The following is a 52,114-nucleotide window of genomic DNA, read 5'->3' as shown; positions in this document are numbered from 1 at the left end:
GCCCAGCAGGCCCTGTAGCACCTCGGAGGGCACTTAAATACCCCACTCGCTCGTGGCCCCTCCGTTAAACATACTATACCAAAAATAATCACATTATTTTTATATTTAAGCGCTCCTCTACACGCTTCTTAAAGCCGTCGCCAGTGTAGCTAGAAGAGATTTTAATCTCTTGGCATCAACCAAGCCTGACACCAGTATCCCCACCTCTGCAACCTCAACACATCAAGAGTTGAGTCCGGTCATGCTTATCTGAAAACTTTGGTGACAAATGTGACCGGCAACTTGCTCTTGGTGTTCCGGGTATTAACCCTTGCGGTCAACACTCAAATCCTTAATGTACATGCATCTGTTGGAAAGGATACTCTTAAATCTGATTATCATCCCTACCTACAATGGAGGACTTCCCGTTGATCTGGAAATCCAGATCTAAGCCAGCAGATTTCAGATTTTGCAGGGAAATCTCGGTCCCCAAAGCTCCCCGAAGGGATCCAGATTCCCCTGCAAAATCTGGAATTCCAGATTTATTCAAAGTCAACGGGAAATCCTCCACTGGTACCCCCACTGCGAACTTAACACAAGTCACTCCCTCACGCCTACGCTTGGGGGGGCTCAAAGGGCCCGCCTCCCAAAGGGAGGGACTTGCACCCAAAGTCGGCTTACAAGGGGGAGAGATACCAGCCAAAGGGTGTGGAGTTGATCTCACCCCCCTCTTTTCCCCAGTAGCTCTTGTGTAAACCTCTGGCCCTTGGCACCATTAGAAGCGCAAGGTGTCCGGCATACTGATTCCAGCTTGAAAAGCCCAAATATCTCTATCCCCTCCCAATAATCCATGTTTAAATAAAATAACATTGTAACCAATCCGGCCTCTTCAAGCCTGGATACCCCAATAGATATATCTGGTGCTAAATGCATGAACAAGTATTGCACAGGAGCCACAATTGTACATACATGTTATCAATCTAGCCTTTTCCCTATGTACATATGTATATATCTCCTCTCAAGACACAAATACACCAATTGTACAACAAACATTTTGTCTAGATTTGATTTTAAAGAATTGGACATGTTGATGTGGATGATACGAATTTTGGTCCGAGTTAACTTGCCTTGAATCACATTGATTAGCTTGGTTGTCAATTTCAAGCTTCTCAAAATTGAATCCACAGCAATTGGTCGGCATGTTGCAGAAAGTAAAAGGATTGGAGCTTTGTTTCAACACTGGACATGCAAGCCTATTTTACCATAATATGGGCGGAATATTGAAAAGTCTTGAAGTCGTACGATTATGGAGAATTCCATGTGAGCTCTTGACAAGTCCCCATATGTATATCTTGAGCTTCATCCACAACAACAAGGCCAAGGCGCTGTTGAAATTCCGAGCTGAAGTAAATTTCATCCCACATTTTGTTGTTCATGAAAATCTCAGGACTGAGATATCCAAAATTATAGACTCCGCACTTGATCTCCTCGGCAACCTGCCTGTTGAAAGTAAGCTTTGTCAAATTGATTGCTGTAAAATTGGATCTTTTCTTCTCCTTGGCCTGATTGTTGCCCAACGCATCCAGTGGGTTTAGCACCAACACAACCGGGTTCACAGAGGATGGCAACAGGTTAAAATACATTTCCCAGATCCTGTGCCAGCTAACAGAAAGGTGTTTTGTCCTTGAACAAGGCTGGCCACTGCCTCAATTTGAAGTGGCTTTGCCTCCTGACCGCCGTAAAATTTCTTTGCTTGAGTGGTGATTTCCATCTCCAAGGCTTCACCTTTCTTTTGCAAGACCTTTTGCAGGACATGAATACCAGTAGTGGGGATTTTGGAGCTCTGTGACCGTTTGCGCTTATTTAACAACTTTTTTGAACTAGATGACGACTTGAGATGTGAGTTTGATGACTTGATTGGGCTTGTGGATGACTTTGTCGGAAGCTTGGATGGAGCACTGCGGTTAAGTTTTACTGCCATTCTTGATTGTTTGGTTTCACAGCAAATTTTGTGATGCTTGAAGGACTGGTTACTGCAATCTCAGGGCACTTAACCAAACCATTGTTCACTGGTATCTTGACTAATAATCACGATCATCAGATTGTATGTATTTAACACTGACCGCTGGCTGCATGAAGTCAAAAACCCGTGAGAGGGTCCATGGAGTCTGGACCAATGATCCAAATGGATCCGCACCCGTCAAACTCTACTTTGCAAAAACCAGGCGGATGATGGACTAAAACTTACAAGACACTGGCTATTTTTGGCCAAATGTTTCCAAAAAAAAATGTGAAATTCTGACCAATTTCTTGAAGTGCTCAGGCCCCGCGGGCAACTTTTGAGGTATGTAAGCCTCTCCTACGGAGAGTCCCTTTGGGACCCCCGTTTGAGAGGCTTTGTTAAGCTCGCTCCCACCGTGTAGCACCTTTTGCCCGCGCTTGCGCAGCTAGCCGTCTACACACACACCGCCCGCTGCGCTTCTGGTAAGCAATCACTGCACCAAAGCAAATTGGTGCCAACAACTGTTTGCCCCAAAACTCAATGGAGGAAAAATGCTACGCAGCTCTCCCAATGGCTGCACCGTTTGTCCAGAGCTTCCCAGGATGGACGGTGCCGGCCGTCACCAAATGGCCATTGACACATTGGCAATTGGCACCGGTCAACAAGAGCTCAGGAGTTACGTAGGATAACGCTTGATGGCTGTAGTAGTACCTGCCCTTGTTGTCAATTTCTACATAGTCTAGTGTGTGTGACCTTCCAAGACATCCTGCCCTTGATGTTTAACAGTCATCAAAAACAACCGTGTGTGACCATGGGTCATCCGTCAATGTACAGTACGTGTCTTTCTGCCAGTATTATCATTGCGGCGGTGTCTGGACTCAGGCTGCTGGCAGTCCGGCCCCCTTCTGTGCCTCCGCCACCAGGACCAATTTGATATTGGTATTTATCAAGGGAGCCATCATCAGACTGTGCATTGACCCCAGAACAGCCAACCTTCCGCACAACGCGCCCTGTGCCTTATCCATCAAACCACCATTCACTTCAATCAATCCGCCACGCAAGATGAAGATGTTCATCAACAGTGGGCCGCTACGCTAAACTAAGCTATTTTAGCCCTAAAGTTTAGCGTAGCGGCAAAAAGCGCCAACCTTTTTTGAATAGCGTTAGCGCGCTGTTAGCGCCGCTACGCTTCACTAATTTTCAGCGGCGCTAACAGCATACCAATTTTTGTTTAGCGTTAGCGCTCCGCTACAGCCGCTACGCTACGCTACGTTGCGCTAAGGCGCTTTTAGCGGAAAAAAAGCACTTTTTTGCCGCAAAAAACGCTTTAACGCAGCATAGCGCGTGCTCTTTTGCGCCTTGCGTGCTTAGCATTAGCGCAATTGAGCGCATCTGCGCTAACGCTACGCTAAAAGCTAAAATAGCTTTGCATCCTTTGCGCGTAGTGTTAGCGCAGATGCGCGCAATTGCGCCAACGCTACACTAAAAAATAGCGCATTTGAGCTGCGCTACGCTACGCTAACAGCTATTTTAGCATAGCTGACCCACTGTTGCGTTCATGTTTGTGATTACCGTCTTGCTTCTCCTTGGGGCAATTATCGCGCCGCGTGGAACACCCCCAATTGGCTCTGGTAGACTCTGCAATGATCCTCACGCGGGCTGTTAGGTCAGGATCACTGTCAGCTCGCCATCTATTGTGGGACCAAAAGTGTCATTATGCATCACTAAAATCTGCCTGAGCACCTCAAGTTCTTTTGTGCTCCTCAGGTTCCGCGTGAATGAAACTGAAGGAAGCTTCCTATGTGTCAACGAGTTCACCATCTTTACTCTTACCAAACTAGCCCCCTTGCCCGGTCAGGAGACACCCATCCAACTCAATGGAAACCTTGACTGAAGTATCCACTTCCTTTCCTTCCTCCCCTTTCCCTGTCACGCTCCAACTGCTTCAACTTCTGAGCTTCCTCATGAATACATCATCAATCAGCAGCATGCTAATTACTGACATCGCATGATGATAGGGGGGTTCACGATTGAATTTTATAAAACTTTGGAGGCCAATTTAAGGCCTTTATGAACATAATTTTCAAATTTTGGCAATATGTCCAGGTAAAGGTGTGACTGATCAATCAGTGCAATTTATCAACTTTTTAAAAATATGTTCATAAACAGGTTAAAATGGGTCCTAAAGATTTACAAATTTCAATTGTGAACCCCCCTAATTGTCCCTGCATGAGTTTGCAAATTTGTAACCCTTGTCTGTCAGGAATGTTTAAAACACAGTTGATCGTGACATTTCTTTTGAAATTTAAGCCATGCAAGTGCCGCTGTCGGGGGGCGTTTCCTATGAGTTTGCCCCAGTCAAGTGAGAAGAAACCCGTTGTCTGCAGTGTGTAACAGAATGTGTGACCTTCCAAGAGATCCTGTCCTTAGTGTTTTAACACAATCATTAATGACAGCCGCGTGTGACCATGGGCCATCCGCTATCTTCCTGGGAGGATTGCCGCTGGGGTGGTGTCCGGACTTTAGGCTGGTGGCTCTGCTGCCAGGAACAATAGCACTGTTCACGTAAGCTAAACATCAGCAAGATTTAAATAAAGTTTATCCCATTGTGCCAGCCAATTTGGCTGGGAAAGTATGCTGATGTATATCTCTCACCATGGTCATAGATTTCTTACGTGAACAGTGCTAATTTGGTATTGGCACACATTTCTAAAGGGAGCCATCAGCAGCCGTTGAACCACCCCTACGACAAACAACACCTGTGCATTATCCGCCAAACCACTACCCAATTCAATCTAAGGCTGGGACCCAAACCCCGGCTTTTGGGACATGCCCCGGGGTGAGGGCATTGGGATGGGACTTAAGTCATGCCCCAAACCCCAGGTCATGACAGGCTCTGAGGATGGGGGCAAGGGTGCATCTTTTTTTCGAGTTTTTAACTCTTTTGTCTGCTCAAAACTCATTTTATTTACATTCTACTTGTGTATGTGTGACTCAGACTGAATGAAATGGTGAAAACAGTGGGATTAAAATGGGCCATCAAAGGCTTGGTACCATTCCTTGAGGCAAATAAGTTGCTCCACGCTTTCGGCCTTGAGGGAGGATCGCTGCCAGGAAACCACCCGCCTCCCCTTAGAGAAAACTCTCTCTGACAAGGCGCTGGTTGCAGGAATGGAGAGGTATTTGCGTGCCATATTCAATAAGATCGGAAACGTGATTTGACGATTTGACTAGTATTGAAGAGTCTTCCTTTCACGCGGCTTGATGTCTTCCTTGAGGTAGTGGTTGATTTCAGCTGAGACTCCCTCAAGCCAATTGGGTTGTTGGTATAGAGCTTGAGCAAAGAACCCCCCACTAGTCGATGGAACCAAAGAATGTGATTTAGTTTTGGATTCATCATCTGTTTTCTTGAACTCGTTGTTGTGCTTCTCTTCAAAATCACGCGCAATCAAGGTGAAGGTTTCAATAATATTGTCCGTTGATATCACGTAGTTCTCCATTATGAAGTCGCCATTATTCTTCCAAAACAATGTTTTGAAACTCGGATCCAAGATCATTGCACAAATATAGATGGGTTTGTTGAGAGCGTCATTCAAGTATCCACTGATTTTTTCAATCATCCGACTAGCAACCAAGACAAGCTGAGATTCTCTAGAAAGACCACGTTTGAGTTCCTTTAGGCCCCGTTTGGACGCCCCAAATTCAGTTATGAATCACACAATTTATAACGGGGGTTGACCGGGGTATAACACCTCCTTATTTGATGTTTGGGGCAGCCAGTAATATAATAAATTACATTACTCCGCATCACACAAAATTTATCACCCCCGCCATTTCAAAAATAGAGGTCCCGACCTCTATTTCCGGGTGATAAGCGGTGATATCTCGCCTGACAACGTTGCTTCCACAAGTCCGACATATCAAACCACAAGTCCCACATATCAACCTGGTTGCCCCTGCTCAGCGTCTACCATCACAAAAATCAAATGGCCCGACCACGATCTTCTCAACCGACTTATCAGGCCAAGCCTCCCAAGCTTCATGTAACCCCAAAGCGCGCTGGACAGGCTTGCAAAGAGAAGAATTCTCAAGCATCTTCGGCTACTCCGGCTACTCCATCAAATCAGACTCAGCAATCTAGTCAAGCCACTGGTACCAACTCTCAATCTCAAAACGACCAGACCCAAATTGAGGACAGCCCTGAAAAAGACAAGACCAAGAATCTCATCTGGACGGCCGGTATGGAACGCAGCGCACTCGAGATCTATGTGAAAGCGGTTGAATCGGGCAAGCGAGGCGAAGCTGGCTTCAAACCCAAGGTACATCAATCTGTTGCAATTGAGCTGGCAAAAGAGTTCCCAGGTGTTGAGTTCACCGTTGGGAAGGTTAAGTCTAAGTTCAACCAGACCTTCAAGAAGGTCTGGGATGCTTTTTTGGCTTGCAAAGGAGCAAGCGGTTTTGGTTGGAACGAGGCTGAATGCATGGTCACCGCCTCGGAAGATGTTTGGAACTCTTTCTTAGTCGTAAGTTTTCATTTCATGCTCTGTAGGACAAGTTCATGCCTGACTCATTGAACCTTCCTAGTCGTACCCCAATGCGAAGCGATTCAAGAACACTCCCTTCCCAGAGTACAGTGACTACCAAGTAATCTTTGAGGGAAACACGGCGAGTGGAGTATTGCGTCGCACATCCGGGAACGAGACTATCACTGCACGTGCAGAGGCCGTACCTTCTGGTGACAACGTGAATTCAGCTGAAGACTTGGAGAATGGAAACCAACCAACTCAGACTACTCAGACTCAGCGTCCGGGCGTCCGTCCTCCCCGCCGACACCGAGTGACCTCAGGCGACCGGTTTGAAAGCTTGATTGATCGTCTGGCTGAAGCATTCTTGGCTTCCAACCCTCAGCCCAAAACTACATCAACCTCACCAGTAAACCAAGCCCTCAAGAAATTCCAAGATGCTTTTGCCGTGAATTTCAGCCTTGATGAGCTCGTAGCCGGATTCAACGTCTTGCAAAACGAAGCCAACGCAATCACTTTTCTTGCGATCCGCGCCGACAAGCATGCCCAGGCCTGGATAGAAAGGGAAATTGAACTCAAGATTTCCTTGGACAACCAAAGATAAAAAGCTGTCATGTACTTCTTCTGCTGATAAAACTCTCATTATCAATCTATGTGCGCGATTGTTTTTCACGATTCAAACTCCTTGTAATTACAAGAGAATCATCTTTAAAACTACATAACCCGATTGTTTTTCACAATGAAAACTTCTTTTAATTACAAGAGAATCATTGCTAAAACTACATAACCTATTTTTTCTCAGTTTGAATAACTAAATGAATGAAATTACTATATGATCTATCTGTGCGAGTTGTGTTGTAGGTAAGTAACATATTGATTCCACATGTCCATTGCAATTGAATCTTGCCAATGTTTGAGTTCAGCTCGCTCCTGGGCTTGGCTTCTTGAATTTGCTTCATTGTCGCCATCCTCTTCATCAGGGATTTCATCTTCATGTGGTGGATCCTCCGCATATTCTGGGTCGTAAAAATATTCCGACTGGCCATTGTATTCAATGATCATGTTGTGGATCACTGCCAGCGCGAGTACAAGATTGCCTTGAGTTGGCAAGCTGTATTCCAACGGGTGTACCAGGATTGGGAAGCGTTTCTTCCATGTGCCAAACGTTCGCTCGATGACGTTACAAAGCATTGAATGCCTGAGGTTATAAAGTTCTTCTTTGTTTGCTGGCCTGACAACATCATCTTAATAAGCAACTAAGCCAACGAAAACAGAAAGCTAGGAATCATACCGTTTTCCTGCCTGTGCATTTTCACGCAAGTGATAGCGAACCCCTCGGTACGGAACAAGAATACCCTTTGAGAGGGAGTACCTGGCATCGGCGAGGTAGAAAGAGCCGTTCGGGATTCTGAAGTCCTCGGCCATAGCGCTTCCAAGGACTCTTGAGTCGTGAGCAGACCCCTCCCAGCCGACCATCATGTATTTAAATTTCATGTCAAAGTCTACGACACCAAGGACATTTTGTGATAATCCTCCTTTGCAATTACGATAAGGGCCGGCCATGTGTTCAGGTACGCTTGCTGGGACGTGGCACCCGTCCATTGCCCCAATACACCTTTCGAAGAACGGCATAAACTTCGGGTTATCGAGGATAGATTCGTGCCCAACGTCGCGAGGAGGAGAAACGATGTACTTGCTCTGCAGCTGGAGCAAGAGATGGATGATGTGGTGGAAAATGCAAGAGATAGTCTCGCCACTATTCTGGAAACAATCTTGAGCTTGCCGGTTGGTCGCGTTTTGTCCGACAATGTAGAGGAAGATTGCAAACTGTTCATTCATGCTTACTAGCCTTGAGACTGGTTCACTATAAATTGAAAGCAGCTCGTCCGAACAGATTCTGAACACATCGATTGAGATTCGGAACATGGCCTGAGCTCATAGTCGGTTACCGTTCAGGATGTATCTAACATATTCATGACCCGTTAAGATGCTATCGTTGTACGGATGTTTGATTGTCTTTGACCACTGACGGAGGCCGATCAGGATAATGATGAAAAGTGCCATCCTCTTTCGTCAGAGATGGTACTGTTGTTTTTTCTGAAGCATGCTGGGAGGCGACATTGTGGGGGATGGTGATGAGTTATGACACCGAGTGAATTTTGGTTTGCCAAACAGACTTGTAATAAATGAGTACTATATGATTATTGAGTGGAAGCGCCAAACAGACCTGTCATAAATGTGCTGGTTGCATAATGGATTTTATGACAATTGGCTTTTCACTTTTGTGTTATGTATATTATTATGTGATTTATAATATCACACCGGGCGTCCAATAAATCGGCAGTGCGGAATTCAATGACAGATAACTTGCTGCACAAAGCATGTCCGTTGCCTCGCTGAGGGGCTCAAGCAAAGTCATAAATTTCTTTGCTTGGTCCCATTCTTCTGGCAATAAGAGATAGCGAGCTGTTTCACGATTGGCTTGGCAAAATTGGGTACAGGACTCCTGGAGAGCAATCGCGCGTTGGAACATTTTGTAGGTTGAGTTCCAGCGCGTCTTTACATCAATCTCAAGGCATTTGATGCCCTTTGCATAAAGATCAGGTTGAGCAAAACTGACAGCTCTTTTGAATTGTTCTCATTGCTGCGGGGAGAAGCGCACGTAGCTAGATAAACCGTGAATTTGCTTCAGGATGGTGTTTGCAGCTTTGGGTTCTTTGGCAGGAGTGGTAAGCTGATTTTCATTTGAATCGGTTTCCAACTCTGTTGGCAGGATTGATTTTCCGTCTAAGTCATCTTCAATCGTTCTGAGCACCAAAATCCCGGCGGTAGCGGCTAAATTGATGACATGCGCAATACAACCCAGTAAATCTGTCTGGGGTTTGAATCCATTGAGTTGGAGAGCTAGCTCGTGGGCCATCTTGTTGTTTGTTGAGGTGTTGTCGGCAGTGATTGTATGCAACTTTTCAAGGCAGCCGTAACTGTCAAGAACATCATAAAATATATTGGCAAAGTTTTTGCCGGTATGATTTCCTGGTGAGAGTCTCAAAACATGGGTTAATTAGATTGGGAAAGAAGATGTAATGAAAATTTAAGCCAACCACCAACCTTGAACACAAGGAACAGCAAGTGTGATGTCTTTCATCTTGAATTTTTTGTTAATAAAATGGACTGTTACCGCCATGAACGCAGTAACATTTGGAGCAGTCCAGGCATCATGAGTGAACAACAGAAAATCTTCTTTGAGGAGTGATTGGATCTTGATGGTCTCTTGGCATTGAATATGTACCCTGGCAAGATGATTTGCAATCGTTTTTTGGCTAATTTGATCCAATAAAGGCATTGCTCCCTTGTTGAGAAGCCGAGCAAAGTCACGGAAAGATTTTTGCTCAACCATGATGAATGGCAGGTCGCACTCTGCCAGGAAGTAAACAAGGGCATTCTTGATTGATTCACCATTAAGTTCAACCTGAAAGTGAAAGAATTTTCTTGTTTAATAAATCATAATATGTTGATACAAAAAATAAAGTGATTATAAAAGGGGAAGGCTTTATGCACTCCAAATATTTACTACATGCACTCCAAAAAAGGAGTGAACTTGTGTCTACTCCAATAAATATTGGAGTGAACAAAGGTTCACTCCAAAAGTGGGCTAAATTGGAGTGTTCAGAAGTTCACTCCAATAAATATTTGGAGTGAACCTTTGTTCACTCCACAAGTGGACTAAATTGGAGTGTTCAGAAGTTCACTCCAACATTTATTGGTTAGTGGAAACTTGTGCACTCCAATCTTGAAACTTGGTCTGGTTCAAGATTGGAGTGTACTACTGCACACTCCAATAAATACTGGAGTGCACACCTATTTTAAATACATGCATGCACTCCAAGCAACTCCTGCAGATCAACAAAGTCGTGCTTTGACCCTTAGAGACTCTGCCTCCCCCCTACAGACAAACTCCCACTACACTCACGTTCCTCCCCTTAAGACTAGGCCCCAAAGGTTCCAGTGAGTCTGAGCCTATTTATCTTCTCTTTTTCGAAGGGAATCACTGGCCACACTTTCTTGGAGTGCCCAGTGGTCCACACTCCAAAAAAATGAAATGGGTTGAACTCCACTCCACAGTTTGAGTGCCTAATTTTATACTCCATTTTTTTGGAGTACACAAGTTTTCACTCCAATAAATATTGGAGTGAACTTCTGAATACTCCAATTTAGCCAACTTTTGGAGTGAACAAAGGTTCACTCCAAATATTTATTGGAGTGAACTTTTGAACACTCCAATTCAGCCCACTTTTGGAGTGAAACTTTGTTCACTCCAAAATTTATTGGAGTAGACACAAGTTCACTCCTTTTTTGGAGTGCATGTAGTAAATATTTGGAGTGCATAAAGCCTGCCCCATTATAAAATGACTCACCTTTGCTTCAATCTTTCCTTTTTTTGCCCATTTTTCCATGTCAAACTGATTATGCTTTGTCTTATTCTGGATAGTCGGATCGGCCAATCGATGGGCTGACAAGAGGTGTCCATGCAGATTCTTGGACTACCGCTTTTGTCCTTTTTCAATCGAGTTCCGCATAACGCGCCGTTCTTCCGGGCTATCGTGACCTGGCACACTATCTCGTTGGTTTCTTTGGATTCGACGAAGTGGTTCCAAACCCAAGATTTTTTGAGTGATCTGGGTGGCGATTTTGATGGTGCATCTTCTGCTTCATCATCGGATCCAAGGTCAATGACCGTTTGGTTCGAAGGCTGAGGGGTGCTAGAGCGACGGTTGGATTGGATTTTTTTGCGCTTCATTTTTTTAGGTTGGCCGTGGGATCCGGAGTGTTGTCTATATATATGTATGGTCCGAGGCTCCAGCGGCAAGGACTATATTCCCCTCAGGGGTTGATTTTTTTTTGGTTCCATCCCCGGGGTTCAGGGCATGCCCCGATCAGTCCGGGACTCTGGCAACCTCAACTGAGCTCCCCTCTTCTTTTCCCTCTTCCCCGGTCCCCGTCACGCTTCCATTGTTTCAACTTCCAAACTCCCTCATGACTATCATCGCACGACAACTGCCACTGAATGATAAAAGTCCCCGCATGGGACCGCATATCTGTAACCAATGGTCTCTCAGCAATGCTTGGATACAACTAAATCTTTGTTTGGAAGGCAATATTTGCTCGTGTCCTTTGATCTCAGCCGCGCACCATGCAAGCACCGCCGGTAGCAGGTGTTCCCTATGGGACTGGCTAAGTTTGAGCAGAAAACCGTTGTCCGGGCCATATTTGCTGGGAGGAGGCTCGCTTGGGGAACCACTTTTGCCAGCAGATATATATAAATATCTTGCAATAAACGAGAAGATGGCCAGAACCCCACCAGATGTAGACAAGATTTTCTCTTTGACCGGGGGGAATTCCTGCCGGCCGAGACGAGACTGTCTCGTTGCCAGGGAGGCATACATAACTTCGTGGCGGCGCAGGGGCGGAAAATGACTTTTTAGGGCAAGAGGCCAGTATCTCCATATGTTCTCCAGGCTGACTCCCGAGCCGAGACATGCTGTGCGCTTGTCGGCCAACCAAAGCTCACAACCCCGCCAACACTCGACTTGCCCCTCCGCCCTCCTCCCGACACCAACAAAACGAACCAGCGGAGAGCAACCCCTGAGCTTCCTGCCCTCACGTTCATCACACATATCATCATGGACATCAGTTTCGGCGGTAAATATCGAATCGTCGAGAACATTGGATCGGGCTCGTTTGGTGATATCTATCTTGCAGTCGACATCGACTCCGGTGAGGAGGTCGCCGTGAAAGTCGAGAGCGCCCGTACTAAGCATCCCACACTCCAGTACGAAGCCCAGATCTACAAGAAACTGGCCGGCGAGGATGGCGTCCCCCATTTGCGATGGTTTGGCGTCGAGAACGATTACAATGCGATGGTGATCGACTTGCTCGGGCCTGACTTGGAAGAATTGTTCAACCGTTGCGGGCGCAAATTCAGCCTCAAGACTGTCCTACTTCTCGCCGGCCAATTGATCACTCTTCTCGAATCTGTCCACAACAAGTACTACATCCATCGGGACATCAAGCCGGACAACTTTGTGATGGGCGCGGGCAAACGAGTCAACCAGGTGCACATCATCGACTTTGGGCTGGCTAAGAAGTACCGGGACCCCGAGACGCTGTTGCACATCCCATACAGAGAAGAAAAGAAATTTGTCGGAACGGCCCGGTTCGCCTCCACCAACACCCATCTTGGCGTCGAACAGGGCCGGCGGGATGACATGGAGGCACTGGCGCACATGCTCATCTACTTCCTCCGAGGTGACTTGCCCTGGCAAGGATTGCAGGCGCCGAATAAGCAGCGCAAGTACGATCTAATTTTGGGGAAGAAGATGACCGTATACAGCGAAAAGCTCTGCCGGAAGCTCCCACGAGAATTTGCGATCCTCCTCAACTACTCGCGCTCGATACGGTTTCATGATGCGCCCGACTACGCCTGGCTCCGCGAGCTCTTCCGCGACCTGTCTGTCAGCAAGGGCTTTGCGTATGACTACGTCTTTGATTGGTCGGTCCCGACCGGCAAAGCCCAGGCCGAGGGGGCACAGCTTTGCAAGGAAGAAATGGCCGCCAAAGAGCGAATCGACCCGCTGGCTCCTCCTGCCCCTGATCCTGTGGCACCCCTCAACGATGGCCGCGACGAGAACCTCCCCAGTAATGCCGAACCTCCCGAAGGACCGCTTCCAACAAATAAGGATTCCTCCAACAGATAAGGATTCCGTCGTGAACTTGCCGATGATTGCTAGGCTTCTCTCTGGGTGAGCTGCTGCCCTGGGTGCTCGGTTATTCGGGAGAGGGTCTATATGTGGCTGCGGATACTCGATGGGGTGGATTGCTCTTTGCAACCAGAGATCTACGAGATGGATGTGGTGGGGCACGGGCAAGGAGCGTGGAAGGCCTGGGAAGCTTCGTTCAACTGGCATAAACGAGAGTGTCAAGGAAGGATCGGCGGACGGGGAAATGATGTCCGATCAGGCCGGTTGGCCATACCTGTTTTGCTCCCCAGAAGACAGCAAGGCCTCTGATCCTCTAGTTCCTTGCTTACATCCATCTTCCCGCCTCTCAACTCACGCTGACTTATTGATTTATATGTCGCCAATTCATCTATCGTTAAACCTCCTTCAACGAAATAAATGATCAATCTGTCAGAATACAGTGCCAGCTGCGCAACCCGCCAAACGGCGCAGGGGGCAAACAGACTATGTTGCACAGCAACGTAAGTTCCAAGTTTCACCCTCTCAGACAATAGCTCAAACCAAGCCACATAGACAGTCGCTAACTCCGACTTGTACCATCTCCAAACACAGCAGGTGAAACGAGCAACCAGACTCCGAGGGCTGAAGCCGCGACGGAAAGATCTAACAACTCCAAGGCAGCCGCGATTCCAGAACCTTCGGTCTCGTGAGTACTTAAAGAGCAGTCTTGAGATCATGAATGAGGCACAAGACTAATCATCGCTCATACATCACAGCTCACTGTCTCAAAGAATATCCAGCCGCGTAAACAGCTCAGACAACCTATCAGCTCGTATCAGCCCCAAGACAAACAAGTAAGCTATCCACTTACGAAGTGCTCAGGCAACAGCTCGCTAATTTGAGCACCGCTCATCCGCAGTTCCCACAGGAACAATTCCACAGTCTAATAGACTCGACAGTATAGACACGAGTGCGCTGAACTCAAGAGGTAAACAACCTTCACTAGTCGCATTAAGACGATCATAAATCAGCATGCTAACGCTGCGTGTCAATTTGTTATCCAAGAGAAAGACACAGCCTTATTCCTCTCTTCAGTTCCTAGCCGATCCCACTTCCTTCCAATTCTCACTCCTAGGCTTCGTGCCCCAATTTCCACTCTACACATAAAGCTCAGAGACACGGCAAATTCGCCTGCTCTTAGGTAATTGGCATTTCAACTTATACGGAATCAAATTCATTGCAATTGTACATAGTTTTCCACTCAGAATCTGACAAGAAATAAAATTCTTAGTTGTCCATAACTTTATAGATTTACAGTCTCGGACGCTCAAAACGACCTCATCAGAACCTCAGCAACTAGGAGCAGGAACGAAAAATGCCAACTGCCACTCGTCAAGGTTCTCTCCCACCCATCAGCATACCTACCCCCAGCACCGCCGTTGCTGCAGTCAGAACAGCAAAGGAAGAAAAAGACATAATAGTCATCCCAACGTTCAACGGCAGCAACTATGCTAACTGGCAAAACTCCATGAGCGCTTACCTGGAATTCAAGAAGCTCTGGCCAGTTGTGGAAAAGGACACGGAAAACTCTGAAGACGAGAAGATCAAGGAGCAGAAACTGGAAGCATGGTTGATTCTCAACTCAAAAATCATCCCAGAAATTCTAACCAGTCTAACCAGTACGTGCGGTCGAGACCCGCACAAGATTTGGTGTCGATTAAAAACAAACTATGCAACTGCAACGATTTACGGCATCTATCGAGTTTGGTCTCAGTACCTGAGGATTTCATACAACGACAACTTGCTCAAGTACATCATCAAGGTCGAAGCGGCTCTTGCGGAAATCAGTACCATTGGTCTTAACGTAATGAATGAGTTAATCAGCGTCAGTATCATAGAAACCATTACCGAGAAGAGGCCAATAGTCATGGAAAGAATCCTAGGAGACATGGAAACATTATCCAATCCTTTCCTACTCCTCGACAAACTTAGACTGATCGCAAACCACGAGCAAGTAACCAGAATGAAAACCACTGGCAATGCGCCCGGCTCTGATCCGCCCGCTGGCACCGCTCTCTCGACAACAACCAATCCGAGAAAGAGACCGTTTGTGGCCTGCAAGTCTGGGAGACACAATCCGGATGCAGCGCACAACGAAGATCAGTGTTGGACTCTTCATCCTGAGCTCCGACCACTCAAGAAGTGCACCATCAATCTTGCCATAACCGTCAGCAACTCTCGAGACGAAGCCAACACGCAAAGCTATGCATACCACATCACGGCTGACCAAGTGGCGATAAATTCAGTCATCCTCGACTCAGGAGCCAGCCAACACATGTTCAACTCGATGGAGTACTTCATCGACTCTAAGCCAACGAGTGTGTTCATTGTGACCGGCACAGGTGCGGAGAACCCCGAGATGGTGGCAACCAGGCAAGGAACAGTGAGACTCAAATTTGAAGACAAGACAACCATTGTTCTTCACAATGCGCTCTACGTACCGAATCTCTCCACGAACTTAATTTCCTTTGCTCAACTGATCAAGAACAAGGCGGAAATAATAAATGATGACGGACGCATGATGGTGAAGCTGAACGGAAATCACAGTCTGAAAATCAACACAGATCAGAATCTATTCCGAGTTGAAGGCATCAAAACTCCGCGACAATCCGTCTTCACAACGACCGTTATCGCTCCAGCCGACACTTTCATGGCTTGGCACAAGAGACTTGGCCATGCTAGTGCGGCCAGAATCAAGACCGTGTTGGGTAAACACGAGCTTCCCCGAGACAAGTCAGCCTGCTCTGCGTGCATGCAGGGAAAGATGATCAAGCTACCGTTCAAAGGAAGGTTCACTCCAACAGAATTGGCACTTGAAGTGGTTCACGGTGATCTAGTCGGCCCCATTTGCCCCGCCACCAACAGCGGTTGTCGATACTTTCTCACCATCGTTGATCAGCACACCGGTTTCATTCACCTCAGCCTTCTGAAGGAGAAATCTGGCGCCGCCGCAGCCATCCTTGATTTCAAAACCAAGTTCGAAAAACAAACTGGCAACTCCATCAGAAAGCTAGTCACAGACGGTGGTGGTGAATTTTGCAACAATGCCCTCAGCGAAATCCTGCGGAGCGAAGGCATCCAACACAATGTGTCACCTCCTTACACGCCCCAGCATAACGGCATAGCCGAAAGAGCAAACCAAACGGTCATTGAAATGACACGATGTATCCTACTGCAGTCCAACATGGCTGCTGAGTGGTGGGGAGAAGCCGTCCTAACCGCCGCCTCAATCACCAACTGTCTTCCTTCCCTTTCCAAGAGTCGAACGCCTCCGGTAACCTTACTTCTGAAGCTTCGACCATCAATCACATTCTTCAAACCCTTTGGCTGCCGAGCGTGGATCCTGAAGGACAAAGTGAAGAGGGATCAGAAGTTCGATCCTATATCCTGGGAAGGGACATTCATAGGCTACGCCAACGATTACTCAGCCTACCGCATTCTCCGGCATGAAGACAAAAGCATTGTAATCACCAGACAAGCTCAATTTGACGAGAACACATTTCCATCCTGTGCAGCAATCAACAAAAGCGTCGACCTTTTACCCCCTGAGGAAGGAGCGGCACCGCTCTTCAACTCAGACCCAATTCTTCCTTTTGAAGATGAATCAGAACATTCACGAGATGAGCCAGTCGACGAACAAGACGATCAGGACGACTTTGAGCTCCCCATCGTCGACAACCACCCGGTCAGCCCCGAACCCGGCAAGCGATGGGTATATGTCAAAGACTATACACCATCAGAGAACATTGTCAGCTCCATCGATCAATCAAACATTCTTGAAGGGAAGCGCTCCAGGAGACCGGTCTGCTACATCGCCATCACTTCCGATCCAAAATCTCATAATCAAGCAATGAAAAGTCAAGAAAGGCTGCAATGGATTGAAGCTGAGTTAAAAGAGATCAACAATATGAAGAAGTATCAAGTATGGATTGAAAGACAAAGAAGACCAACTGATTCTCCCATTGCCTCCACATGGGCATATCGCAAGAAACTAGGTCCTGAAAACCAAGTAGTAGAATACAAGGCTAGAATCTGCGCGCAGGGCTTTCGACAAACCTTTGGCGTAAATTTTGAGCTCAAGTACGCGCCCACCGGAAAAGCCGCCTCGCTCCGACTACTGTTATCTTTTGCGGTCAATCTAGGCCTTCAGATACATCAACTGGATGTACGAAGCGCGTTTCTAACGTGCCCACTGGAGGACACCGTCACTCTTCTACCTCCTCAAGGTTACGACTGCCCCACCGGCACCATCTTCGAGCTGCGCAAAGCCATCTACGGCCTTAAACAGGCATCCCTTGTCTGGTACAAGCGCCTCAGTGGATATCTTCAGCAAATCGGATTCACCGCCTCCGTCTCCGACCCATGCGTCTTCCATTGCTCCACCTCTCCTGCGACATGGCTCTACTGTCATGTCGATGACATCGTCATCATCAGCAGTGACCCGGCGGTATTCAAAGCCGAAATGGAGAAGGAATTTGAGATAAAATACCTCGGTCAGGCGTCTTTTCTGCTTGGCATGAACATCGATTGATCATAAAACTACCTTCACATTCACCAGACGCAGTACATTGAGAGAAAACTTATTGAATTTGGGCTTGAAACAGCGAGACCAGCCTCCTGTGCCATGAACCCAAAAGTGCATCTGAAAGCCGCAACTGAATCTGAAGCCGCAGAATTTGCAAGCATGAATATCAATTACCGTGCCCTCATTGGTTCACTCAACTACCTCAGCGTTCTAACGCGCCCCGACATCTCTTACGCCGTAAGCGTCCTCTCCCAGCACCTAGAGAGACCAGGCATTCAGCACCTGCATGCAGCTCAGCAAGTGTTTCGATACCTGCTCGGATCAAAACATGTGGGCCTAGTCTTCAGGAAATCACCCAGCCTCAAAATCAGAGCACACGTTGACTCTGACTGGGGCAACTGTCCCGACACCAGAAGATCGGCAACAGGATATGCGGTCATGACTCAATCTCAACTCATCTCTTGGAAAGCCTGTCGTCAAGCAACAGTCTCGTTGTCCTCAACCGAAGCAGAGTACAAGGCACTCTCGGATTTGGGTAGAGAAATCGCTTGGCTAGTCAGTCTTATTTTGGAGATCAACCTCGACTACAAACCCGACCAGCTTTTTGTCGGCGTCGACAATCAAGGAGCCATTGATCTTGCCAAAAGCGAAACTTCGCAGAATGGATTCCGAACCAAACACATGGACATCCGACTGCATTTTGTCCGCGAACTCGTTACTTCAAAACTCATAGTTCTTCACTACATCAGGACGATCAACAATCATGCAGACTTCCTAACCAAACCCACAGGTCGCTGCACCATCAGAAGGTCACTTGCAGCCCTAGGAGTCACTTCTCCTCCTTCCTCTGACTCAAGCCTAGCGGCTCGAGTCAACCCAGCCTGTCAGAATACAGTGCCAGCTGCGCAACCCGCCAAACGGCGCAGGGGGCAAACAGACTATGTTGCACAGCAACGTAAGTTCCAAGTTTCACCCTCTCAGACAATAGCTCAAACCAAGCCACATAGACAGTCGCTAACTCCGACTTGTACCATCTCCAAACACAGCAGGTGAAACGAGCAACCAGACTCCGAGGGCTGAAGCCGCGACGGAAAGATCTAACAACTACAAGGCAGCCGCGATTCAAGAACCTTTGGTCTCGTGAGTACTTAAAGAGCAGTCTTGAGATCATGAATGAGGCACAAGACTAATCATCGCTCATACATCACAGCTCACTGTCTCAAAGAATATCCAGCCGCGTAAACAGCTCAGACAACCTATCAGCTCGTATCAGCCCCAAGACAAACGAGTAAGCTATCCACTTACGAAGTGCTCAGGCAACAGCTTGCTAATTTGAGCACCGCTCATCCGCAGTTCCCACAGGAACAATTCCACAGTCTAATAGACTCGACAGTATAGACACGAGTGCGCTGAACTCAAGAGGTAAACAACCTTCACTAGTCGCATTAAGACGATCATAAATCAGCATGCTAACGCTGCGTGTCAATTTGTTATCCAAGAGAAAGACACAGCCTTATTCCTCTCTTCAGTTCCTAGCCGATCCCACTTCCTTCCAATTCTCACTCCTAGGCTTCGTGCCCCAATTTCCACTCTACACATAAAGCTCAGAGACACGGCAAATTCGCCTGCTCTTAGGTAATTGGCATTTCAACTTATACGGAATCAAATTCATTGCAATTGTACATAGTTTTCCACTCAGAATCTGACAAGAAATAAAATTCTTAGTTGTCCATAACTTTATACAATCAGAACAGTTTTCCTTGATTGAGTGGAGGGAAGAGTACCTGCCACCAGCGGGCTCTTCTTGTTGTGTGTGGTCGTCCTTTTTTATTTCGTAATTGTGGGTTTTTGGATTTGATCATTCCAAAGAGACTTCAACAGCAAATCCTGTCTGATTGATTGCTGCATCTCATGGCAAAATTATCATGCATGACAAGCAGCAACTGAAGAGATTTTTTAAAACCTTATAAACAACAGTCATTGAAACTGAATGGATCTTTCACAAGTTTTGGTGTTCAAAGTTGATTTATGCATACATAAATCATAAATTCCTGAAACAATCTGAATGTAATTACTTGCAAGATCCCCTAAAAAAAGCGTTACAATTTTATGATTTAATCAACTTTGAACACCATAAGTGAATGCAGTTTAATGTGTCAAAAGCACTGGAATTCAAGTGTAATCCTTGACAGTCAGAGGAAATAAGAATACGGACTCACTTCGCGCACTGCGAAAAGCTCTTTGCGCACTGCACAGTGCGCGAAGTTTGCAAACACTTCGCGCACTGCGCGTGAAGGGCGCAACTTTTTCAAATTATTTTTTGACCAATCAATAGACAAGCTTATTATTGTCCTCTGTGAATTTATTTGGAGTTTTTTGAAGCTTCCTTGTATGCTTAAAAATCCCACCAATAAAAAAACGGACTTACTTGCGCACTGCGGAAAACGTTTTGTGCACTGTGGGTGTCGTCGTCTCGACGTCCAGCCCCCAGTGCGCGCTTTTGCCACGGCTCTTTGCGCACTGTGCATTCCCCCAAAAAAACGGCTTGCATTTCTTGAGATATTTTTTGATAAATCAATAGAATGACTTTTTATGATCCCCCTAAAAAATAATCAAGTCATTTAGGGGTCTCCTTGAGCCTAGAGAAAATTGACATGAAAAAATCATATTTTAACGCGGCAGGGACCTGTAATATCGCTTCCTGTGCCCCAGTAGCCCCAAAAATTTCACAGTATCATGGTACATGTGCAAATTCATGACTTGATAATTTTCAGAATTTTCACCAGCTTTCCTGTAGCCCAAATAGGTATTGTGTATATGTATAACTTTTTTGTTACACACACCAAAGGCACAAAATTTTGAGAGCACAGAGAAATATGCTTCAAATTAATTCCCTGAAATTCCTAGCAATAGTGTGTCATTATAAAATGAGATATAAGGGGTGCGCAGCAGGCTTAGTAGGAAAATTGCCGCTAACTGTATAGCTTTTTTGTTACACACCCAAACAGTCCCAAAATTTGAGAAATGTTTTCATTGTGGATATTCTCCGCGCCATACAACACTCCACTAGCTCAATTTATCCACTCAATGACCAACAGTTGGTCATCAAGTGGACTTATATATCCACTCAATGGCCCGGTTGGTAATCAAGTGGATACAACACTTCACTGCTCAATGACCGACCGGGTCATCGACTGGACTCATCCACTCAATAGCCCGGTTGGTCATTGAGTGGATAAATACTCCACTTGATGGCCCGGTTGGTCATCAAGTGGAGTAGGTATCCACTCAGTGACCCGGTTGGTTGTTGAGTGGAACATACTCCACTCAATGACCAACCGCGCCATTGAGTGGATATAAGTCCACTCGATGACCGTCCTGTTCATTGGGTGGACTACAATACATCCACTCGATGGCCGACTGGGTCATCGAGTGGGTGAGGTGGGTCATAGGCTATAGCCACTCGATGACCGGGTGGGTGGTCATTGAGTGGAGGGCGAGTTCACCCATTAGCTTTCTTGGTTGATCAAGAGGTGGGTGGTTGGCTGGCTGGGTTTATTTTGATGTACTGACAAACACCAGCGATATGTTGAATTACATTTTATTTCGGGTGAAATAATCAAAATGTCACGGATTATTTCACTGGTGATTATTTCACCAATTATATCGGCGCCAAACGGGGCCTAAATATGTATTCAAACGTTTTAGAACTTTTTGGCCACTTTGTACAAGGACAAGGCTTTCAAAAACCAGTAACTTTTTCTCAAGATATGCCAAAATGCGCCAGCAAGTGGTGAACTTTCCTAATTTTTGAAAGCCTTATTCTTGCACAAAGTGGCCAAAAAATTCTAAAAAGTTTGAATTCATATGTATCATGATTCACTAAATTATTTGGATTTTTTGACTGGTGGGAATATGGATTCCAGGTCCCCAAGTGACTGTACTTGTTCATTTTATTGGTGGAATTTTTAAGCATACAGAGAAGCTTCAAAAAACTCCAAATAAATTCACAGAGGACAATAATAAGCTTTTCCATTGATTGGTCAAAAAATAATTTGAAAAAGTTGCACTCTTCACGCGCAGTGCGCGAAGTGTTTGCAAAGTTCGCGCACTGCACAGTGCGCGAAGAGCTTTTCACAGTGCGCGAAGTAAGTCCGTAAGAATATTACACAGCCAGAATTCAGTAAAGCAAGCCGATTGATTGAAGATAAGAAAACTTTCAGCTACATGGGAAATGCTCAGGCCTTCCTAGAAATGATAAGTAGAGTGAAATTGCTCCAGATTCACATGCATCACCATGAAAAACCCAAGTGGGTCAGCTGGCAGGTGACTTGAAGCCAACTCCAGCCTCTACTCCAACCATATAATTAGGGAAAAGTGGGCAGAATACCCTATTCAAGGGGAGTTGTGTTGGATTTACCACTGTAACTTCAGCACATGTTACTGAATGTTGCCTGACACCTATTCACACCAATCTTTTCATGGTCCATGTGATTGATTTTGGGAAAGTGCACACCAAGATGTGCAATGGTACTCTCAGCTGGCATGGTCCACATTGTGGGGATTCCTTTTGAATTTCTGATGCTCTCATAGGCCCTGTTTGGAAAATTTGTTATACATTATTAGTATAAGTCATCAAATTTATAGGGTCTTGTTTAATTGACTACCTACAATTTGATTTCCAACTACCAAACACAGTTTACGCTGGCAGGACCAGTCCTAGACAATGACCCCAGTTGCGCGGACCAAAAATTGACCAGGGCAAATTTTGATAGTTGGAACTTGGAAGTCAAAAATGGAAATATGGAAAGGTTACAATTATTGCAAAAGTGGCAAAAAAAAACATAACTCCTACAGTAGCACACCCCATTCCTGAGGTGCACTAATTCCATTAAGCTCATTGTATTGTTTTCAGAGCTTAATCTGTGCACTGTAAAATTTTGGGACCCTTTGTTTCACCGTGGCTATGGTCTTGGTGGTGTTCCTTAGTAGGACACCTGCCAAAATGGGCGCACAGTAGCACACCCCAGGAATGGGGTGTGCTAATGACATGCAGCTCACCATGTGCTCTTGAGAGGGGTTTCTGCCCTCTGTAAAATTTTGGCGGGGCTTAAGTGCCACAGGGAGGAGTTATGATTTTTTTTTTTTTTTGCCACTTTTGCAATCCAAGTTTATTAAAGACACAGTTTTTCCAAAATTAAAAAAAATAAGATCAAGGGTTCCCCCTTACAATTATACAAAATGAGAAAAAAAACATCATGGGTTTCCCCATCAACAAAAGTTCAAAAAAAAAAACAGGTGGGGTTTTCCCACTACAAAAACCAGGATACAAAAAGAGGGGAATTTTACATAAGAAAAATCTAAATCTCTACCAGCCTTCCAACATCGGCAAAGCCGTGTCCCCAGGCTCACCACCCAGCCCGCATCAAGCGCATGAGTCAAAAGTGATGGACATGAAGGCCCCCGGCCCGCAGCTAAGGCTGCAGACCCGTGGGGGGCCCACTCTTCAGCCCCTCAGACTGCGCACGTGCAACAGCGGAGGAGCACGAGGATGTACCGCCAGCTGGAATTACAGCAAAAACAGAAACACCTGGGGGGACAAACAGAGTGGCCAGATGGCCTCTTTATATATCCGTCCAAGATCTGGCCACCACCCGCCATGACCAACAGCTGTCCTGCCTCAAATTCAGTCCACCCAGCCATTGTCTGACACCAAGCCACTCAACTGTTGTTGGAAGCTGGTTCGGACACTCCACAAATTTCAACTGTTGCTCACGACCAGCTCCCCGCCAATCGTTGGTATGGCAATCAGTTTGCCTCCGCCACGCCCTTGGTCTCCAGCCAGCCCTTCAAGCATCTGTTCAGGCCTCACCACGTCTGTCTTTGCTGCTGCATTCACTGGGAATACTACACAGCTGGCCCAGCCTCCCTCGTTACAGCCGATCCGGGGGCAGAGAAATATACGAGCGGTCTTCTGTAGCAGGACGGAGCGAGGCCTTGTGCAGGACGACACTGTTGATGTCCGTCTACCCCTTCCGCCCGCCGTTCCACCGCTCCCGGATCCCCGCGCCGCTGTGAGACCCCAGCCTGGAGAGCCAGCGGGTGCAGAGCAAGGGCTCCATCCTGCTCGCCGACCTTGTCTGGTCCCATTCCCGCACTGGCGCCACAGCCCATCTCCGCCGCCAGTTCTGCTGCTGGAACACATGGCCGCGACCGCGCTGTCGACGCTCAGCTCGGCCTAACTGAGTAACGGACTGCTCAGTCCTACGGAGTCTGATCTAGCGGCGATGCCCAGACGGCCTCCGAAGACACTATCCCTCTCCCGGCGCCCGTCCGACCGCGTCTTGCTCACCCCCGCTCCCGACCACCCTCCTCCTCATCCACAGCCACACTTAGCTGAGCCGGAGGAGCCCAACCCTGCCGACCCGCTCAAGTGACTCATCCACGCCCAATGTCTCGCCTGCCACTCTCGGATTGTCCCCCGCAGACTCGACTCCCCGCTCTCCAGAAGCCGCGAGAGCCCGGCTGGCCGTCGCCGGCGTCGGCGATCAGGCCCGCTACGCCTTCTGGTGCCGCGGCTCCGGTAGCCCCGCCAAGGAGAGGTCGGTCATGTGTAAGCTCGTCGAGGTCAAGCGCCCCGCGGCGGCCTCCCCTTCAAAGCCTTCCCCGCCGGCCGGAGAGCTCATGGTTCTGGTGAGGACGTGCAGCGGGTGGATGGACCTCAACGGCTATTTGCGCGATTTTCTCAACGCTTCCTGGCCCTCTCTCCCGCCCATTCGCGTGTCCCTTTTCTGCTGCACCTCCCCCTCTCTTTTGCTTGCTGTGTCTTCTCCCGCTCCATCTTTTTTTTTCTCTTCTTTGTAAGTTCAGCAAGTAAGATACATTCATACATGGACTAACTTTGTTTCTGTGCATTTCATATCTCCTGAAGCCTGAGATTTAGCTCCAACTGTTCCCTCGAGTGGCTAGAATCTATTTCCAATCGCTCTGCCCTAAAGCTTATCTAAGTTAAGGCAAACAAAGATCACACACTGACATTCCCACAGCTGATTCAAAACTTGATGATTTAGCCGCCAATTCATTAGACTGACTATTGAAGCTTGATCTTTCCCTGCGCTTGTTGTGTGAAAATGTCAGTCACCAGTATTTTCAGTCAGCACCTGTGCAAAATCAACCAGCAGCTCAACTGTGGCAGCAATCCAATCATGTAAAAATCTCTGGTCAAGTGTCAAGTGTTACATCAACAGTAGCAGGAACAGAAACATCAGCAAGAGCAACACTCCATAAATGCTATCCAAGTGCAGCAATACAATGCTGAAATTTAGGTTAATGGAGCCTCTTACAGTAATCATTAAGATTCAGCATGAATATCACTTGACTTGACATACTGCATAGCATGTACCACTTTCTAAAACACCCCATCAAGTCAAGAATTTGATCACTTTCCACTTCAATTGTGACCATGTTTTCCTGACCACTGTAGCCTAAATTGTTCTTCTCTCTGTTCATCATATTTTCTTAAGCATGGTTGAGCTGTCCTATTTCTTGTTGCACTGGATTTTGATCATATTTGCAATAAGTATTTCATGCTTGCTTCAACTGTGCTCATCCAGAAAATTTCTTGAATGAGATGTCAATACATGAAACTTGGCCCAAAAATTTGTTACTGCATTCAACACTGGGTCGCTACGCTAACCATAGCGGTTAGCGTAGCGTAGCGCAGCGCGAATGCGCTATTTTTTAGCGTAGCGTTAGCGCAATTGCACACATATGCGCTAACGCTATGCGCACGCGGTGCGCAGCTATTTTAGCTGATAGCGTAGCGTTAGCGCAGATGCGCTAACGCTACGCATGCAGGGCGCAAAAGAGCGCGCGCTACGCTGCGCTACAGCACTTTAGCGGGAAAAAAGGGCTTTTTTTCCGCTAAAAGCGGTGTAGCGCAGCGCAGCGTAGCGTAGCGACTGTAGCGGCGCGCTAACGCTAACAAAGAATTGGCGCGCTGTTAGCGCCGCTGAAAATTAGCGCAGCGTAGCGGCGCTAACAGCGCGCTAACGCTATGCAAAATAGATGGGCGCTTTTTTCCGCTACGCTAACGCGTAGCGCTGAAATAGCGTAGCGTAGCGTAGCGACCCAGTGTTGCTGCATTTAGCTCTGATCAACAGTCAGGTCCCCCAACCTTATCATCCACAAGATATTCCTATCATTAACAGATTCTTCACCAAATTCCATTGTGATTATCACATGGGGGACTTGCCTTGTCCTATTGTTAATCTCAGAGATGCAATAACTGTTGTTGTATCTACTATCATACATACACTAACTCTCAGTGCATCTATTTTCAGAGATAAGACAAGATGGTCAACCACAATAAAATATGGATTTAGTTATTCTTAACTTGCTATCTTTTATCTACACTCACTGCAAAAGAATAAAACCAAGAAAGTATTGTTATTTGCAAAAATTCAAGGATAAAAGTATTATTGATGTAGTGCAGTGAAAAAATAACAATATGCTACACTAACAACAAATTTAGCATATCAGTCCACTCATAAACAATTATCTCCACCTGGAACAGAAACTAATCCACCTGAAACTTCTGCAAGATCAACCTCTTCTGCTTTCTGCTCAATCAGCTTGGGGGTGTGTCCATAGGCCTGTTGATCCCAAGCTGGATAACTGAGTCTGTAAATATTTCTAAGTTCTTCCACCAATTGTTTTTCATGCTCCCACAGAAATTAATGGGGCCACTTGCATCAGAAAAGCTCATCAGTTTAGCATTTGAATCTTAATCAAGGGATGATGCACACAAGGCCTATGTACTTGAAGATTTATATAAACATGGGATTGAAGAAATTTGAAGCAATTATGTGGGGATTAAGCTTTAGCAAGTAACAAGTACATGTTTCAAGCTGCAGTCATTCAAAATTCTAATTCTTCTATAGAGTGAATTGCGGCACTTCTTAAATTAGCAATACTATTACAATTTTCTTCAAATGAATATGAACTGCAGTGCAATGATTCAGGTCCCAATTGATTGATGAAAATGGGAGTCAGAGGGAACAACTGATTTTCTCATGTTTAGTCACCAAAATTTAATCTAGCTGAAACAACTGGCAACAAGTGAATTTCATCAGCTAGAGAGACCTGCGAGAATTGAGAGCCATGGAGTTGGCTTGTAAGTGTGGCCTCTTAATCTGCCTAGACTCATTGAATTCATTCAGACAAGGCCCCTGAAGATTTAGACCTGGGATTTACAGCGGCGAAGCCGCCTTGGACTCTAGTAATTTTCAATCCAACTACCTTTCCGTATTTCAATTTTTGAATTCTGACTACCAAAATGTGCCTGGGTCAATTTTTGGTCCGCGCAACCCAGGGATAACATCAAGGAGAAGTCCTCCCAACATAAACCACGCTTGGTAGTCGGAAATCAAATTGTAGGTAGTCAATTAATCAAGAACCTAAACAGATGAGAAACATATAAGAAACATAGAAGAAAAATATAAAACACATGCCAGTTTTGTTTACTGTATTTACAAGCGTTTTCATATACATGTTTGAGCATGGCAATGTGCTCATGTTGCCTCCCTTTTTGAGGGTGGTGACACCAAACCCCTGGTGGCGCTTGGCCTAGCGGGACTGGGGCATGTGCCCAGAGCACTTGATACACTTACATTCAATCTCTTCATGTGCTTCCGCCTCTTAGGTGGGCTGGAAATTATTTATCAATTCCCAGCCATCCTCTTGTGTTTTACTTGTTCAGCAACAGTACTGCTCTGCAAGCTTTTGGTAATAGCTGGCTAGGGTGGCCCGGGAGTTATTCCTATAACTACCCAAGTCACCCAAGTATGGGATAAGGGTGGCTTTTCCTCCCTTCTCTCCACCTTAACTCAGTCTCCTTCCCCTCTCTGTGGTTGTGGACTGAAAGTAGAGGGGAAGATGAGAGTTTTGGAGGAAGGGGATTGTGATTGAGCTTTCTGGTTCTTGAACGGCGAGTTCCGGCCGGTACCTGTTGACCTGGTCTACATTTGCGCAAGGCAATAAGCTGTGCTGGCGCGCCTGCAAGATTTACATTTTGCACACGGGCCCTTAAGTTGTGAGGCCCATGGGCTCAAACCGCAACCTGAACACATTTTTGTGCGTTTCAGACCAAGGGCAGCCCAGAAATATATTGGCCAAGGTTTCTGCCTTGCCATTCTTTTTTTTTGAAATGTCACCCGGACTGATTGGACCCACCTATGTATACCCATATTTATGGGCTTATGGGTTGGCATGTAGGCTTAGCCTGTATAAAGCCCCATAAAGCCATAGATTGATGTTCTAAACCCATAACCCCAAGCCAAAAGGGACCGTGGGCAGCGGCAAACCAACACACCAACATGCAGGATTCCACAGTAGCTTTGGGCTTAGCGTGGACACAGCAAGGACTCCCCATCTTACAGACAAGAGGGCCAGGATCGCAGCGGCCCCATCATCTGATGTGAGGCTGCCTTTGATGTGGACCCTTATTTAAGGCTGTGACCCGGGGTTTGGGTCAAGGCATGAGGGCTCAGCCCGCACCCTGAACCCTGTATGCCCCAAGCCCCAAGGCATACAACCATTTTCATCAGGAGAGATGTCCGATGGGCCTGTCTGGCCTTTGATTTCTAGAAATTTCACAAGACATTTATCATAGAGCATTATGGCACATTGGTTGATCAAATAAAAGTGATTTTCTGCATGATTGCTGCCAATTTTGAGAAAAAGCTGCCTTCCTCAACTCCTCCAAATCCTCAAGCTACCCCTTCTACTTTAACAAAGAAGAAAATGTTCCTTGACACTTTGCAGTACCAAACAACTGTGTCATTACACAGCATTCAAGCAGAGATCACTCAATAGGGGGTTTCAAAGTAGACCCACGCGAGCATGCAGGTCACTTTGCATGACCCAGTTTTGCGGGGAGACTGCAAGTTGACGTTCAACATTTGAGTTGAACGCCGGCTTGTCTTGCCTTGCAAGTTGCATGCGCAGGTCTACTTTGAAACCCCTTAATATTTGAAGGAGCATCAAGATCCTTGACTATTGGTGTACACAACAAAAATCTTAACCCAAGTTGGCATCAATGGCAGATCAATTCCTTGCTATTATATCAACAAGCGCTTCCTCCAAGCGCGTGTCTTCCAAAGGCCAAAGAATTTTTTCTTGGCAGCAATCTGCCTTATGTAGTCCATCGTTTCTAGGATGTCATTATGCTGCAAGTAAAGGGGTGTTGTGGTTGGTAGAGCTTTCAATGATTTTCTTGGATAGGACGAACTAACACAAACAAACAGGACAATGGGCTTGAATCTTGCCCATGTCCTGGCTCCTGACAACATCACTGTCAACTGTGTCAGTGTATCCCTAAAATCCCATCAAATTGCCTGATTGTCTTTTTGATGACCACAGTGCTTGACAACCACGCGCGGGCTTAGATCAGTCCTGCGCTCATTGGGGATACCAGGATGGTCCCAGCGGTCCAGCCACCACCCCCGCATGGAGACCCGACATTGTGAGTGAAAAAAATTTCTGCTTGGGCTGTTCTCACCAGCTTGCTCAACATTTTATTATCCTCAACGCAACAGAACAGGAGAATCCGGGACCCTGCAGCTGGCGGATATCGGAACACAATTGGCTTTGACGATCCCATTGGGCCGGCTAGGCCATCCCAGTGAACAGCAGTTTCTCAAGTTTTTCTCACAGTGTTAGGTTGTATTTAAGTGTGATACCCTTTTTTTTCCTGGGGCCCATTTCTCAGGTGACGTGTCCGGATTCAGAATTGCTTAGGGTATTTTAAACCAAGCCTGCTTGCTTATTGGAGGTCAACCCCTGTCAGCCCTCTTGCGCCCCCCAGCAGGCGAGGGACTTGTCCGAAGTTTGAGCAGCCTCCGCCTTGGAAGGCAAGTCCTCCATTGGCAGGGGCACTTCTCAGTCACAACAGGTTGGAAGAAACATAAATATTGATTTACCAAAGCTGACACATCACACAATTTTCTGCAAAAATAATCATCACACCAAGCCCACCCTCAGGCTCAATAATCTTCAGATTTATGTCAGTGCAAGCCCCCACCCAGCACAATCTCTTGGCCATCATGTACCCAGTTTTGGCCAACATGACTACTACGTTGGCCACCGCTTGCCGGCCATCAAGGTGTATGCATACCTCAATGACCATTCAGATGGTCATTGAGGTACCTTTATAAAACCTCAATAACCAGCCAGCTTGCCGGTCATTGAGATGTATGGCTTGATGACCGGTTGGCTCCGGTCATCAAGGTGTATGCCTTGATGACCGGTCGGCTCCGTCATCAAGGTGTATGCCTTGATGACCGGTTGGCCCCACAAGCACCCCAAATGATATGCAGCTAGGCCCGGGGGCCGCACAAGTTTTTGGGGGGATGTGTGATTTCCGCGGGAAAACCACTGGGTGTGGCTGCGGAGAAAAACACACCCATTTGCGGGTGGTGCATTGGGTTACATGACTTGTAACTATCATTGTGGAAACATGGCCTGCCGCACTGGAGGGAATCCTCCTGGGGGCCAAGGGTGTGCCTAGCTACCCAGCTGAGCATTTGCCTAAGGACTTGGTCTGTGCACCTCAGACGGCAGCTTTCTGCTCCTCAGTCTAGTTAAGGCATGGCCCAGTTAGCTCAGTTGGTAGAGCATTTGGCTTTTAACCTATAAATGCACGGAATCTGCACAATACAGTCTGGCGGTGGGTCAGCTCTCACGTGTTGGTCCCGGGTCTCCAATCTTGTCGGGGAAAGAGAGAGGAGCCCGGGCACGTGAGGACCGGAACTATATGTGCGCGCCGGTGACAGTTAAGGTTAGTACCTGTCACCAACTAGGTTAGAATCTATGTACATAAGAGTGAAGTACATAGATGCTAAAGACATAGTTTTTGTATAAGTGTATACAGTCAAACCCTTGAAACCGCATATCCCTTGGTGGACAGAATTTGCTATGTGGTTACAAGGGTTAGCTACAGGCCAAAATTAAATTTTGGTGGACCCAAATCAGTACACCACAGGTGAAGATTCAAAGTTTCCATCCAGAAAATTTACCGGATGGTACAAAAACCCAAAAACCAATTGGAATCATTCCTGTATGGTCAAAGGACCAAAAACCAATCAGAATGCTTCCGGTATGTTCAGAGGACCGGAACCATTCCAATCACAATTTGGGTTAAACCCAAACCCAAAAAAAGCGTCCAAAATGGAATGAAGTCAAAATTGATTTGACTTCATTCCAGGAAACAGACCATTCCGGTTTTTTTCCTGGATTTTCCCCAGAATATTTTCAAATATGGCTGACCATGCCTCACAGAAGCATGGTCATATACATAAAACAACACCAACACCCCACAGTGCGTCTAGGGCAATTGGCAAGGAGCTTGTGTGGGGTTGATCAGCAAGATGTTTCATGTTCCAGCCCCCCCTTTTGTCTACCTAACTTGACCAAACCTTGTTTTGAGCCTTCCAAAACCTGCAACGGCCTGTAACCATTCCAAACTGAACACAAAAGCAATTCAGAAGTGCGTTGGGAATCCGAAGTAATTTTGGATTGCCTTGCAGTAGGGTTCCTGGAATTTTCCAGTGGAAACACCTACCGTCTGGCAAGGGTCCCCCCTTGCAGGCAGACCAACCAAAATGATATTGGTTGGCAATCAAAATCATTTTGTTGGGCTTTGCCCGTGGTGTATGTGGTTTGGGAGGTTATACCCTTATACAAGTTTGCGGTTTCACAGGTTTGACTGTACCTAACTCTAACACTAGTGCATTGTGCACTACAGAATAAAGCTGAGGAACTTCCTAACATTTCAGGGTGTACCACCTGGGATTCATTTGTATGAGCCTGGTATCAACTAGGAATGAACTTGAGTATGCTGCATGTCAGGGAGTGAGGATTGCGCGACAAGAGACGCACAAGGTGGAAGGTTCTCAGATGAGTGATCTTCAGGCAATTTGGACAAAGATAGAAGTGTACGCTGGAAAATTTGAGTCAAATAGGTACAGATGCGGTTATTGTTGGGTTTGGTGGAAAAGATGGGGATCAGATACACCAAAGTATTGCTTTATTTATAAGGAGTTTGGCTAGTCCTTGCATGGTTCTTCTACCATGGTTCATCATTGCTGTCAGGGCTCATCTTCTGAAAGCAAGAAAAAGCTTTTTAGTCAAGGATGAGCGGTTCTTTCCTCATGATGAGCTCTTTTTTGTTTGTCATAGCATCATAGTACGGATGTTTGTTATGTACTTGTATTCAGCGCTTCAGAGCGCAGGTTCCGAGCTGCGCAAGCGCGTTCAATTAGAAGTGCTCATGCTCAGCGAATCTGTGGGCAAATACTGTACTGCGCAGACGCGCGTAATTAGGGATGTACTCATGTTTTTAGCGCCTCTGTGTGCAAAAAAGCTGTATTTCGCAGACGTGCTCAATTATTAGGGTTTCATTTTATTCAGTGTTTTTGTGTATTTCTGAGTGTCTGGGCGTTTATTAGGCAAAGAAGAAGCCTCTTTATTACTTTATTCTTAGATTTTTTTTTTTTTTTTTCACTATATACAAAAAGGGGGTTGAGAAATCGACTCCCAAATGGGGTTTAGGTCGCGCGGACCGCTTTGCGACGTCTCCCCCGGGTCCTCATGACCGCATTTTGACCCGGGGAGGGGGGATTTTGGGATTCAGAATTGTAATTCTGCGATCCCAAACGGGAGTCGGGATTTTAATCCAAGTTTATTAAATCCACACAATTGTGGAAACTCAGATCTAAGTTTTGGTGTGTTAATTATTCAAAAAGCCCCCACAAAGACCATCCCATAACAAAATATAACAGTTGAATAAAGTAATCCCCAAACACCCAAAAAGGCACCTTGGATTGACCCTCCAGCTTGTGCGTGAGCAACAAGCAAAAAAGGGCCGGTTGTGAAAGACTCTGTGAAAGCCATGTCCAGGAGGGGCCTAATCAAGCAATTAGGGGGCTTCCAGGGAGGGGGCGGACGAAACCGGATCCCCTGGCTTTCCCACCCCACCACCATCCTTGCCTTTAAATAGTCTTCAACCCCGCCCACATTCTCTGCTGCACTCACAGGACCCCGGAAAGGGTCTTTCAAGCCGCCTTATGTAGGCTCCAGCCAAACTTTAAAAAAAGATACGTGTACACAATGAGTTATTTGAATTTATCTATTCTGCCATCACCACTTTTGCTTTTTAAACCCCTGTACAGGAAAAAACTCAACATCAACCACTAAAAACCGACCACCTTCAAAACCATCCATCTTCAAAATCCTAAAAATCAAAAAGTATCAACCAAAGTATATTCTATCTTATCTATCCAATCATCCTTTCCGTAAACCACCTTATCTCCATCCCCTCCTTCCTTTCCCTTTTCCTGTCTGATCTCTTTAAAAATTGAGTTTTCCGACTCCCCTAAAAAGAGCACAAGGTTTCTACCTTACTCGGCTTGTGGAGCCAGTAACATGCCGCCCAAGAATCATAATGGTTCTAGGGTCGACAAGGACGGCTGGTCAAAGACCATAGAGATGGAGGATGTTGTATCCTTGGGTTCATCTCTTGACCAGTCTGCTCCTGACCGTTCGCAAACCCCGACTCAGTCGGATTTTTCTAGCAACCCTCCTCTCTCTGAGTCCCAACATAACCCTCAGAACTCCGAACCTGGGTTCTTAAATGCAATTGCTGAGATCTTTGCTCATCCCAACCCAGATGGGAGTATCTTCATTGATGCAGATAAGTTTAAAACCTTATCCCCATTGCTAGCAATCAAGAAGATCGCTAGTGTTCAAACTCTCTCCATGGTGGAGAAAATTACCCAGCGTTTAGACTCTTTTGAGAAGTTGCTTAACTCTGTTGTGCATTCCAAACCTAAAATGAACTTGTTGTGGGCTTCGACCACAAAGAAATATACTCCGACTATCTCCAAGATGCCTATTGCTCGTCCACCTCCATCAAATCGGGTATTGAATGAATTCAAGCCGGCTTTTTTTATTATACGCAAGACTATTCCGGACTCTCGGCCATTTTTCCAAATGTCCCCTCCGGAAATCACAAAAAAAGTGAACAATGTGCTTAAAGACATCGATGCTGTCACAGCTGATGGATCTTCCATTAGTGTAAAAGGGGTTGCTCAAATCCCTTTGGGCGATTTTAAGTTCTTTACTCAGACTCGGTTTGCTACAAACTGGTTATTGGAGCACAAACACGAGTGGACACATTTATGTGATCCTACTCTCGTTACCCCTCCATCAACTTTTCCAGTGATTCTTCATTCGGTCCCGATTTCTTTCACTCCAAACAATAAGGCCACCCTTGCTGAATTATGCCGAGAGAACAGAATTCATCCAGACCACATTCAAGGTGCTCGATGGCTTGGAAATCCACAAGCCAATAAAAAATCACATGGTTCACTGATTGTAAACTTTTTTGATAAAGACCTTGCTCGTAAGGTTGAGAAAGGTAGCCTCTTTTTTAACTATCTACCTTTGACCGGTGTGCATTATAAAAAATCTCCCCTTCAGTGTTTCCAATGTTTAGAGATCGGTCATACCGCGCAAATTTGTAAGAATAGTCCATTATGTAAGTTTTGTGGTGATCCCCATAATTCAAAAGATTGTCAGAACGATGTTGAAAATGAAAAGTGTGTTAAGTGTATTCAGTATGAAAAAAGAGTTAATTCTTCATCTGAGTTTGACGATGAAAATGTTCGTTTCCTTCATTCTCCGTTGAGTCTTAAGTGTCCCCTTAAAACTAAGAATTTTCGCCAAAAAATTGTTAATCAATGATGAGTCAAAATCGTATGTATCCAAACCAACAACCCCTTCATATTACCAACCCAGTCCCTTCAGTAACCTCTTCTACCGAATTGACTTCGCCAAACCTCAAAATCTTACAACTAAATTGCCATAATTCTTTTGATGTTACCTCGAATGCACTCAACTCCGATTCTGGCTTTTTGATTCTGATCCTCCAAGAGCCGTGGATTAACCCTCATACTTTCAAACTCCCATTTTATGAAAACTGGTCGTGTGTTCTTGACTCAAATCATTCGCCTTCCGATTACAACAACAAACATTGTATTTGTTTCTTTTTTGATAAATCTTTTTCCTCGGCCAAGATTCTCCAACTTAAAGACGGTTCTCGAATACTTTCGGCTATCGACTTGACAATCAATCTCAATATTATCCAAAAAATTTGTCTTATCAATCTTTACAACCCTCTCAGAACCTTTGAAGGAATTGTTCAACTCACAAATTGGCTGGAGCTACACAATGATCGCCGTATCCCATCGTTCATCTTCATGGATTCGAATCTCCACCATTGGTTGTGGAATCCTTTTAACTATAAACACACGCATCAACAGTCCCGGGAATTGATTAGAACATGCAGCCGCAATGGTTTCAAGATCATTTCGGAAAAGGGAACTCCCACCTTTATAAATAGAAGGACTAGCACCAGGAAAAAACAATGATCACTTGTCTGCAAGTGACATCAAAAAGTACAAAGGCCCCTTTGTACTTTGCTATGTCACTTGTTGGCAAGTGATCATTCTTTTTTCCTGGTGTAGTCCAACTGTTATTGACCTTACTTGGGGTAATTTTAACGCTATTAAATTTGTTGATTCGTGTCACACTTCTTCTGATAATTTTGGTTCAGATCATCAGGCTATTGTTCTCCAACTCAATTTTAATCCTCACCCAGTTCCTCTTACCCGGTTGTCGGTTGATCTTAAACGTTTAGATGTTGAAAAATTCTGTAACGATTTGTCTGAGGTTGTCGAAGACATGAATGATGTTCCTTTGTTAAATAGTACTGTCATTGATGAGTTTGTTAAAACACTAACGCTTTCTTTTCAGAATTCTATCGATAAACAAAGGAAACTAGTCAAGATCAACAAAGTCAAATTCAAATCGTGGTGGAATAACGAGGTTCTCTCACCTATTGTCAAAAGGAGGAATCAAGCTCGCAAATGGATGCTAGTTGCTCACTCGGTCCAAGCATGCGATTGTTACCATTATTGGCAAAAGACATTCAAGGATAAGGTTTTTGAGTTGAAGCGGAACCATTGGCGTAAATTCCTGGCTGAAAGTAAAGATCATCAAATTTTTAAAGCTTACAAATTTACTAAACCCAGTAGCAGCGGCAATGTGGCTCCGTTGCTGAATGAACAAGACGAGCTCACCTCTGATAAAGAGGAACAAGCTAACTTACTCTTTAAAGGCACCTCTGAAGTCCCCATCAATTGCGACACAAGCGACATTTGGTTGCCAGTTTTTTCTAACCCTCTTTTTTTCCCTGCTATCTCCGTTCCCGAAATTGATAATATTTTATCTAAACTTCCCAAAAAGAAAGCGTGCGGTCATGATGACATTACTAACGAAGCGCTTTTTTGGAGTAAAAAAATCATTTCTCCCTTACTTGTTAAACTATTTTTGGCGTGTCTCCATTTGGGCTATTTTCCTAGGGTTTGGAGACATGCAATTACGGTTATCATCCGTAAAGCTGACAAGGATTCTTATTCTCTTCCTGGATCATATCGGCCAATAGCTTTATTATCATGTTTGGGAAAGACTTTTGAAAGCTTACTTACCAAGAGGATCACCTTTTGGGCCAAAAATAATGCGGTATTAGCTGAGGGTCACTTCGGTGGCAGAGCTAATCGATGTACGGATGATGCTAACATTTTTTTATCTTCCTGGATTCGTCAAAAATGGAGGGAGAATAAGATTGTATCAGCTCTTTTTCTCAATGTTAAATCTGCTTACCCATTGGTTATCAAAGACCGACTCATTGATACGCTTATTAAAAATAATATTCCATCTTACCTGGCTGCCATTATTCACTCTCTTCTTTCAGATCGTTCGACATCGCTTCGTATGGATGATCATATTTCCCCTTTGTTTGAACTTAGCTGTGGTCTTCCCCAAGGGTCCCCTTTGTCGCTGATTTTATACATAATTTATAACTCCAACCTTCTTATAAACAATCCACTCGATCTTAATCAGGATAAAATATTGTTAGGGTTCATTGATGATGTTACTCACTTTGTAGCTGAAAAGTGTCTTGAAAATTCTGTAGATTTACTCGAAAAAGAAGGTCAACAGTCGTTATGTTGGGGAAATAAGCATAACCCAATATTCGACAAAAAGAAAGCAAACTTTATGATTTTTACTCACCGTTCTGTTGTTTCTCGACCGTTCAAATTTGGTGATGTGAAAATGAATCGCTCTGATACCGTCAAGTACCTTGGCATCATTTTGGATTCTCGACTTTCTTTTAAAAACCACCTCAATAAAGTCAAGAAAAGCGGTGTCAATACAATCGAACAGCTTAACAGAATTTCCCGATGTTCGTTTGGACTAGGCTTACAACAAACCAGAAACCTTATCATTAGTGTCCTTCGATCCAGAGTCCTTTTCAGAAGTCCTGTTTGGGCTTCAAAAAGAAACGAATCTTCAGTTAAAAATATCATTAGTAAAATCAATAATCAAGCTAACCGTGTTATTCTTGGTGTTTTCAAAACCACTCCGTGCACATTCCTTGACAGAGAGTCCCCGCTAATTCCCTTTTTTAACATCCTAAAAAGAAAAGCCCATTTGTATCTCTGCAAAAAATTATCAGCTACAGATGACCATCCTATAAAGCGACTCATTCAAAATGAACTCAACAATTCGCCTCGATCTCACCTATCTTCGATCCATAACATTCTCGGTAAACATCTGATTCCTGATTACAATTTGCAGTCCATTGAAGTCATCAAACAGCACGCCATTCCACCGTGGTCTAGTTTTAAGATGGATATTAATAATTTAAATATCAGTAAAGAAAAATCCAGAGAAGTTGTTACTAATCAAATTTGCGAAAAAAAGAATAAGGAGGAAATTTTGTTATTTACAGATGGCTCGATGATTCCTGATCAGGGAACAGCTTCGGCGGCTCTTCTCAATAATTCAGTTTTGTTTGCGTGCCGTATCAATGATGCCGATAAGGCTTTGGCTTTTGAGGTGGAGGTTCAGGCTATCAATATTGGTCTTGACATAATCAAAAACGAGTTCAGTAGAAACGACTTTCCTTTCTCAAGACAAATCAACATATACTCCAATAATCAAGCCACTTTGATGACAATTGCGCATTTGCCTTGACCTATTTCAAACCAATCAGTTTTCATTCAAATTTTTGACAAACTCGAGTTCTTGATCTCAACATACCAGTTTTCAATTTCACTTTGGTGGTGTCCAGCACATGTCGGTATCCTGGAGAATGAGAGAGTGGATCAACTGGCAAAGGAGGCGACGGGAGGGAATCGACTTTTCAATCTCAATCAACAAATTAGAACATTATCCAGCATTCAACCAACAATTTGTTCAAAATTCAAATTCGATAAAAAGAAGAAACCGATTATCCGGAACCAAATCTCACTTACCAACACACCGTTAAAAGTTTTTGAAGCGTTGAATCGACTTGAGAAGGGTTTAAGTTCAATAATTCATCAACTCCAGTCGGGTCACTCTCCTTTAAACGATTTCCTTTTTCACATCGACAAAATTGATTCACCGGATTGCAAATTTTGCCAATCTCCAGAAACCGTTAAACACTTTCTTATCAATTGCAAGAAGTTTCAGTCACAAAGAAGAACATTTTGATCAAGATTAATATCTAACAAAATCAAAATTAATCCAAATTCAATAAAAAACTTACTTGATAATCCTTCAGCGTTCGAGCTACTTTCGGTATTCATCATCAATACTAAAAGATTCAAGAACATTAAAAAATACATTGAAGAATAAAATCAAGAATAGTTTCAGTTTTTATCCAAGTTTATTAAAACCACAGTTTCACAGAAACTGACTTCATGGGTTCATGCTGCATTTCATTGAAATTGCAGGCCAAAAAATAAAAAGTTTGGTATTTGTGTTTTTTAAGTTTAAAAAGTTCAAGTTTGTTTTTTTGTTTGAGTTTAGAGTTGTTTTTTTAAGTGTAAATCTTTGGTTTTGTTTGAGTTTATTTCATTTTTTTGTGTGTTTTGATTGTGGTCATATTTTTTGTTTTGTGTGAGTTTGAAGTTTAAATTTTTGTTCAAGATTAGAATTTTTGTTTTTTCAAATCAAGAAGGGGCCTACTCAAGTGAAATAGGGGGCCTTCAGGGAGGGGGTGGGACGAAACCAGATCCCCTGGGGGGACAAACAGCTTCACCCCAGCCCTTGAAGTATCTCCCAGCTCGCAGATGACACCAGGTGAAAAAAACCCTGGTTGCTGAAATCCTTTGCAACCACCTGAACATCACAACGTGTTGCGAGGGCCCTCCACCTGGGCAGACAGAACGCTGGCCTGTACACACTCGTCCGAGTGTTTACAGGTCAGCTTGAGAGGTTTTTTTCCTCAGGGTGAATCAGATCTCCTCCCGCTGCCCGGTCTGTGCCGGTCATCGAGGGGATGCACTCCTCTCGATGACTGGCCATTGAGGGAACTCACATCTCTCGATGGCCGGTTGACCGGTCTGACCGGCCATCGAGGGGATTCGGATATCCTCCCGATGACCGGTCTGTGCCGGTCATCGAGGGGACGCACTCCTCTCGATGACTGGCCATTGAGGGAACTCACATCTCTCGATGGCCGGTTGACCGGTCTGACCGGCCATCGAGGGGATTCGGATATCCTCCCGATGACCGGTCTGTGCCGGTCATCGAGGGGACTCACTCCTCTCGATGACCGGTCTGACTGGCCATCGAGGGAACTCACACCCTCGATGGCCGGTTGACCGGTCTGACCGGCCATCGAGGGGATTTGGATATCCTGCCGAAGACCGGTCTGCACCGGTCATCGATGGGACTGAGATCTCCACCCGATGACCGGTCTGCGCCGGTCATCGAGGGGAGTCACACCTTTTGATGACCGGTCTGTACCGGTCATCGAGGGGACTCAGATCAGCTTAGATATCCTCTCCGTGAACGGTCTGTGCCGGTCATCGAGGGGAGTTGCAACTCTCAATGACCAGTCAGACCGGCCATCGAGGGGACTCATTCTCCTCTCAATGACTGGCCTTTACCGGTCACCGAGTGGACTCATATCTCCTCGCCATCTGGTCATCGAGGGGAGTTAAACCTCTCCTCAATTTACCGGTACAGACCACCAGTCATCGAGACCTCCTCTCATCTGTGCCAGTCATCGAGAGGGGCTCAACTTCTCTACAAATGTGGTACAACACCCATCCATCTCAGATTGCAAAGTTGCTAATTTCTCTGCAAATTCCTCCAATATCTGACCAACAAATCTAAACATCAGATCAACAAACATCTCAACACAATCTTCATCTTTCAAGATTTTTGACAAGGTTGGACACTCACTTGATTTCAATCATGGTGAACTTACACTCTAGCAGTCTTATTGGTCTGCGCAAACAGTGATTCATTCTAGAGATGGACCAGGATTTGAACTGATGCCAACAGATTTTTACCATTTGCAATCAAGTGATATCCATGCACAACCTCAAATGCCCAATCTTGAGCCTTGAATGCTAGCTGTCTCTGTAATTGTTTACATTTTTCCCAAATTTCATCAAACTTAACCCTCAGGATATTTCCAACCTCTCAGACAAGCAAAGTTGTCAGAAAATTAAATTGAATTGCAAGGCTTGGTTTGCACATAGAAATGGAGGAAAAGCCAAAAAATGTGGAGTGCACATAGTAAAATTTTGGAGTACATTCAAGCTGGAACTAATTTTAATTCAGGGAATATTAATTTGACATCAATTAAAATGTACTGCGGCCTATAGACCAACCTGAGAGAACTATGGGATCTCAATCTTAGAAGTATATTCTACCCCCTTGATGATTTAATAGAACTTTTAAAACATCAATCTGTTCAGATCAATGTCTATGATTAACTAATATCTTCCTGAAGTATGGTGTTGTAAGCCAGTTTGGGCACATGCCAAAATTCAGCCAAAAAGCGGCCAAGCGTGTGTGGCCAATCCCATAGCCTGCTTGGCCAATCCCAAAGCCTGCTTAGCCAATCCCAAAGCCCGCCTGACACACTCCCAACCCCTGCTTGGCACATGGAAAAGCTTGCTGGGTTTGGGACAAAGCCCTGCTGGGCCAATTTCAAGTGAGGGTGCCACACCACCAAAAGCTGTGCCTGCCATCAAGGAGAAACATTTCCCCTCCTCAAGGGTATGCTGTTGCTGCCTTTCAAGGCAGAGGCAAGGGCCAGAGTCTGATCACTGGCATGTGCAGTGTGTATTCCAAGTCACATATTCCATTGGCCCAGAGATTGATCCTGACCAAGCAGGACTTGGCTGAGTGCAAAGTGCTGCCTCTCATCAATCCTGCCTGATCAAGCCCCCTGGGCACATACCAAACCCCCACTGTTGCTTGGCCAAGGATTTGGGCATGTGCCCAGACACGCTTGCAAGACCATATGTTATATGTATATCCTCAGGAAGAGGCTTTCCATCAGCAGACTTAGGCTAGAATGAAATCATAAACCTTCAAGCCAAAAAAAAGATGTATCACCCAAACACTTAAAGGAGTGTGTTAATTCTCAAACAGTACATAAAAAAGCAGCACTCAAAAGCTTTGTGAATTTATGATTTTATGCTTACAAATTTATGATTTCAAATTTGAACACCATTATTGAATAGTAAATCCAGAGATCACTTCATGAGGATCACAATTATTCCATACAGCTTAGATGCTGAGACCTGGGAGTGCAGCGGCGAAGCTGCCTTAGCCTCTAGTTTCTCTTATGTTTCATTCATAATTTAAGAAAAGAATTTCTACTTACCTGTTTTGTTGTTAGTTTCAAAGTTATTCATGTACTCGGTGGGAGAGATTGGGCTGGATCCTAGTGGGGGTTCGAGTTTGGTCATTTTCCTGCCCGCTTTCATCTTCAGGGTATGTGGCTTGAGCAACCACATAACACGCTGTCTGGGCCGCAGTCGTGACAGATTTTGACCGGACTCGGCTTTCGCGAAGTTTCAGACCTGATAAAAGAGTTGGATTTTCATTTTATCACTTTCTTTGGGCGCTTTCCTTTCTTTTTTTCCTTTTTCTTCTCTTAAAAACCACTCGGATCAAAACTTAACATACTCAATGTTATAAATGACTTATTGTTATTCTATTATGTTTTTTTTTTCAAAACATCACCGCATGTATCTACATAATCCAGCATCCACTTAGTGCGCAATGTTAAAACAATAAGCACTAAAAAAAAAAAAAAAAAAAAAAACCCTGTACAGGATTAATATGGGTTTAATAAAGGTGTCACTACACATATTTTTGTTGATGCATTGAGCCAGGGTAGCTGTAGGTAGGGGCTGTAACGTTTGGATACGTACATAAGGCGGCTTGAAAGACCCTTTCCGGGGTCCTGCACTCACCCCGACCCGCCACCGTTGCTGCCGCCTCCCTCGCACCCTATCACCAGTTTCCAGTGCCATGATCCGCCTCAATCATTGGTTTTTGGACACTGTAAGCCTGCCAGTCACCACGGCCTCCGTTACCGCATCTCTCCACCCGTGTCACAATCTGTTTATTACCCTTCATCCCTCAGTAACGCTCATGCAAGGGAGTGTGATGTTGAACCAGCCAGCAACCAAACAATGAGCCAAGACCACATCGCACTTGCACGCACCCCAGCCAACCTATCGAGACTAGCAGCAAACCAAAACCAGAAGCAGATCACCAAGGTATTCACTACCACCTATCTCAGAGCAGACAGCACCGCGCACAGCGACCTCCTCAAATGGCTGCTCTCAACAGACAAACAGCAGACCACTACCACTGACAAAAAAACCACCACCAGCAGCAGCCCAATCCTCAGGCAGGGCCAGCCGATAAAGCGGATCAAGCTCGATGCCAGGGACGAAGACAGATCGCCGGCTATCATCCTCGCCGCTGCATTCGGACATGCCGAGGAAGTCAGCGTCATCGTAGACGGGCTGACCGACCAAGTCGTCAACAGGAGAGATGCTGGTCAGTCGTACACCAGACAAGAACCCTTGCTAAAGGAGCTGACAGAGCCACACACCCAGCTGCACCTTGAAGAACTGGTGAACAGGATCTACGTGTTTATCATCCAAGCGGCGGCTGGAAAAGCTGATCAACTTGACCATCCTCGACTTTGATCCTCTGCCGGAGATGGCCGTTGAGTTCAAGCCCAAAGGCTCCTGGCGCTTCGTCTGATAATGATGAGTGTTGCCGGTCCGGCAACACTCATCATTATCACCATCATTGAAAAGCCCCAACTGATCACCAATCTGCTCTCCTTGGTTCCTTATGTGCTCCAAGCGTACAAGACCCACGCCTTGATGATTGCGCAGATCTTCTGCTGGCTGGGATGCAAGACATTCAACCGGATAATCTCGCGACGAAAGTATCTGTGTCGGTCGAAGGCGATGTAGATCAAGCTGAACGTGAGTTTGATCGAGGAATGGGCGCTCGGGAACCGCCTAGCGTCATGGGTGGTCCGGAAACACTTCAAGCCACTAGGCCAGCTGCTGAAGTGGGTCAAGTGTCTGTCCTCCAGCGGAGCCCAGTCGTTCGACCAGCTCATCAAGATTTTTTGTAGTCTCAAGACGCTCAACCCGGCCCAACTGCTCAAGGTTTCGAATGAATTGCTTTGAGATTGATGAGCCTAAGCTGTCGGAGGAGTGTCGCCAGTACCTTGTCCAGACCCAACGGGACTGGGACCGGCGCTGGGGAATGGAACCTCAGAGAATGCAGCACCGCGGCCCTCAACATCCTCGCCGGCCACTTTGAAAAGTCTCCTACCTGCTCATTATTTCTTTCACCAGCTTGAGCACCTCTCCTGGGAGTGGTGTTTTGCCGTTGGAAAAGTTTTCTGGCCAAATATCTTTCTATATAGTTTTGTACTGCTTTGATCAATTCCCCCAGCTAAGTTATTGACAGTTTCAGAATACATGAGATCACAGAAACATTGCAGAGAGACCAAGACATGCAAAATGAGAAAGTGGAGAGAAAGCAAACAGAGATGACATCTGAGCAAGATGGGACATAAATTAGAGCAGCAAAGATTAATTATTTTTATCAGGTCAATTTGTGCAGTGTGGATACTGAAGACACACTTGTGGTGAAGCTGTAGCTCATTGTCTGATAACTTCAAAACCATGAAGATTTGTGTCTGAGGTACAATTGCAACAGCAATTCCATTCAACTGATGATTCTTTCATGGCAAACCTCCATACATCACCTTTGCATACTCTTACAAACCATTCATTTACCTTGTCACATAGAAACTTATATAAGAGGCAACAATTATTCATTCATGTCATATTTACTTTTCCCTTCCCACACCAAATGTAAGTCTGACTTGGCCACCAATATGGATGTGTTAATGATTAATCTGCTAGCTACCTAAATTGCCCAAGTCATAATCACAATCCCAAATGATCAATGTTTGCCTCATGTTAACTGAAGATTACCCTTCATATCACCTCCCTCTGGACCCCAACTGAAACTTTACTCCAAATGAATATGATGCTGCTTGGTCTTCAGAGATTACAACCCTGCAGCGGCGCAGCCGCCTTGGCCTCTAGTTTTACAATAAATCCCAGAAAATAGGGAAATATTTATATCTCCTCACTGGAGCACCCAAACGCTCCCAAAATTTTACAGAAATATAGATACACTGTCTAGAAAATATTTTTAGATTTACAGCAGTATAAACAATCAGGAAGGCCTTGGGGAACAGGGGGGTTAATTTGGTGGATTTCCTACCAAGGAAATCCCGTGAGACCTTATCTACAGTGCTCCAAATGGCCCCAAATTTTTTCTGCCAAAATAATACACTCTTAAAAACATATTTTGAGCTTCACGGCATTAGCACACCTCAGGGACACCTTGTAGCCGGGGGCTGATTTGGTGGATTTCCTACTGAGGAAATCCCGCAAAACCTTATTCAAGGTGCTCCAAATGGCCCCAATTTTTTTCTGCCATATCAATAAACTCTCTAGAAAATATTTTGAGCCCCAAGGAGGTATTATCCATCAGGAACGCCTTCTATAAGCAGGGGGCTAATTTGATTTCCTACTAAGGAACTGCGCCAAATCCTTATCCACAGGGCTTTATAGAAGGTGTTCCTGATACTTAATACCTTCTTGTTTTTAAAAATATTTTCTACAGAGGGTACTCATATTGTAGAAAACATCTGGGGGTATTTGGAGCACCTTAGATAAGGTTTTGCGGGATTTCCTTAGTAGGAGATCAGCCAAATCAGCCCCCGGCTACACAAGGTGTCCCTGAGGTGTACTAATGCCGTGAATCTCAAATATGTTTTGAAGATTTTATTCTTATGGCAGAAAAAAATTGGGGCCATTTGGAGCACCGTAGATAAGGTTTTGTGGGATTTCCTTGGTAGGAAATCCGCCAAATCAGCCCCCCTGTTCTGCAAGGCCTTCCTGTTTGTTTATACTGCTGTAAATCTAAAAATATTTTCTAGACAGTGTATCTAGATTGCTGTAAAACTTTGGGAGCGTTTGGGTGCTCCAGTGAGGAGATATAAATATTTCTCTATTTTCTGGGATTTTTCGTAAAATTAAAATCCCGACTCACGTTTGGCATTGCGGAATTACAATTCCGACTCCCAAAACGCCCCCAGGTCAAAATGCGGTCAGGAGGACCCGGGGAAGACGTCCCGAAGCGGTCTGCGCGACGTAAACTGCGTTTGGGAGTCGATTTTGTAATTTGAGGGAGTCAATATCTCAACCCCCTACAAATAAGGGGTGCTCTTTTAATGTTTTATTTATTTGTTGGTTTATATATACATATATATATTGTTTCTATCTGATCAGGTAGCTCTGATATAGTAGCTGGCTGACAAGTAGAATGTGTTATGTATTGGTCTTATATTTGTTATTAGCATATGGTTTTAGTTATGCTTATATTGTAGTTTCTACCGTACTCTAAAAGACTCCTCCCTGGGTTGCTGGTGAATCTTCTTTTCAACATCCCAGGTGAGCTCTGTTGTTTTCCTCTTTTTCTTTCCTCTTTCTTTTTTCTCCTTGTTTTCTAGTGTTCTCTGAGATTCACATTCTCTTTGCTTGTTTCTCACCAAAATCCCAGGCCAGAGCATTAGAGAATGCAGTGGGTCTGCGTGGTCGTAAGACGGACCTTGCTGATGGGAAATACATAGATGCTTCGCCGTCATGCGATGGAGGCGAAACCCCTCTCCGAGCTGCGACGGGGATGGTGCCTCGCCCCGTCGTGGAGCAGATGCTGTGGCCCTCTCCGTCGTCCAACAGAAAGGGTGACCCTGCCCGTTGTCCGACAGAACGGGTGACCCTGCCCTTCGTCCAACAGAAATTTGATATTGGCACGCATTTATAAAGGGAGCCATCACCAGCCATTGCATCCTCATCCAAACAACTGAACCAACCCTCCACCCAACACCTATCCATCATCCCTCTAACCACCACTCCAATCAGCCCACTACACACGATGAAGACTAGAGAAAACGCGGCGTGTTAACGCCGCGCAATCAGTGTTAAGAAATAAGAATTTTGAGCAGTGTGGAATGCGCATAGCCGCGTGTCATTGCCAGGAAATAAGTGTCAGGAGCAGGGCTGAAACAAATAAAATCTCTCACTCCAGAGTATTAGCTGGGCTTTTTGGTGAGAGTCAGTGGCTTTTTCGATGTCACACCTTGCCAAGTTTTTTTTGAAAAAAACTGCCCTGACCCCTAATCCCTAACCCTAACATCCAACATTCATTATATAAGCATGTGTTCTCATCATTTTGCACTGCAGATTGTGCTTTACAGCTGTGATGTGGTGCACATCTGATCAAATTATGGGAATCCTGAGCAGACACCACCCAGGGGCAGTGACTTGCCTGATGATTCATGCCTGCTTGATCAGTTAGTTCCATAGATTGGAGTTGAAATTCAAACAGGGAACCTCAATGGCTGACACAGAAGAACTAAATGACTAATACTAACACTCTCCTCAGGAGAATTTACTAATTTTAATAACCCCAGATTAGATATGTGATCCCAAAGATCCAAATGTGACAGCCTCTGCTATGTAAGGTCCCTATACCTCCATATCATCCTGATTGAGCTCCTTGGCACCCATCCGTAGCATTTGTGCCAGCAAGAGTCAACACAGTTGCAAAGCTTGTGACAGCCTAAATTTTGAATTTTCCTTTGGGTCAGGGACTCTGTATCCAAGGCAGATTCTTGACCATAGTGGACACTGACAGGGTTAATTTTTTTATTGTCAGCCAGTGTTGCATGATCAGAGACAATGTGGAAAGAGTCATAAATTTCACAGTGTCAGACAGCCAGGTATGGCACCTCAATCAGGGGACTGGGCCCTGGATTTAAAATCCCAAGCATATTGAAATTACAGAGGATGAGAAAACAAAAAGAATATAGCTATACATGGATCTAAATGATATAAGGTAAAGAATAAGAGAGTATTGGCGTATAGACTATATAGTTGTGTTGTTTTGGGAGTGCTCCTGCCTGCAACGCCTTAGAAATTTGAGGTGGACAAAAGTTGTTCTTTTTGGTCCTCCAATGGTTGAGCAACAATTCTGTGATAGGCCTGCCACATAAATAATTCAAGAGAGGGAAAAATATAGCTGCCAGTGGCAGCTGGCTGAAACAGTTCAAGGGAAGAATATAGAAAATTTGCCAAGGAATTGGCCCTGGTATTTGTTTATTGGGAGAGTGAATGGAACTGCAACAGTTAATTGGTGACAACTGGAGAATACACTGTGGGTGGCTTCCTTCTTGTGAATCAACCTGATTCTTGGGATAAATTGCGTGATGCTCATGCACATACTGGTTAGTATAGTGCAATTCAGGCTTTCAGGCGCCAAAATTTTGATCAATGACATAGTTCTTTTGATCAATAAGCCAGATTTTGAATCCATGTTTGAGAGTAGGATGATCAGTATCCCAACTTTCAACCAAGGTGAGGATTCTGGAAACCCAGGTGTTGATAAATTGTGGACTGTTACTTTCCTTGAACCACTTGCTGGTCTTGCACCAAGTGAAGTGCCGGGGGAATTCATTGTACAGGGGCAACATTAATGCCCAAGTGCCCACACTGATGGTGTTGTAGAGATTGACACAGAAGAAAATTTTTGGGGATTTTCTGTGGATCAATTTGTTATCTACCCCCTTTTCTTTGTTGATGCAGTAGACTGCATGATTGTTGTCAAGATGCAGGGCAAAAATCTGAATTGAAGGCCATCTCTTGCTCATTGGGAATTGCAATATTTGAGGGGAGATAAGACTCAGCATCTTATTTGTAAACACAGGAAAAATGGAGGGATAGGGGGCTTGCCTTCAGAAGGCCCTATGTATTAGTACCGGCCATTGATTAAACTCACTATTTCATCCTTCTCTTCCAAGCCCAATGCCCTTTGAAATTTATTTGAACAAATACTTGACTGCAGCAATTCCAGGTGGTATACTATCATGTTGCTGATGTAACAGTTGCAACAGAGTGAGAGGAGCTTATTGTAAGGAACCATATTCCTGTTGGGGAATATGCCCCCCCCCCCCTTCCTGAAAGTACCAAACTTAACAAAGTCCCTCCAGACTTTGGGGGTGAACTCACAAAGCAAGCCTCTGTCAGGAGGGACTTACCCCTTAACTCCCCAAACTTGTGCACCAAGAATGGATTATGAAGGTAGTTTGTTTAATTTTTCTACAGCTCACCTATCACATCTGCTCCTATATTGTTAGCTCACTTTTATCAGAAGATGCTGCAGAACACAGTGCAATTTATTATATTGCCAATTACCCCCTCTATGTTTTGGTGGAGAGCCAACTGTGGAAACAGAGTTGGTGAGCACAGACCCTCTCTGTGCAAAATCCATATTTTGGGTGGATTTGATGTTTTTATTTGGAATGGAAGGAATACCTTCAGATAACTCAGATTCTATAGGTTGGACAGGCACCAGCCAGTCTTCAACCTCAGCAAGTTTAATCTTGATAAAATTGTAGAAGCAAGGAATTATACACATCCAAAACTTCCTTCCACCCAAATTTAGAATCTATCCCCCACAAAAGGGGCAATAGGGTGCAAGTCCCTCCTGCCAAGGGCTGTCGGAGGCTCGCTTCGCAAGTCAAATTCCCGTATCAGCAAGGGACTTGTTTATGGTTTGTAACAGTACAGACTTTGTCGAGCCATTGGGGCTGGGTAATCTCAGAGTTAGGAATCCTTCTAGCCGTCTGAGAGGATTCCACCAGTGATCAAGAATGTACTCAGTCGCATCCTTCCGGCTGCCGAGACGGTGTAGTTTTGGCGGGTGAGTCAAGGATTCCCCCGGTCAAGGCTGTACTTAGTTGCATCCTTCCGGCTGTTGAGACGGTGCTTCTGCGGCGGCTGAGATGACTCCGGCGGTGCTTATGTATGTGCCAACCGCCACATACATAAGCATCAATGATGAGCGCGGTACACTTGCTACCCTATTGATGATGAGCACAGACGATGTGAATTGGTGTCAGACGCGTCATGATTTGCATCTCCTGGGCTGGTCTCAAGAATGATACAGCAAAAGCGAAAAAGCTTGCGGTCCGGCAGGCCCAATTTTGGAATCTCAGCCACTGCCCTTCAAGCCTGTATAGGTCCTGTATGTCAAGCTGCATACAGGAATATCATCGGAAGAAAAATGCTATTTCCTTCATTATTAACATTGGGGTATTGAGGGTTGCACCATTGGAACCCTGGTGCAATTTTACCCCCATCGGCCGCCTTGCCTAGATTAGCTGCCCCACCCAACAGTCGGCCCGACACGCTAATCAAGCTCAACCAGTCGCCCGGAGGCGATGTGACATCCTGTACAGCGGAGCTGTACAGGTGTGTGGCTGAAATGCAGCAGGCAATTTTCGGCCTCCCGCACCCGCAAGCTTTTTCGCTTTGGCTGTATCACGGCGCGGGACTTTCCGCCTGCACCTGGGTCCAGCAATTTGCATAAACAGCGGCCGTGTTCCCGCCGTTGGTTGCTGCCCAGGGTTCCAAGGCTGGAGCGCATCAGCGTACGCCATGCCCCTCAAATATCTAGCTAGGCGCATCGGCGCTGAGGCTGACTTGAAATACAAACAAACACCAAAATTACCCGCATTGGGGCCTTGGGGCATCAGCCCAACGATCCTTTTTTCACTGTTGCATCAGCACAGTTTCTTTGCGAGAGCATCAGCTCCCCACCAAGCACCAGCTTCCGTGCAGCTCCGAGGCCGCCAGCGGCTTCGCCGCAAAATTGCTGCTCCAGTGTTCGGGGCGGCTCCGCCGCCAAACGCGGCTTCGCCGCGACCCAACTTGCGGTCTCAAGGGCCCAGGATCCTGGAGAAACAGGGAGAGTAAATAAATGGTCATGTTTGTGATCACAGTCGCGCTTCTTATGGGGGCAATTGTCGCGCCGGCTGGAACACCTGGAGCGGGCGCAGGAAATCCCGTCTGCATCCATAATCCGCATACATGTTGAAGTTATGGCCATACAGGATCACCGTAAGCTCGCCATCTAATGATCTGGAACCTGAAAGCGTGATCATGCTAGCATCCCTAACATCTCCCTGAAGTTGTAGTTTTGCGCCCCGCAGGTTCCTCGCGAAGCGAACAAAGCAATCCCCCAATGTGTCAACCAGTCCACCACCTTCACTTCTGCCACCCCAGTCCACAGCCGCCCATGCCGGGTCAGGAGACTCCCATCCGACCCAATGGCAACCTCGACTGAATTACCCCCTCCTTTTTCCTCTTCCCCGTCCCTGTCACGCTTCCACTGTTTCAATTTCTTAACACCCTTATGACCATTATCAATCGACAGCAGTGCGACAATCGACATTGAATGATCAAAGCCCCCGTTTGAGATCGCAAATTTGTAACCTTGTCTTTCAGGAACACTTAAAGCTACAACTACATCTTTGTTTGGAAGTCAACATTTGCTCGTGACCTTAGGCTTTGATTTGAACTGCGCACCATGTAACTGGCTAAGTTTACCTGAGAATAAACCCGTCGTGTGGGCCGCATTTGCTGGGAGGAGGCCCTCTTGGTGAGCCACTCTTTGCCAGCAGATATATGCAGATATATTTTTCCATAAATGAGATGGCCGGAATCCCACCTGGTACAGGCAAGATTTTCTCTTTGACCGGGAGGAATTCTGCCGGCCGACACGCCGACACGAGACTGGCTCGTGGTTCGGGAGTGATAACGCGGCGTCTCAGCGGCGGAAAATCACTTTTTAGGGCACGATTGGCAGGTCAGTACCTCCATATGTTGTGTGTTCCGGATCTTCAGCCTCCCGAGCCGAGACATGCTGTGCGCTTGCCCGGAGTTGTCCGGCCAACCAAACTTCACTCTGCCGCATACAACCACCCCGCCAACACTCGACTTGCCCCTCCGCCCTCCTCCCGACACCCCAAAGCAGCCCTATCCTCAGCCTGACCTGCTCTCTCCCCCGCCATCGACACACTACTGTCAGATCAACCTATACCCCCAACAGAACGGACCAGCGCAAAGCAACCCCTGAGCTTCTTGCCCGCACATTCATCACACATGCCATCATGGATATCCGTTTCGGCGGTAAATATCATTTCGTCAAGAACATTGGATGGGGCTCGTTTGGTGATATCTATCTTGCAGTCGACATCGATTCCGGTGAGGAGGTTGCCGTGAAAGTCGAGAGCGTCCATACTAAGCATCCCACACTCAAGTACAAAGCCCAGATCTATACAAGCAAGAATTCGCGATCCTCCTCAACTACTCGCGTTCGTTACGGTTCGAGGACAAGCCCGACCACGCCTGGCTCCGCGAGCTCTTCCGCGACCTGTCTGTCCGCAAGCGCTTTGCATACGAGTACGTCTTTGATTGGTCGATCCCGACCGGCAAAGCCCAGGCCGAGGGGGCACAGCTTTGCGAGGAAGAAACGGCCGCCAAAGGGCCAATCGACCGGCTCGCTCCTCCTGCCCCTAGTCCTGCGGCATCCCACAACGATGACCGCGAAGATGACCTCCCCAGTAATGCCGAACCTCCCGAAGAACCCCTTCCAACGAATAAGGATTCCTCCAACAGATAAGGATTCCGTCGTGAAATTGACGATGATTGCTAGGCTTCGCTCTGGGTGAGCTGCTGCCCTGGGTACTCGGGTTGTCGGGAGAGGTTCTATATGTAGCCGAGGATACTACATGGGGTGAAGTTCTCTTTGCAACCAGAGACCTACGAGATGGATGATGTGGAGGACGGGCACCGAGCAAAGGAAAAGGGAAGCCCGGGGAAGCTTCGTTCAGCTGGCATCAAGCAGA

At 45.7% G+C, this 52,114-nt stretch overlaps 4 protein-coding genes across 4 annotated transcripts; all 4 read left to right on the top strand.

Annotated features, from left to right (window-relative positions):
• Positions 1-12,185: 12,185 nt before the first annotated feature.
• PtA15_10A113 (uncharacterized protein) lies at positions 12,186-13,259 on the top strand (the record flags this gene model as incomplete). The annotated part of the gene is made up of 1 exon (XM_053160257.1): positions 12,186-13,259. One exon carries the CDS (start codon positions 12,186-12,188, stop codon positions 13,257-13,259), a length of 1,074 nt encoding a protein of 357 aa, XP_053024249.1.
• A 15,877-nt stretch (positions 13,260-29,136) lies between these two features.
• PtA15_10A112 (uncharacterized protein) lies at positions 29,137-29,547 on the top strand (the record flags this gene model as incomplete). Its single annotated transcript, XM_053160256.1, has 3 exons — positions 29,137-29,190; positions 29,274-29,350; positions 29,424-29,547. 3 exons carry the CDS (start codon positions 29,137-29,139, stop codon positions 29,545-29,547), a joined length of 255 nt encoding a protein of 84 aa, XP_053024248.1.
• A 12,896-nt stretch (positions 29,548-42,443) lies between these two features.
• Positions 42,444-42,968, top strand: PtA15_10A111 (uncharacterized protein; the record flags this gene model as incomplete). The annotated part of the gene is made up of 1 exon (XM_053160255.1): positions 42,444-42,968. One exon carries the CDS (start codon positions 42,444-42,446, stop codon positions 42,966-42,968), a length of 525 nt encoding a protein of 174 aa, XP_053024247.1.
• A 7,950-nt stretch (positions 42,969-50,918) lies between these two features.
• On the top strand, positions 50,919-51,888 carry PtA15_10A110 (uncharacterized protein; the record flags this gene model as incomplete). The annotated part of the gene is made up of 3 exons (XM_053160254.1): positions 50,919-51,009; positions 51,111-51,470; positions 51,527-51,888. 3 exons carry the CDS (start codon positions 50,919-50,921, stop codon positions 51,886-51,888), a joined length of 813 nt encoding a protein of 270 aa, XP_053024246.1.
• Between the last annotated feature and the right edge of the window lie 226 nt (positions 51,889-52,114).

Source organism: Puccinia triticina, chromosome 10A (genome assembly GCF_026914185.1).
Source record: "Puccinia triticina chromosome 10A, complete sequence".
NCBI lineage: Eukaryota > Fungi > Basidiomycota > Pucciniomycetes > Pucciniales > Pucciniaceae > Puccinia > Puccinia triticina.
Note: the sequence above shows the minus strand (reverse complement) of the source record. Positions and strands in the feature narration are given on the sequence as shown.